This window comes from Hyalella azteca, unplaced genomic scaffold (assembly GCF_000764305.2).
Source record: "Hyalella azteca isolate HAZT.00-mixed unplaced genomic scaffold, Hazt_2.0.2 contig5587, whole genome shotgun sequence".
Lineage (NCBI taxonomy): Eukaryota > Metazoa > Arthropoda > Malacostraca > Amphipoda > Hyalellidae > Hyalella > Hyalella azteca.
This window is the reverse complement of record NW_025935771.1, coordinates 1-52,577: the sequence shown is the minus strand read 5'-3', so window position 1 is coordinate 52,577 and position 52,577 is coordinate 1. Positions and strand designations below refer to the sequence as shown.

General features: G+C 38.9%; 1 protein-coding gene across 1 annotated transcript; it reads right to left on the bottom strand.

Annotated features, from left to right (window-relative positions):
* Window positions 1-8,649: 8,649 nt before the first annotated feature.
* Window positions 8,650-35,201, bottom strand: LOC108670476. Its single transcript, XM_018157953.2, has 19 exons — window positions 34,980-35,201; window positions 33,954-34,092; window positions 28,096-28,208; window positions 27,614-27,698; window positions 27,179-27,288; window positions 26,658-26,791; window positions 23,992-24,165; window positions 23,506-23,592; window positions 23,206-23,283; window positions 22,653-22,748; window positions 22,231-22,352; window positions 20,182-20,368; window positions 19,869-19,976; window positions 19,187-19,305; window positions 18,639-18,803; window positions 11,148-11,313; window positions 10,385-10,587; window positions 9,555-9,640; window positions 8,650-9,117 (listed from the first exon to the last, which is right to left on the bottom strand). Exons 2-19 carry the CDS (start codon window positions 34,084-34,086, stop codon window positions 8,968-8,970), a joined length of 2,316 nt encoding a protein of 771 aa, XP_018013442.1. The 5' UTR covers window positions 34,087-34,092; window positions 34,980-35,201; the 3' UTR covers window positions 8,650-8,967.
* Window positions 35,202-52,577: the final 17,376 nt, after the last annotated feature.

Sequence of the window (52,577 nt, the reverse complement as noted above, 5' to 3'; positions counted from 1 at the left end):
AGAATCTAAATTTAAATTTAAATGAAATCTTCTTGGGGAGCAGAACAGCCTGGATGTTTTCACCTGCAAAGTCCTGCCTGCCTCCCAATAGGCACTCAATGTAGCAAGGATAAGGAACTAAATGTTTCTGGAGCTTGATTCCACTCAAGGATGGTGGAGCGACTACATGTGCACCTCCTCATACAATGCCAGGTGGGTTACTGAGCTGCACCTCAAGCAAACACTGTATTTATTGTGCTGGGCAGCAAATTAGCTCCTATCTTATTTGTTAAAGAACTCCCCCCGCCCCCCTTTCATGATCTGTTGTGAAAGCATAAATGACATACAGAGATTGTAATGGTACTGTTGAATAGGGCAGAATGTCAGCTTTAAGAGGAGACTAAATGGTAACTGAAGCAAAACTCAAGCAGACACTACATTTAAAGTGCTCAGCAGCTAACTAACTCCTATTTAATTTGTTGAAGAACTCCCCCACCCACCCGCCTTTCATGATCTGTCTCTGTCATGAAAGAATAAATCAACATACAGAGATGGCAATGTTACCGTTGGATAAGGCAGAATATCAGCTTTAAGGTGGGACTAAAAACCGGAAAAGCCCAAATTTTCAGTTTATGACCGAAACGGTCTCCTTAAGGAACAAACACTTCTAAAGTTCTTAGTAGGTAATCTTCAAGATGGTAATCTTAGAAATGTTCAAGATAGATAATTCAAGATAACATTTTTTTTACTAATCCTTTTCTGCTCTCTCCTTTGGCCTTCCCTAACTCTTTATGCCAACTAAAATTTTTGGACCCTAGAGGCTAGATAGATTGAAATTAATATACAAACCACAAATTTTAGAATTCCATACTGATAAGTAGATGGTAATTAAGAATGCATCTAGAATGGCACCATGCCGGGCCAAACATGGACTGGCCCTGCTGGTGCTGGCATTGACACCTTCACAGTAGTACCTACCTATATAGGTAGTTGGCAACTTGGCTTTGGCTAGTTTAGTATTTAAAGAGGACTGAAAATTTTTCACTATACACAGTCTCAGAATCAGACAAGAAACTAAATTAAAGGAATATTTATGGGCATTGTTGCGAGAAAAACACTACCGTCAATGCCACATAAGTCGCCACTTTCAGAAAACCCAAAAGAATATATTGGATTTTGAAACACCAATCAGCTAAAAATTAAATGTAACACTTGTACAGGGTTGACTTATGTTTAGACTTTCGAGAAAAAAATTCACAGTTTTTTTATTGCTCCATCATATAATAAAATGGAAGTTTTTGAGACTCGTCGGGAGTGGTGAGGTATATAGTACCTGCTTCAAAGTCGCCAGCGATATTGACAAAGGGTACACTAAAGTCGCCATTGCCTGGCAAGGTTATTGCAGTCTTTTCGTGAATAGCGCCTGCGTGAGGTATAGTACAGAAAGCCTCAAATTCCGGCAAAAACAACCCTTCAACTTCGGTCTTTGTTTAAGAAAAGTAATAAATAAATGCTTTAAATATTGTTTTTGTCTGAAAATAAATGTAACCTCAATGAATGAATTTTTTTCCTGGCTATAATAATTAAGAGGATTCAAACTAATCTTAAATACATAAAAATAAACTGTCGTTTCACTGCATCAAATATCGATGTTGGGAGGGCTGTTCATTTGCGCCTTTATCCGCCCCGATTCCAATTCATCGAACAAACGCACTTCAGGGATAGACGGTTCCGTATAAAAAATTCTTCTGTTACATAGCAGTGTGGCACACTAGTCAGCAATCTGAACAGAATTCACGAATTTCCTTGTATGCAGCGTGAAGAATTTCCTCAAACCTAAAAAATATTATTCCCGACCCTATTTCTAACTCAACGGCCAAAAGAGCGCACTGCACCACACATAAAAGAACTCGACCGCTGAAATGCTGGTGTACGTTGAGTCCTCCATCAGACACTGTAAATATTGTGAGAAATAAATAACAGCCGTGAAATTACGTTGCAAACTTGTGAGAAGTTTGCGACGGGGTGGCCCAGTGGAGTTCAGAGTACCATGATTGACACAGAGAAGCGCGGGTTTGATCCCAGGTCTGTGTGACTGTTTCTGGTCAGAATCGGCAAGGAGGCCGGACAATTAAGGGGACTGACTACCCTAAAATTTTCAATTTTGGCGTTTTCCGGTTTTTGAGCTCATCTGAAAGCTGGAATTCTGCTCTTTCCAATAGTACCACTGCCATCGCTGTACGCCAATATTTACGTTCATGGCGTCTCTTTAAAGGGAAGCGGGTGGAAGAGTTCGTTAAGTAATTAGATATAAAGTAATTAGCTGCTGAAATCTTTGAATATAGTTTCTACTTGAGTTGTGCTGCAGTTACATGCTTAGTCATCTTAAAGCTGACATTCTGAGCTTTCCATCGATACTACTGCGATCCATGTACGGCAATATTGACGCAGATGGCCGGGCTTTAATGGGGGGCGGGGAGCAGCAAGACTACATATCTTGGGGAGCAGCAAGACTACATATAAAGTACCCCTTTTTAGCCGTTTTCTATGAATTTCACGTTTTCTATCAATTTTTTAGAAAAATTCATAGAAGCAAAATGTTATTTTCTTTACATTTTACGTATGTATTTGAAGTTTCATGATGATCGGATAATAACTGTAGAAGTTTTTCCGGAGGGTAGTCGGTCCCCTTAAGCAAAGTAAAATTGAAATAGTGAGTGGCTAGTTCGAGACCGCAAAATGCTGTGAATGTTCTGTGATCTAAAGAATCAGCGACAGGCCTACGGCCTACTAAATGCTGAAACTGTCAATATTATTATTTATTATTATAAAGAGAATGACATTACTGTATGCTGCTGACTTCATCAGAACAGCATCGTTCCTATTTTGCAGAGGTCTTAGGTCGTATGAGGTCCTATTTTCCCAGCCATGTCCCTAAACGCCGCATCATAAATGATCGGGTCGCATTTATGGAGGTCTTCTTTTCTCACGTGACGTTAATAGGACTGGCATAAACTGCTTCGTGTAAGAGTGGGTAATGGGTCTCGATCAAATGGCCTCTCACAAGAGGTTCATACAGGATTAATATTAGAGTGAATATAGATTGCACAAATTGATGATATAGTAATATGAATGATTTACTTTCAGATCAGTTTTATTTATATTCACCATTGTTTCCCATTCTTAATGCAAATTCTTCAAAATCCAAGGGCAAGGTGACCTAGTAGTTACAGGAGCAGTAAGATGAGGGTTCAATCTTAGCTACCTGCTACAGTTCTGGTCAAATCGGCGATGACCGGCAGAGGAGCAGGGCGGTTAAGCGTATATCAAAATTAGGGCAGTGAGTTGCGTGTTCGAGACATTAAAATGCTGTGAAAATTCTGTGATGTTACAAATCTGTGACAGGTCTAATAGCCCATGGATCAATTGGTTTCTTTCAGGATCAATTGGTTCCTGAAAAGTTGGGACTTGTCAATTGCGTTTGGGTTGAAGGGATGAATTTTGCATTTGCTGAATCCAGATTTGATATTTGAAGCCGTCATTGAATTTTCCAAAGCACTCTTTATAATATGCAGAACATTCTTCTTTGCAATCCACAAGTTCCCTTGCACGGCTTGCCCAAGTTTTATGAGCTTTGAGAGAGCAACTTTGAATGACTTATAGATGGCAACGTCTAATGGCTGACAGAGATGGGTGGTGTGAGGCATTAATGCTAACAATATCACATTGTTGTGCCTGGCACAGTCAATAACATCTGGAGAGCAGTGGGAGGCATGGCTATCGAGCAGCAAGAGAACAGGTTTATCTGCTGATGGCTTAGTAAATACCAAGCGAGTGTCTTGCACAGCACATTGAACGTACGGGCTGCGGTTGACGCAGGAAGATTCTCGACTCTGCAGGTGGCAAAAGCCCTATCCATGTCCTCCTGCCTCCATAATCATAATTTTGCTCCTTTCCTCGATGTCATCTTTAATGATACAAAATAGTTATATTAACATGCGTACTTAAACAAATGGACATATTGTAATTACATAACACATAATTTCATACGGAATGTGCTTTATCTTTTCGAATACGTTTATACTCCTGAAATACACATCAAGCATTATTATAAGAGATTTAACCGAGTAGTCTGTAGTTTGCCTTATTAAGCTTATTTAGTAGTAAGACAACTTCGGTCTTGCCTATTCAAAATGTAGTTATTTACTCAGGTCAGAGCAGCAGCTCTATGCTTGACCCTTTGTTCACGCAACTCCAATCATTGCAAGAGTATCGTGCTCAGCCTTTGAAGTAGTTTTAATCGCTTTTAAAAGTATAATTGCTAATAATTTGAGAATAAATATGGGCAATGAATGCTTCTTACAGTATTCAAGACCTAACTTAGACTTAGTCTAGACACAATTATTACGTTGTAGGTATTAAAAAGTAATAAACATTTATCTTCAAATCCTGGCTCTTAAAGCAAATATCCATCACAAACTTTGCAATTTCTCCCAAAAGTTAAAAGTATAAACACATAAGTCGCCAGTTACCTATGTTTGGGATAGATTATAAATAAATTTCTATAGCATTAAAATCAGGGAGTACAAGCAAAACAAACCTCTGTTCATTGCATTTCACCTCGGTTTGACCCAAGGTTGGAAGGGAAAACATTTTTGCGGAATAAAGTATCGCCCAAACACAGTTCATGCCATGGTCAGGAAGATGTGCCAGGTGCACGGGAATTTTTTTCGTCATTTAACGACCTGCGCGGTGTGCCGTACTATGTTGGTAAAAAAAATGCGCCGTGCGCCATACTTTAGAAAGCTAAAAAGCCTAAAATAGTTCTACTATTTTAGTCGACAATATACGCGAGTATATTGACTACGCGAGTCGAACTGACAATAATAAAATGTAAGACATGTCCGGGTTTTGGTGAAGCACCAGGATCAATAAGATCTTGACCCTCAGATGTATTAGTCATTGAGGGATCGTTTAGCACTTTCACAAATCACAATGATAAGAAAAACAGAGAGGTTCACAGGAACGTCCTCTTTCGACAACGGTTCAAGCTTCTCTCCGGGCCAAAGTTTAAACCGAAATCCTTTCTCACTGTCGAACCATGAATCATAACAATTAATTACTCTTAATATCCGCAAGTTCGGAAATTTCAAATGTAGCCAACAAATTTTTGTCGTCGATTTATGAAATTTTGTATTAAAATCTTATTTCGTAAGTAAAGATAATTTTTTATTTCCGATTCGAAGCAAGGGCAGAAATGTGATACAAGCTAATGCAAGATCAGTAAACAGTTTTTAAAATGCAGAATACACGAGTATTCAGCTTGTCCTTGAAAGAATAACAAAACGCCATGTAATCGAATATTTTGGAGTGATTCGGCAAGCGGGAGCCTCGTGATGATATATATTGCCTACCGTACCTTCCATGCAATGGGCTACGGAGTTCATCGGTGCCGGGTTATTCATTATTTTACCCGACACAATGGCTCTTGAACATTCTCACCCATGATGATAAATTTAAACAGTACATGTAAAATCGCGAGAAGAAACCACCAGGGTATCGACTGGAATTTGAATTTAATGCGTACTCATGATTAAGACTTTTAGATCTGTCATTCACGTTGCTTGAAAAATCATTTACTGGCATTAAAAAATAAAAGTTCACGTCACACTCTGCATTTAAAAAAAAGTTAGACGGAAAGGTATTCACTTGAATCTTAAAATACTAAATCATTCAGCTATACATGTCAACCTTCTTTAAAAATACAGATACAATGCGCTAAAACATCCACAACGGTCACCTCTGCCTTCCCACCCTCCCCTCTCTCAACCCTCCACTCATATCATTCTCCTCCTCTCCCTTAACCTCTTCACGTTCCTTCTTAACCTCTCTTCACACTCTCAGACATATCTACCGTTACTCCCACTGACAGACCCACAATCATTGCCATCTACTCTTCGCATGTTCTCTCATACCCCACTTTCTTAATCTCACCTCCATCATTAGGAATCATCTCCATCATAGACTATCGCTCTCTCTCTCTCATACGCCTCACATTCGATCAACTATCAAGTGCCCCACCACCACCGTTTCCTTCCCATCCGTCTTCCTTCCTCTCATTCCAAATGTATTTACGTCCATTCACATCTAGCGCCCCAGTCCTCACGCAAAACAGAAGGTTCCCCCCTTCCACCTTTACTACCATCATAAATGCATATTTTGGCATCGCTTTCATCTGCTATAGTTTCTGTTTTCTTTCCCTTCATTCCTTGCTTTCACACATTCAGCCCATCATCTTTCACGCGCAAATTTATTTCGCTTTTCCACTCTTTTTCATACCACTCTATCCCAGCTGTACCTCCTACTGTCAGCACCCATTCCGTCATTCGTTCTTTGGCTCAACAGGCCCTTGGCGCACTCGTGACCTATGCTTCATGCATACCAAACTAACGTACCACTGCACATCTACTGATCTACGTGCCTAATTTCTCATCATAATGTTCAACATATACATCTTTCTTCCCCAACGTTCATCGTCCATTCGTCCCAGTCTCACTTTATACCATGAAACTGATTTCATTCTTTTCTCCTTGAAGGTACTCCATCCCCTGTCCCCTCAGGCTCTCAGGGCCTCCAGCGCAGTCCACCTGGGGGCTCCTAGTGCCAATCTCGCTACTCATTTCTGTATCATTTCCAGTTTATATAGATCATCATCACTATATGTTATCGCATCCAATCCATACATAATAGTAGGAACTTTAAGACCTCCCTCAATACTACATACATACTCGCTCTCACTTTTGCTGCACTTCCAAGTACCAAGTATACCCAAGTGACCAACCATTTATTCACCTTCCTTGAATTCGCGACCTTTGTTCTCTCACATCCCTCCTGGCCCACACACATCCCTAAGTACCTACACTCATTCATCTTAACAATTTAATTCCCACATAAACAGCCACACTCTGACCATATCCTCAGCCAATCCATTCAAAACAATTACTTGGCTCTTCTCTGTAGTACTGATCGCATATTGATTTGAAGTCACTTCCCTACTCGGTCACACAATCCAGCATACTTTGTAGTTCTAGGCTATTTTCACTTAGCACACAGCATACATTATAGACACAGCATCATCAGCATACAGATCGTCTTTTTAACCTTTCGCCGCCCACACGCACACCAAATCCATTCTCTTCACCCTCGTGGCCATCGCTTCAGTGTAAAGGTTAAAGAGAAGTAGAGACAAGATGAATCCTTGTCATACGCCCCTCCTGCTCCACACTCAGTCCGTCTCCACATCCCTTAGTCCGCATTTTGCTCCAGTATTCACATACATCCTTCTCCAATTACAACTTTTTCCAGGGTTTTACACAAGAGTTCTCTATCAACCCGGTCATATGGTTTTTCTTAGCAAGTTCTCTATCAACCCGGTCATGTTTTTTCTAACTAGAAAAGCCATGCACACCTTCTTTCGTTTTTATTCATTCTCCCGATAACTTAATTCACAACAAATATATCATCTTCTGTTGCATCTAAAACCATTTTGCTCTTCGTCAAGTACTCTTTCGATTCTTGGGCATCTTTGCATCCGCTTTCATAACCGCAAAGAGAAAAACTGACCACTAGTGTCAGCAGCAGCAATCGGTCTAATCCTCAAGTTCTTCTCGTCCATTCCAGCTGTTAGGCCGTGATGTCATTAGCGACTATTACGTCACCTTCTGTGACGCCACTACTCGCGGGTCACCGCGTATATAAGCTCGGAGAGCGCACTGCCAGTCAGTCATCGTAGAGCCTGCAAACTCTAGACGAGCTCACGTCGTCTTAGACTCCGGCACTCGCAGCCAACACGCAGTGTCGTTACACTCTATCTCCAAAATTACTGCACATACTGTGCTTTGATCCTGTAACTTCTATCTAGTGTATCCCGTGAACCTATCTTCAATACTTACGCTTAGTTACACGTCTTGTTATTATCCTTCCCTGGCCAATGAATATTTAATATGTTATTCGGAAAATTATAATGAACCAAAACCCTTCAGGTTTATCTACAATAGATCAGACAGATCCTTCCAAGGTTATGACAGAAATATAAACTTGGACAGTGGCACACCAGAACAGTGCCCTTATAAAATTTGACACTGCTGCCTTATTATTCTTCAGTTTTTCTATTACTCGTTTCACTTGTTCATTTGTAATTTATTCATCTTTGACACTCAGATCTTTACGTTCTAATGAAACAACGTTTTCGCCTGACATGAATAAGTCAGTCATCCCACGAATGTCTTCACAAAATTCCTTCACATTCTCAGCCACTCTTGTTCTCTGTCACATACGCTCGCTCCTCATTCAGCCCATCCACTCTCAAATAATTTTCCCCTTAAAGAAGGCATACCATTCGCGTCCGCCTCTATGTCCCTTCATAACGAATTTGTTAATTCTATTTCGCTCATACTAAACAATATGCTTTCTAATTATAGTTTTGTTTTCTCTGTTTTTCATACCTCAGCCATGCTTCCTACTCCATCAATGTTTCCAAACAACTTGCAATTATTCAGTACAAGAGGACGCAAAAAGGAAGTACGACATTACTGAGCTTCATTCTGTCGCATCATTCCAGAACAGCCAGAACGTTGTTACATGTTGAATTTGGAAAAGAATAAGGGCAGAGAACATCTAACACTTTACATGTTAACATTTCTCAAATTTTTTTTTACAAAATTGTTCCAACGACGCAATCAAATGAGTCGATGAAATATATAAATTCAAAATTGGCGACTAGTTGATGCTAACGCTGTATTGAACTTGTGGACAAACCATAGCCATTGAGCATAGCTGGAAATTGGGCGCAAGTTCTTACACGGCTTCAACTTAGCAGAATTCCTACAGTAAATCTAACACGACTAATTTACAGATTAATTAGAAAGAAAATGCGAATTTTTAGCCACTTGAACACAAATACTCAATAGATCCCAGAGTTAAATGGAGTTATTTCTTGAGCACGAATGACTGTAGTTTCTCGAGGAGTCCGACATAGAGCGAGTGTTCATAATCACTGCAGAGCCCGCTGAGCTTGTCAACAAATTCCTCGGACACACCGCGCTCCTCCAGGTAGTTCATGAGGTGGTCATACAGTTGCTGCACACAAATGGTCGTACATTCAACACATTTCGGTGAGGGACATAAATTCCTAAAGGGACGGCAATTAATCATGAGATATTTTTCTACAGGAAATAACCCTCAATAAATAAAAATAATAAGGGTGAATGAAGAAGAAAATACACGATTCTTCAATACAATCACCCTAAAATACCTATAAAATTTAAAGAGTTTTAGGCAATTGAACACAGAATACAAAATATTAATCAAGATGCTTGTCAAATTAATCTTTTCTCCATTTCATTATACTGCATATATTATGTGTGAATTTCAACTGTGCAGCTGCTACAATCATAGATAATAAAAATCACTATGATCGTGGTTTCATTGTCTCATGGTATCTATTTCTAATAAACTTCCATAACATTAAGCTTATTTCACATGTGACGTCACAAGATGATATGGTACGAACTTACAGGGTCTAGAATGTCGCCCGACACACAATAAGTTTCGTCAGTCCATTCACCATCGTAGATCGTCACTTCACTGATGCCAAACACTTCTGCAATATCAGAGCTCATAAGGCACGGTGTATATATATATATATACTTGGGTCGGACAAAATAAGGGAAACGCTTAACATTCTGAGATCATAATTTTTGAACACATTATAAAGAATAAAAACATTACATTTTATGAAGTTTATTTATTTTAGTTGCTAAATGAAATTTCAATATTTGCAGCTATTTTTTAAAAATTTTGTGACTATAACCTTACGAAAATTGCCAACCAATCTGAATTTCAAAGAGGCCAAATTATCGGTGCTCAAATGGCAGGTGCTAGTGTGACAGAAACTTTCTGAATGGTTAACGTTTAAGAGGTATTGTCTCAAAAGTGATTACTACTTTTGAAAGTGAAGGTTAAATGTCCTCAGCAAAGCAGAGGTTTTGCTGCAAGTCATAGTTGTCTGAGAGAGGCCGTAGGTACCTATAGGTCACGGCTGTTAAAACTTAAAATTAAAGTAGAGATCACTAAACATCTACAGAACCTTGTTTCCATAAAAACCGTTTGTCGGGAGCTGCAAATATCCAAATTCTATGGAAGAGTGGCAATTAGGAACCCTCTAGTCTCAAAAACAAATGCTTCAAAGCGTTTAGAATGCTGTAAAATCTGTCAAAATTTGTCCCTCAAGCTGAGGGACAAATAATACATGAAGAGACTTTTCAGACATAAATATTTAGGCTGAATTAGATATCAACAGACTGAGGTACTTTAAACCCAATATAAATAAGTTGAGGCAGTTTACCTGGTATGGCATTCTGTTCATCAGTTTCAGCAACTTCACCAGCATCCATGAATGAACAAGTGAAAGAGAGCACACGAGAAGCGACAGCAACATCCACTTCAAACGAAGGCCTGCTTCTCAACTCAGCCTCTCCACTGTCTTCTGTGACCTGAGCTTCTGAGTCAGTGTCAACACTGTGGTTCACGTCCAGTGTAATTGTGATGCTGGACATAAACAATGAATAACATTACAGAATTTCATTTTTATAGAACCCAATACAGAAAGATAAGATGATGGCAAACAGGATTGGAAAATAAATGAATCATTGCAGATATATAAAATTATTAATGCTTGAAGCATGGAATGATTCTTAGTAAGACAGCCCAGGACAGGCAGGCAACAATCTATAATAAATATGTGTTGTACGTCATCCTCAATTAAGTGAAATATCAAATCAAAATATCCTATCAAAGATCACATTTTGATGCCTCCTCATCACTAAATGAACAAACATTAGAATGAAGCATCATTTTAGAATGAATGAATCATCTTCCATCATTCATTTCATGTTTGTTAGTAACAAAAGATGTAATGAAATTATATAGAAATTACTTTAGCCATGTTGAATCACAGCAAACAAAAGGTAGTCTTCTCCAGAGAACAAAATAGCCTAAAATTCAACAAGACTCAATCCATTGCAAAACAAAAATGTGAGTAGATAAGGTTCATTGCAGGCCTTCTAGTATTATTTCAATTTTTAAATCACAATTTTTTACCAACTCACGTCTCATCATTAAACTTCCTGTAGAGAATCATTTGAGCATCATTAGTCTTGACAGTAAAGTCACCAAACTTTGATGGCAGCCCAGGTACAACAGATTTCTTTTCATCTGCAATTTCTTGCTGAAGAAATTTGGCAAGCTCCTGATCACCTGTAAAATAAGAAAGTACTTGTCAAGTTATTAAGTGAAAAATCATCACAAGCATTCAACATGAAATAACTGACATTATTCTGCAAAAAAATGACTGATAAAATCAAATATGACTCAAACATATTATGCAAGAGGTTTCTAATCTCATCATATGAAGCTGGAAAATCTTGAGACTGGCAACTTGTGTCAGACAGCAAATTTGTCAAATTCAAACTTTTTACTGAAATCTCATTTCTCACAGCTCCCAAACTACATTTTCAATAATTAGGGTCAACCATTTGATGAGAGATAATTCATTTAGTGGTAATCTTGCAGCTCCAAAAGAGGCAAGAAAGCCAAAGTCACAGCTCAGATGGTATACTGTCAAATGGGGTAAAAAGGGACAGGCAGGGTAAATCAGGACACGCGTCCCACATTTCGTAGAAATGTTGTAGCAGCTAAACTAATTGAAATATTGCAAAACTAAAAATAGTGGCACAAACTTCAACATTTTTACTATCTATTATGTATTAAGGTAGTCAAGAAATCAAGTGTTTACTAACTCTAAAAAAATCACAGAAAAAAAGGGTGAAAAGTGAGATTTTGGAAAAGTACTTCTACTAAGGTCTGGAGCAAAAAAAATATATTCACAGTATTAAAGAATTTTAGTTACATAAAAGTTGCACACAGGTGTCGGCTTGAAAACATAATTGATGGAATTTGCATATCTCATTAAAAAAAATGGCAGCCATTTCCATGCAACATGGTAAAAAGACACAGCCTGGGGTAATTAGGGACAACCCCCTAAAACACATTTACAGCAGATCCTCTGTTAGCAAAGGCCACAGTTAAGATATATATATATTTATATTAGAAATTTATATTTATATTTATATTAGATGGCAGAATTTACTTGTTTACACACGTGCGATCGATGACCAGAGAATTCGTTGATTTATATTATTAGTGGGTGGAACTTTTCTTCAGATGACTGTTTCGAATGCAACAAACATTCATTTTCAAGTTAGAAGAAGCATTAAACATTGACATTTTGGTGGAAATAAGTACATAATATAAGTAAATAGGATACAACAGTAAAATTTTGGACCAAAAATTACTCGGAAAATTATTTCAGAGTTCAGACAATTCCGGTAGTCAGAAAATAGATAACTGGAGTCCAATCTGTAGAGATGAGGGATTCAGCTATCGCCGGTCGGTTGTTGTCGGGCCACTGCTTGATCACGATGCTGGTGAGTACCTTCAGCGCAATGCGAGTGACGGTCTGGTTGTAAGCTTGTCTCGCGTTGTGAGACTCTTTGATGTGTTGAGAATTTATATAATATAATATAAATCAACGAATTCTCTGGTCATCGATCGCACATATATATATATTTAAACACGGGTGGTTAATGACCAGTGAAATCATTAATTTAAATTTTCAGGATCGAACAATATTCTTCAGTTGACGTTGGTTGATAAAATTTCAGTTTCAAGGAAGTAATTTAATTTATTAACGACGTTTCGAATGTGACATCATTCATTTTCAAGTTATAGGAAGCATTGAATACTGAAATTTTGGCGGAAATAAGTACATGATACACGTATATATGATACAACACGAAAATTTGGAACCGTGAAAATAATTCCGAAACAATCTCAAAGTTCAGAAAATCCGGTAGTTATGAGACGAGTAGCTGGAGTCCAATCCGTAGAGATGAGGGTATCTGCTATCGTCGGTCGAATATTTCGGGCCACTGCACGATGAAGATGCTGGTGTGTTTCTCCAGCACAGTGGGAGTTGTTGTCAAGGGTGTCAGGGAGCCTGTTGAATTCATCACTGATCTTGAGATGAAGTTGCTTGTATATTTGCTTGTGGTCACGAACTATAGTCAGCCCAACCGCACGGCTAGCTAGCGGCAATGAATTATGAATCAACAGTCAGTAGAACTTCAGATCCCATCCGGTACAGACTTGTCCATTTTGGTCTCATCATCTTTTGTATCTTCAGTTAGTCTTCACCTTAACTCGACCACCTTGTTCTCTGGGCGCTTTTCACCTGATGCGCACACCTTCGCCGTATCTCCTGAGTTATCCCTACACTTACGGAGACGCCCGCTACTACCTCGACGAGCAGCACGTGCCGGTGGCGACGTGGATGATCAACCTGTGCTTTGGCGGTTGGCTTTGGGAGGTGTTGAGATCTGCAGGGAGGCCCACGATCTTAGCGCTGATGGCCCCACGGCGAGATCACGGTACGATTCCAGGAGTTTTCGTGTTCTCATTCAGTATGGAACTTTTTTCCGATCGCTGAGCAAGTTCCTTTAATATAAAAAGCTTCTACGTCATAAACCATTCAATCAGTCAGTGTGAATTGGAATTCTAATTTACAATCTAATTTAAAATCACATTGAAATTCTGTCGATAGCTAAAACCTTTGTAAACTATTTGCAGGCTTGTGAAGTGGCGCTAAAGGTGGAAGATGCCTGGAAGGAGTCTGGGTCAGAAGCCTTACTAGCTTCTGAGTTTCGTTCAATAAACTTGTTTCGTTCCTTGACTCTAGTCCATTTTCCCCATTATTTAGTGCACTGTACGTTTAATTCGAAGTTCACCGTTTGCCGTGAACTGGTTTCAACTTTGAAAATGTGTCCGCGTTGTACAGCTAGCTATTAACGTACGTTGCTGCCTACGCCGATTTCCTTGGCCAAGCATCTATAATGTGAATCCGATCTTGAAACGGATTTCGATGGCCTAAATTCATCAAATAATTTAGAATTGAGACTACAGTCCGATGTTGTACTCTGTTCACTTACACCACGAGACTTGCGGTCATCCTCAAAAAAGTGGAATTAGAGGCACGATCGTCTTCTTTCTAGTAAATCCAGCTCCTGCATAGAAGAAAATTCATTTGAAACTATGTGTTCAGATTTCTCCAGGCCTACATTTGACTTCATGTTCTAGCAATAAGTGGCGGAACGGTTAACTAGTGCTTAAGTTCATATCCGTGCGCTATCTTAGATAGAACATAGAAGGCACTGTTGGTGTGCGTTATATGGCATTATATTACGCACATACAACGGGATGGACTTGTATTTTCGACCAGTGTTCAATCGTTTATATCGAGAGTTGTCCCGTCGAGTCACGTGCAGGGGGCACGAAAGTAAAATTCATTGCAGAAAAATGTTGTCAAATAAGTTGTTGTCTCTACTATAACTGAGGTCCTTTTTCAAGTCTTTGTTGGCAATTTCCATAAAAGTCTTTCCAACCTCTGATAGTTCTGCATCAAGACTCTGACCTATCATTCATTATGGCACGAATAAGATGTTGTGTAAGGAATTTATACGAATATAACGGCTAATAATTTTTATTGAACTCGAGAAGACATAACTTGGACATCAGTGAAGTCAGGCAAGAACTGCAGAGGCTGATGTTTGTCAGGTGTCTGTTTCTGCGACCACCTGATGGATTTGTACTGAGGGTCTGGGTACTTATTGTTCCAAGTGTGACTAAGGCAGGACAAGTGAAACACGATTAACGCTAGAACTATTATAATCTGGCTATATATAGTCCTTAACAGGGATGACGTCACTAGGCGTGACTCTACCATGTGGGTACAGAACAAGCTATTAGATGGTGACGTATTATAATCTAGATGGTCATAGAAGATGACCGGACAATGTTCACGAAACTGAAATTAGAGACCAATGATCTAAATTAAAATAATGTAGGAATACTAGAAATGACTTTATACTATTATATTCAGTAATTCCAATTCAACGGCACAAGATATGACAGTTACGCAGTCCCCATTTCTAACCTTAAATTAAACATAGTACAACGCAGAACAGGTAGTGTGCACTGGCGGCACCGGAGGCAAGAAACGAGATGACACGTACGAGACGAGAGGTGAATACCGAGGTTATACTGTAAGATAACGGAATTAACGGTCAGATCGGGTTTTAAATGCTTCCAAAAATTTTGGTAATATTAATGAATTGGTCATTTAAGCTAAATGATTATGCAAATCAAATCAAATTCATGAGAAAACCAACCTTCAAAATTATTGCCGTTGGCGAACTTTGAAGTGGCTCGAATTAAGCCGTTCAGAGGCAAAGGAGGTATATTGATGCAATTAAGAGGATATTATATATATAAAAGAATATTAGTTAATGGCCGGCCCAGCTTGCTAAGTTAGCAGAAGGAGGTTAGTGTGCACAAGTGCAATTAGTAGTTAAAGTTAAAGCTCGAAAGTCGGCAATACTGCCTAAGTAATGCGTCAAAGACGACTTTTAATTGTTGGGCCAAACCAAAGAGGTGAAGTTGCATGCATTAAATGCAAAAAGAGCCCATGTCATGCATTAATTCAAGTTAATTAGTATGAGATAGGACGATAATTACACTCCAACGTGGGTATAGAAGCCAACCGTCCAGAACACTGTTAGGTATCACCTATCGCTCACGCCTCCAAAATCCTCTCTTCTAATGGTTCCTAGCTATCTAGAAATCAACTTAAAACTATACTTATTCTACAAGGTCCCGCTCAATTAAAACGGAACATAATTTCTTATAGTTGATGGCATCGGCAAAATTGTACAAATGAAGTCGATTAGATTTGAACTGTTTAAATTGTTCGATAATTTTCGCCAGCACATGATTAAGAGTACAAGGAAGAAGACAAAAAAATTATGCAACTTATTAGGCTACAGCCAGACTAAAAGCGTTCGCGCTGGTGCGCAAGAAGAAACGACAGTTTGGGGTTTGTAGTTTTTACTTAACAGTCGTTGGTGACGTAAGCATTGAAATAGATTTAATATTAGCTTATAGGTCGAGAAAGACATACATAAAACTTACACTAGGCAGGGGCTGGACTCCTATTGTTTAGGCATAATATATAACGTTGTAGATGAGCGTTGTTAATTGACTACTCGATAACAAGATTACAGCTGGCATGACAAGAGTGCTGTATCATGTATGTCAGCATGGTCAATAGCAGTATATCACAGTATTCCATTAGTAGGCTACGTACACAACGTGGCTTTGGCAGGCAAATTAAGACGCCAACTTTGAAGATAACTACGCTTACCACCTTCAGCTTCGGGAAGAGTTATGCTAGTTATAATTATTATTGACGTTTCCTTGCTTATGCATGCATTTTCCAACGCTGGGTTGGGTTTTCATTACGATTATAGTGACAAAGCTGGGTGGGGCTTTGATTATGATTATAGTGCGGCAGTGCCAACGGCTGTGGTTGGGCTTGAAATCCGATTACGATACCTGGAATCGTGAGATTAAACATACGTTTATCTTTAGAGAGTAATATATTAAAATTACCTAATGTTTTAAATCAAAAGAGACGCAATGAAACACACATCGGCACTCGGCAGTAAGGCTGTGTAGATGAGGCGGTAGGCTGGGATCAAAGTTGTCTTCCTCAAAACTTTTCTCTATTACTGAGTCAAAGAAAACGGGACGGCATCTAGACTATGTCACTTTTTGGCGTACAAATAAGGAACAACCACGAAAGTGAGGATATCAAATCAGTACACGTAGTTTATACAACAAATAATTTCCTTTTAAAGTATCTTCCCCCAGATAAAGTAATCCTAAAAAATAGACACGAACTATTAGCAAGCGTTCATGGCAATGACCGCAAAGGATTTCTTGACGCAGCGTTACTTACAATGACAACTATAAAATCAACACAATAACATGAACTTTGTATCACAAATTCTGGAATCATACACAGTAACGAAGGATAGAGAAATACATAGATACTGACAGTAGGCCTAATAAGCTACAGCAACATATTAGGAGGTTGGTTCTAGGTTCTGCAGTGGCAAGGTGCTCCAGTGGTTACAGTTCAGTACCAAGATTGGTGCAGAGAGGTTCATAAAATGTTCAACTGGTGCTTTCCAGCTAAAGAATGAATGAGATTCGCTTCGACGAGTGGGGAATTGAGATGCGGCTCAGTCTATGTTTCAAATTCACGGCAATCGCGTCAAGATAATGTCGCTCCATTCAAAATCTTATAGACGCAGTATTGGTGAACAGCAAAATGGATAATTCGTGGTAAATCATAGGATATAAAGAACGACACGAAGATTCGTCACAGCAAACCCTCCAAAGTTCCTTACGACGTTAAGCAATATGAATTTTTTTAATCTGTGAACAACGATTTGAAGGATTTTCCTGCAATTTAGTACAATTATTTTTTTTTTTTTTGGAACAATAACCAGGAATTAACAAAGATTCCAGAGCATTGTTAAAATTACTGGTTATCCAGAAGAACTAATGACAAAAAAACAGAGATTCCCCGACCAAATAATTGGATCATTCAGAAGCCCGCGATTTCGTCACACAGAGGAAATTATATTCGTCACACAGAGGAAGCAGGAATAGCAACGATTGGATGTAATATGAATGGTAGGAGTAAGAAACAAGTCGGGCAGTGTATCCCAACAAAAATCTAGGTAAGAGAAACTTTGGTGATTTTGTGATGAGCATAAAAAAAAAGAACGGGTGGCATATATTTCAGATCAAAGAGTCTGGCCAGGATTCCAGCCACTCGGTTATTAAATTTAATATGGCACCTATTCAAGAAAACATAATATTCAAATCCATGGCAAGACAATCACTAAATTGGCTTCTTTTGAGAACAGGTTAGACTCAATGCAACAGAAAATGGATATTATAATCTAATGGATATTATCATCTTCTTGTCATCAAGTTGTGATTTTCATTCTAATTTAAACATTAGAATGAACATAACAATGAGGGAAAGAAGAAAAAAACATTGAAAAGCGTCGAGACTCTTTTGGTGATGAGAAATTAAATAGGCATCTTCAAATAGAACTTCAGAAATCGGAAACTTGTGCCGTGAACCTGAACTGTTAGCGGGTGCCAGAAGAAGCTGTAGAACTGGACAACCTCGCTTGTGACGAGGCGGGGAGCGCAGCCGTGCACCACCAATTTTGTGCACCAATAAGCCCTGAATCGAACGCCTTGAATCTCTCCGGACATCCACCAATCGGCCGTGAACCACTCGGCTTTGTCCTCCTCCGGCCTTGCATAGAACCTGCCGTGCACGCCCAGGTCGCGGATTGAACATGACTTCCGGTCATCGTTAAATTACGTAATTTTACTTTCAACATATCTGAGGTTAGGTTTCAGATAGCATAGTTCTGTTCCAAAATTTATCGTCCTTCGACGAGTGGCCGTTCGACCGAGGGCTGGTTCGACGCACGGCCTAGATATGATTGTCCAGAAGTGTTGAAGGCTACGTTCCGGAAGGCAGGAAGGCAGGAATCATGATGGCCGATTACATCCAGGGCAGTGGTCTTCGGCAGGCGACCCACGATGCGATCAACCCGCAAGCGCAGCATCGACATGAAAGTCGTGTCTGAAGTACAAGTATCCTCGGAGATAATCGGGCAAATGTTCTCGTAGTCTTTCCGTTTTTTCTTCTATTCTACAGTGGCCGAGGGACGCGCGAATGGAGAGGCGACATAACTCCTTCAGCGACCGCAGCGGCGCTGCACACAAACACTTGGTCATTCAAGTCATTTTTGTTTAGTTCCAAGATGATTGACTGTTCCACAACAGTAACTAACTACAGTCGCTTATAAGAGCTCCTCATTAAATTAATTCATTCTGCATGAAAAGTAATCGGTTACTTCATAATTCCTACGTTTTTCGTAGGTTGCCAACCACAGCCCCTTGCAATGGCACGTAATTTCCTCTCCACCGAAATCGATCATTTTTCGAGGCACTAATTCCGAAATTTAAATTGAAACTAACAATTCATGGAGCTTGCGCTTTTTTTTTTTGCAACGAAAATTTCTATGAAGTATCTTAGCCCGCTTTATCTCGAGCAGCTTTATAAGTTCAAAATGAATTAAACGCAAATCATCCTCACCTGACGGTGACAAAACTGCAAAGTCCGTCAACAGCATCCGACGACGAGGGGAGTATCGATGGAAAATTGACAAGAGGAAAGGTGGGGGTTGGCAATAAGAGATGTAAGACACTTCCACACTGCGCAAAAAAAAAAAAAAAAAAAAAAACGAGCTAATTACCAGGCATACAATCCTACTTTCCATAGTGATAGGATTATAAATTAAGCTTTCTTATTTTATGCACGATTGTCATCATCGTCCAAACCTCTAAGATTAAACTAATATATTTAATTTCTGTTAATTTTGGTTAGGATACAGAGAAACACTCGTGGTACATGTGTATGCAAATGCACAAAATAGGTTATTTCCTGGAAGTGGTTACCTCGGAGTTGTTCGTTTTTACGTACAACGCAAATGGTGCAACTTTCCTACGATCAAATTTTGTTCTTATATCGGCGATTTATTCACTGATGCGCTAGTACAATGAAGGACATGTGACTTCTTATTAAAAATTGCAACTCGTTTGCTTTTTAATTTAATTTGTTATTCTGAAAACTTCAAGCTCAACACACAATGAGGGTTGAAACGAGAGAAGAACTTTAAAGAGTGCGACTGATAGTTTTACACGGAAATGACTTCCTCATGCGAGTAGTAAAAAAGACTATTCCTAAAATATAATGCACGTTTGGCCTAATCACTCACTTCTCGTACTGCATGAAGTCGTGCACGCCCAAGTGCAACAGCAGGAGCACTGGAATAAGAGATCCTTGGCGCATCAAGTCTCTACATAGGCTCGTTAGCATAGGCGACCTGAGGCAAACGTATAAATGATTTTCAGAGAAGTTCGACGTTTTCTACAATTAAAAAGTATATGTGAGCATCAAAAATCATAAAATTTCAAGTTCAAAATTAGTTGAACTGTAAAAAAACTTCTCACCGAGCAGAAGCCCTTATAATCAACTGAATGTTTCGACAGAGCGCATGTTCAGTCAAATAATGCCCACCACCAACACACCTGAACCAACACGGGCCGTTCCGGCAGCAGTTTTTAGTTAGTTCTGCAAGCAAAATTCGATATCCAGACTCCGATCCGTGCACGATAGTTTTCATCCAAGAGGCATGGGGTAAGTTTTCCTCGAGACGCTCGCAAATGTTAGTGTTTGTCACAAATGCTGCCACAGATAAAGCTGTGAACTCAAAACCTGAAGAGATCACATATTGAGTCAGTCATGTGTAAAGAATATTTAGGATGTATATGAATACAGATCGCGGTACTCTCACGGCCGGGGTGCGCAGCAATTGGCCACACGTTCAAAGCTCAAACTAGCCCTGCAGCAGACGCTCAGTACAAACCATGCACAGCTATACTTAGTTTTATAGCCAAGATGCCGCAGACCACGATATAAATGCGGCAAGCTACACCAATTCTGCAACGGCTTAAGGCCATACCGCCGTTAGTCCGCAACCACTGCTCTAGTCATATAGTCTTAAGGGGAGCGTCTGGGGTAAAAAATATTTCGGATATCACTAGACGGATCGATTCGAAACTTGACACCCGTATGTAAAACGTAATTCTGTGTTTTTTTTTAATTTTTCGAAGAATTGAAAGAAAACGTGAAATTCTTAGAATACGGACAAAAAGGGGATACTGTAGAAAGTTAATCAGTCCTATGATTTTCAAGCTGCAACATCGAGACACATATCATTCGATGCGTAAAGACCATACTATCTAAAAACTTAACTTCGGCTTTTTTTGAATTTCTCATTTTTGTGGGTGTGGGAGCATTTTTTCTGAAATTTTTCGATTTTACCTCCACCCTCCCCCCTTTTTGCAAAATAAAATCCGAACTATAACGAACTTTAAAAAAGCCCTAGTTACGTTTGTAGATATTTTATTTGCGGATCGAACGGTATGTGTCTCATTGATGTAGCTTCAAAACTCTTAGGAGATAGGTTTCCAGTGACAATAAGTGTGAATGTTCAGTAGAGCCCGACAAAGCCCCGGGCGCCTCGAAATCGGCATTCAAGACTGCAAGGAATGCGACTAGACGATACTGGAGCTCAATTTCTGTCAAGGACGGTGAGAGCGACGGTGCGGGAACCACTCCGTACGACTGCCGCAACGTTACTGGAGCTGAGTGTCTGTAGACTAGCTATATATAGTGCAATACGGGAATTATTCCCTATGTTAAATGTGAAAGAACTCCCCCACCTCCCTCCCTCGCGGAATCTGTAGTGAACGCATAAATCAACGTACAGATGGTTTTGGTACCGTTGGATAGGTCAGAGTGCCAGGTTTAAGACGAGACTAAAAACCGGAGAAGCCGAAATTGTCAATTTTGGACCCAGACGCTCCCCTAATTAACTAAGGCTACACCTCAGCATGCGTCTACCTAGACCACTTATCGCATCTCCGGGAAGGTTGAGTCCTGAAAAGTTTGTTTGTTAGGAGATTCGGGATAAGTGTATAGGTGGGGCATGCTGAGGTGTATCCTACGTGAAGACTATACTCATACTGCCTTGGGTAGTGGCTGCGGGCTTACGGCGCCTCTGGCTCTAAACACAGCTCCATAGGCTGCTCTATTCAGTAGCATGCTTGCGCACTGGAGGGAATGCGAAAGCGAAGATGGTAATGGGCAATGCTGGTATCTAACATGCATCCCTACGGCCGGGGCATGACTGAATATGTTACTAGCAACCGTCGCTATGGCGCCAACATTTACTGTAGAGAAGAAGGGCGTCAGCGTAAGACAAGGGTGCGGTACGGCAGTCGTGCAGCTCTAAGTAGTTTAGAGACGCAATTATTATTATTATTATTCTACGAAGAGTTTGTCGTGGCGTCTCGTTCAGATCGAACTTCGAGGGCACGTTACAAGTGGCTAGAAAAGACACGAGAGGATAAAAACAGATGACGTCTATGCTACAACAAAAGGCATATGCCAAGACTGAGGATGTCTATGCTAGAACAAACAACACTCCTGCAATGATGCATGAGTGTTACTAAATGATGATATTTTATAAATGAGTTGGAAACAAGTTGCACCCACATTAATATCCCGCGTACCTTTCTGTTTGAAAATTGGAAGTATCTTCACAAGGTACGGAACGCTACACAAGTCAGTCTTGTATAGCAAGCTATTGAGCGCGTTGAGGCCGCTCTCCGAGGACGCAAGATCCAAAGAAAACCTGTCCAAGCACGAATGAGCAATGCATAAAGACATCAAATAACTGAAAATTTATTAAATTAAAATCAACCTGCAATCCATCTCAATTTTAAGATATAAGTTAAAGACATACTACCTTAGTTTTCTTTTTCAAGATTATAGATCCCTAAGAAGACTTTCGTTTGGCCTGAAGTCATCATGGTAACTTCATAACAGTAGGGATATTCTGAGCAAATGTCACTATGTTACAAGATGAACGGTGATGAGCAGTATCAAATGAGATTCATAGAGCCAAACTATTGAAAGCGAACGCGATACTTACGCAAACCTTCTGAGGTCATGGTCGTCCAAACTCCACGTTTCAATAGGGACACCTTTATGCTCCGCTATTGCGAGGATATGTTTCATCGATTTAAACCTGGAAAAACAAAAACTATGATAAAATCTTCGGAGCACAGGAAATGTGTTATATGATCGCACATTTTTTTCCATGTGCCATAGCGATCGCACACGATTATTGCTGATTCGGTCAAGCAGATGTTAAAGCGCAATACGAGAATAAGTTCGTGTCCACGAATTTGACCGAGATGTCAAAAACTGAACGTGACAACAGACATTTTTATAACAGGCAACTAATTTTAATCCAGAACTACACGACACGAATTTGGAACGAAATGATCAGATTCCGTGCTGCACCACACAAATTAGAATGACGCCAGGCGTATATTATACACGTACGCCGGCAGATTCCAAGTAAAGTAATCGTTCTATTGCGTTCATCTATTTGATTCATACTTATATCCAACTTGACCGTGGGCCAATATCGACTATTCTCGAACAGGTGTCACAGTCATTAATTTAAAAAACGAGCTTACTGTATCTTTAGTAAACTTTTCATCATTGGGGATCCGTCCAAACTGCACGGATTGTCACGAAATAGCCACGGACAGGATCTGAAAACATGACAAATTAAGGTATCATGCCTAACTTATTTCTACGTTCAAACTCCAGGATACTGCTCTGAAGTAATGATGTGAAAGTTAATTTCAGATTGATATAAAAATGAAAGTGAGGAACATGATTTTAGCGTTGAAATTTTGTTCTATTATTCATTCACGAAACGTACAGCAGAAAATTCAGCAAATTCGTAAAGTGCATATATAGTAGACACTCACTTGAAGCAATGCAGTATAAGGCGAAGCAACTGGTCACTCTTGTTCTCTACGTTCCTAAATACGTAGTTTATCAGGGCAGTAATGTATCTGGATAGAATAACATGACGGTTAGGCTATTGAGCCAAGAAATTACATTTAAAATGTTAGCATTTGAATACAACATAAATCAGCATCAAGTTACCTTTCTGAACTGCAAAATGTGATCGCCCATGCTATACCTTGATAATTTCAGAAACCTGAATAATGAATTCATTTTATTTTCTTACTCATCAGGACACCAGGTTTGAGCGAAACTCATGACTTCTGCTATTCAACGCAATTAATAGTCTCAAATTCAGATAAAATAACAGGCATTTAGACGAGGCTCATCAAATTCATTGATTCAATGGACAGAATGATTTTCCCTAGATGTCTCGGTATCTCTAGGGCAAAGCTGGAAGGAAATCAAACCTGGACATCGTAAACGAGGAACTCGGTGGAACTTACCTCATCGTACGCTCCCAGTTAGGGTATGTATACTGCGACCAAAAGATGTGGGTCGAGAAGAATTCGTGTAGGTCAAAATCCAATATGATGAAGTTATCCAGCAGGTAAATTGCGCTGCTATGGTCCTGTAGTGTCACAGATGTCTCCCACAGCAGACGTTCCGTGACAAACTGTCTGGAGCAGAATTCCAGCGAACAACGTTAAAGAAAGAATTGTGTAACAATACAATAGATAATTAATTACGTTTTGCATTTCGGAAGTCATAATCTGTGCCTGAAAAAATTACTCAATTGCGGTTTTTTTAGAGGTGACGCTAAGTATGGATTATAGATTGATCTACCTGAACTAGTACCAAAGATGACGAAATGCGATTAGATAACCAAACGTTAATCAGGAATCAGACACGCATAAAAGAATTTAGAAAATGCATGCATGCCATGCGTCACGTGTGAAACGCATGATTGTTCTGTTCAGAGAAAGTTTCATGTCGTTTGCTACATCCGTTTCAAGCTCTTGCCAGGAGATTTTACTGAATAAATCTATAGTTGACGCAGAAATAGCCCCGATGTAACATTGTCAGCGGTTGTATGAGAAGCGATTCTTTGTTTTTAGCATTGCTTATTTTTAGAAATAACCGTGCTCATGACAAGTGAAATTGGAGTATTTTCGCGATATTAGTATTGACCCTTCTATTGTGGTTCCTGGCACTTTTTATAATGTATACACCAAATCTTTGCGACTGTTACTCTACCTACGGTGCGAGAATTAAATTAGGCGGCACACCATGCATAAGTTGAACGGCTCAAAGAAATAGCGTCCGGTTTCAAATAAAAAAAAGGCTTAAAATCGCTCAATATTAAAAAGTTCCTTTGGCTTTTTTATTAATCACACAACCAGAAGTACCTATCAACCCCATACATTAATATCAATACCAATAATATGGTCCTCTCATCTGACATCCCACGATGTCTACAACAATGACCACCTCAGGAGGGGAAGGTTGTCCAACGGACGTGGGAGATTGAAGTCATCCCCCCCATCATAAGGCTGGGGGCTGGATCGCCCAGTCCAGCCACTCTGGTCTCTATTTCCTTAAGGGTTGGTTTCGTAAAAAATTTTCAAAGGGCAAGCTACCAATAGTCTATAGACAAAGTAGTAGACGGCACACCATCAAACATCAGATATGCCGAATAGCTGTTGAACAGAGAAGACATGCAGGGTACACCTTACTAGACTTTGCTGTGGCCACCATCCTTTACTGAAATTAAACAAATACCGGTACCACCCGGACAACACCCACACGGTGTTATGCTCCCCTGCCAAGCACTACCCCACACCGTTAGATATCTCCTGCTCGAGTGGCCAAAGCAGTCAACATACTGGCTCTGAGGCGGCATAATCTCAGTCACGCGGCTTTGGTCCGAGCCAGCTCGGGTGATGGCCTTCCCTTGCACCGAGTGCTTCCTGGCATAACCAGGACCTGAAGAACAACAACATCCATTCACACGCACAGCTCCTGTGCACACACAGCTTGGCTTTACCTTCACTACATACTTTACTTTTTACTTTGACTTTACCTTCATAGGTAATTAACGCTGGCAAAGATACAGATTAGCGAGTTTAACAGGACAAGCAAGTTTAATGATATATCAATGCACCACGATATGATCAATGGAATTTTTTTTTATTGCAGTTGACAAGAAAAGGTGAGCTGCAGTTCCTCTTCTGCAGTTCAAATGAATATGGATATTATAGAATCAAAAATATGCCAACGTATCCCCTAATCATATGTATTAATGCTTATTCATTCGTACCTTATCATTCATACATGCATTTACCCACTTAGTAGAAAATATTCATCTAAAAATCATGTATGCAATAAAAGTATGATAAAAAATTATGGAAAATAAACAAAAAGCATAGTTTCTAAAGACAAAAAAAAAGCTGTATCATGATCACTGAGCACAGCACATAGCTATTTTTAAAAGAGAATTTAGTAGAATATGAATTTAGTAGCACGCTGCACTTGCTTTGATCACACGCTGCACTTGCTTTGATCACACGCTGCACTTGCTTTGATCACACGCTGCACTTGCTTTGATCACACGCTGTGCTGCACTTGCTTTGATCACATGCTGCACTTGCTTTGATCACACGCTGCACTTGCTTTGATCACACGCTGCACATGCTTTGATCACATGCTACACTTGCTTTGGTCACATGCTGCACTTGCTTTGATCACACGCTGCACTTACCTTGATCACATTCTGCATTAGCTCTGATCACAGAGTGCTCCAGGTAAGATCACATGCTGCATGTATAAACTCTAGCCTCTTTGGTTTATCACCCAACTGAACTCCTCAATCTGCTACACACAGATAATCTGCACCTTCATTTTTGAGCAAATGCAACTCTCTAAGTTGATCACCCAAAGCACTGAAGTGACTCGGCCTCTGTGCTATTGTGAATCACCCACTGCAATATTCTGAGTCACTGCCTGCACTATAGTGAATCACATATTGCATGATAATGAATTACCCACAGCACAATAACGAATCACAGACTGCACTATAGTGGTTTACCTGCTTCAGTACAGTGAATCACCAACTGAACTATTGTGAATCACCCATGGAACATTAGTGAATCAAACACTCCTAAACACTCACGGTCCAAAGTCATGGGCTGCCAACACCAGTTTCTTCCATTGGGTTTTGGTATAGGATTTAATCAGGTCCAAGATATCTCCATCTAACAAAGGGCAGCCCTTTCTCAGAAGTTTTATGAGTATTTCAATATTGCCCTGAAAACCAAAAGATTAATGTAAATGTAGCTGCTGCAACAAAATTATATATATATAATTTTTTCCACCATTTCAGAAGTAAACGCGAATAAAAATTAATTTTTTTGTAATTGGGAAAGATTAAGCAGTACATTTGGAAGATCAAAATTAATGACCACAAGCTGAAATCATCTCAAATTAAGGGTGAATTCTGGTGAATTGAGTTCAAGAGGACCTGTCAACAAAAAGTTTCAAAGAGAATGTTAGTTCAAAGTACACAAAAGCCATCAAGAAATGAGAAAGGTAATTGTGGTTCACTATTTGAAATATGTCCACCAGGCAAAAAAACAGCAATATTTTTCTAAAAATCTTGAATTGAACCATATCTGACTTGAAAGCAGCTCGCACCCTAGCATAGAATGTGGCTGGTCGCAGCTTGTGCTCCAAATCCGTAGCCTTGGCGTTTGCTCCCGCATCCAGCAGCAGCTCAGCGCCCCGCCACCAATGCCTCTCCAAAGCTAGACAATGGTTGCATCATTTAGTGAAGAGCTTATTCCAGCACATGTATTTTATTCACTCAAGTATTTAGGGGTAATTATTCATTGATATATTAAAAATTTTGTAATTGAATTTGCTTCAATTTCATAGTTTAATTGGTAATATACATATTGAACAGCATAGGACAAGCATGCAGACCCCAAAATATTGTCTTTTGGCAAGTTCAAAAATGTTTAATTCTGCAGAAAATTCTACAGATTTCATTGAACAATTAGAATTTATAAAATAATCCAGCCAAATATTTCATTAAAAATTCATCCAATCCAAAATATATCATGCAGGTACCACAAAATAAAGGTAGGGAAACAGGATCTGGTTGAGGCAGGTTAGGATCTGCACCATAATCAAGAAGGCTCACTAAAATTTCTTCCTGAAAAAAATTAACCAACATGACACAACAAATAGCGACACATCATGAAAATATATGAACCAATGATTGGTCTTTACTGATCAAAATAATAACTCAAATTATATGAAAATCATAAGTTTTCCAAGCTAAATAATTACGAAGACACTTTTCTGGCAATGGTATATCTTTACAATACAAACAAGACTAGTACTATACCTATATGTAAATAACTTTAATTGCTTTTACTGGCAGTATTTCATTATACAGTTTTGACATAAAACTAGGTACGCTGAGACAAGAGCATCTTTTAAAAATCTCCAGCAAAAAATAACCACAGTTTTGTTTTCAGAATCATTTATAAGGGTGTCAATTACAAATTTATCCATTTATTGAAAAATTATCATATGCAGATGTAAACCTTAATACAGGGTCCACTTCTCCCTGCCCGAAACTCTGAAGAGGTGAAACTCCTACATAGTAGCAGGAGTGCAGTAGATCGATCATGGCTCTCCATGTTGATGCACCTTTTATCTGCAACAAACATTGATGGGGAGTTACATATTAGCTGACTGTTTAATGTTTTCTCAAATATTTGTGAATTAATTAATTGGTTACATACCAGTTACAAATTTCAACCAACAAATAAAACTTAGACAAAACCTCATTAATATAGTTTGAAATTGATGGTGGTGGCATCACATTGCTGGTGGTGGCATAAAAAAAACTTTGTAGCTTCAGCATGAACACTCTCTTGTAGCTTCTAAAACAAACTTTTTTTGCACCAATAGTCCAGAATATTTGTAACCAATATGAAAGGAAAAGGTGACAATTTTTTTAAAATCAAATTTCATTCATTACAATCAACTGACATGAAAATTCAATAGGCTGATGCTGGCAAGGCAGAAGAAGTACTAGCATTCAAAAGAACCAAAGAATGTAAGAACAAACGGCAACAGAGACAAGATAATAACTTGCATGAAGTTGCTTGCATGTTATGGATATGGGAAGTGCAAGAGTTCAAACACAAGTTTCTAAATGGCTTGTTTCTCCATTAGATAAAGAAAACAGACAATGAAAGTTGTAAATCTGACTTCGAAGATAAACTTGTGTAAATAATCATAAATTTAGAAGCTAATCCATTGTTTGAACATAAAACCATTACCAATAATAGGACTCATGTTAGTGCTGACACCCAAATATCCAAAGCTCAAAGCCACAGCATTAAAATAAAGTTTCTTGATGCATAGGTAAGTAGTGAACATTTTGTTATTCTGCCGCTTGATAAAAATATATCACTTGTTTCCAATGCAGTTACCATTATTTTCAAGTGCTTTTCATAGCTAAATTCATATCAATTTGTTAAATATTAGTATTTCAATATTTTGAAGTAGTCTAAATTTTTCATAGCCAGGCAAACTTAGGTATAATTTTAATTCTTATTTACCTAATTTCAAGCCAGGGTTACACTGGGCACCTGCCTGGGGAGCTGCCTGCCTACTCACCCAGGCTGGGCATTTTAACGTAAAAAACCCTGGGTTTTTATAAATAACTGGTAGAGTGAAAAGTAGGTATTAAAGAGAACTATAGAATGTATCAAATTGAATTTGTGGTGTTGAACTTCAAAACAATTCTGGATAGAAGTTTTCAAGGAAATTTCTCATTAAGATATCTCATAAAAAAAATTCAGTAAACTTTTCTGAACAAAAACAGTCATCTCATAGCAGTATGTATAGTGCAAGCCTCTATAAAAAGCCTACATTTATCTGAGCCCTATAAAATCCCATGTATTATACAGTTTTATAAATGATACTGGGCCCCCAAACTTCCTCTATATTCATTCACGACCTATCACAATTTCATGATATCAAAGAGTGACCACCAGATCTCCTTCATATCAAAGCCCATTTTGTGATTGTCTAAATTCGTAGCAATTTTTGTCACATCATGGCTGGAGAAGAAGAGTTCACAGAGTTTTTTTGAAACTATTTTATATTAGCTCTACCTGAACTATAGGGTTTAATACCTATAAGAGTAAACATCGATGTCAATTTTATTCAAAAACTGGTTTTTATATGAAACATAAATACACCCATATTAGTCCTACAAACAATTATTTTCTCAATGATATTTAGATACACTATGCCTTTCAAGATTTTTAGTTCATGTTTGATATTATTTTTTTGTTAACCAACTCAAAAGTCTATAAAATGAGTTTTTGAAAAATCAGGCATTACTAAAAGCCCATAGTCAAGTGTGTGAAATGAGAGAAACTAATTCAACTGACTTTTGTTGGTTTTGTCATGTATACATATAACCAGTTGACAATTTGGCTCGTTAAATAGATTTGTATCTTAAAATTCTTCACAAAAAAGACTGGTGATGAAAATGGAAGATCACACTATCTAGTTATGTATTTTTTCAAAGACATAATGCACCTAGAGAAATAATTTGGTAGTGGGTTTTTTTTCAGCACAGTGGGTTTTGCAAAGAACATGCAGGTTTTTTAATTTTGCCTAATTTAGGTTCCTAGTTAGCAGCCTTAGTAGTTATTTAGTAGCAATACAAGCCTGGAAATTACTGCGCATGTGCCATTGTAGAAGCCTCAAGATTTGGCACAAATTCAAAGTGTTTATTTGAATTTTTCAGTAGTATAAAATTTATGGTAAAAATGGTATGGTAGACTTCATTCTTCAATGATGGTATGGTAAACTTTTCATCATCTGATGCTACCAAGATGTCAGCATGTCATCAATGCAGTTGAAGAAAGTTACTGGACAAGATCATGCTCAGCTTAAGGGAACTGACAAATCACAAAGTGCTTCATCAAGAAAGTATTGAAATATCTGACTGGTGGAACACAAGCAACTGGTGGAACACAAGCCAAAGTTAATTTTGAGGAACTCATATGAACCAAATGGAGTGAAAATTGTGGTTGTTGGAATGCCATCAGAATGAATTGGCACTTGTAAAAAGGCAGATTTTAGATCAACAATTGACAAAATTTTTCAGCAGTGAAATCTGTTAGGGAAGGTAAGGTGTATGTGTCAGACTCAGTGATCATGTTGGGCACGTGATAGTCACCCACTGGCCTCCAAGAATTATCTTTCTTGCAGACCATAGGTAGGAGAGAACCCCATTCATTGCGGCTAGAGCAAATAATTCCATCGGCTAACATTTGTTTGCTTGCTTCGAGAGCTGGCTTGAGCAACGCAGAACTTAAGAGGCGTGCCTTGGCACAACACGGATGACCAATAGTTGGTATGCAGTGCTGACAAGTGCTTAGTGGTGACAAGTTTATACAAGGGCAAAGTAAGATTGGAAATTTGTTATAAGATTGAACAGGGATTTGTTGCTACAGCTGAAAATTTGCCAATGTCGTTTGCATGAGAACGTGGCATGGTGAGATGAATGAGGCATGGTGAGACGAACGTATTGTGGTAAGATGAACGTGTTGTGGTGAGATGAATGTGGCATGGTGAGATGAATGTGGAGTTAACTGTCACAAATGCCATTCTGCACAATTGGATTCCTTACTTTGGCGTTCCAGTATCTATCAGTTCTCTCTGACCCTACAGTTGTCAAGGGTGTCACAGAGATGAACTTTCTGAATTGGAATATTGAGATGAAGTTGCTCAATTGTAATATTTTGAGACATTTTGGAGTCACCAAATTTCATATTTATGACTTCACTTTTTATTTTTCTTGTAATTAGCTCAGTTTTGTGTCTCAAGTTATCACATCATCTCTTGCTGCCAGGTCTTGCAAGCAAAAATTAGTATTAGATGGCAGAATTTGCTTGTTTATACACATGCAATTAATGAGACCAGACCAGGTCTCATTAATCACAACCAGACCAGGTCACAGAGTATTACAATCAAGAAACTTCATCAAGATCTGCAATGAATTCAACAGGCTCTGTGACACTACTGACAATGTCAAATCCCAAATTATATGCAGCAACAGCCCCTTCAAAAGGGGGGGGAGTTCTTCAAGAATCTAGTGTGATCTATAAATTTTGCTTCAGAGGTTGTAGATTTCTTCATTATTTGGACTACAGCAGAGTAACTACTATGACATTGAGCATCCGTTTAACCAGCCACTCAAGACAAGCTCGCAACCAGAACAAGTCTCAAAGCATTATAATTGAGCAACCTCTACTGAAGATCCACAATCTATTCAATAGGATCAGTGACACCCTTGAAGAGGTCAAATACAAGACGGTCACTTGCACTGTGCTGGAAGAACCCAACAGCAATGTCATTTTGCAGTTACTCAACATCATCTGACCAACGATAGCTAAAGGCCTCATCTCTATGGATTGGACTGCAGCTATCCATCTCAAAACTACTGGACTTTCAAAACTGAGATTGTTTCAGAGTTATTTTCACTGTTCCAAATTTTGGTGTTATTTCATATTTACATGTATAATGTACTTATTTCCACAAAAATTTTCCTATTCAATGCTTCCTATAACTTGAAAATGAATGCTGTCACATTCAAAACATTAATAAATTAAAATTACTTTCTTGAACCTGCATTTTGATTACCCAACATCATCTGGAGAATAACTTTCTAACTCAATAACTTAAATAACTTATCAACTAAATAACTTAAATGACTCATTAACTGAATAAATTAAATAACTCATTAGAAAATGTCAACTAATCTTTGTTGCAGTTTAGAAAAAGTTAGTACTACATATACTGTCAAACGGACTAATAAGGGACTGGTGGGGTAAATCGGGACGCGTGTCTCACATTTCGTAGAAATGTTGTAGCAGCTAAACTAATCAAGATATTGCAAAACTAAAAATAGTGGCATAAACTTCAACATTTTTACTATNTATAGCATTTTTTCTGTATCTGTAAGCTTACAGGACGGCTTGTAATTTCACACCATTTTAATTGGGTTAAGTGAATTTACTATAAAAAAAAAGATTGTGAAAAACATACCTGAAACAGAAAGGAATGTTTTAGTGACAACCATCTTATGTTTTGCAGAAATAAATCATAGTTTAGGTCAATTACTTTTCATTCTATGATGCCTGGTGCACAATTCTATATGTGACATTCTATGCACAATTTTGTGATGACCAATGATGCACTAATTTTTCGATAAGTGAAATTTTTTTCGCCGAGCGAGATAAATGTAATCAATATTCTTTGTTTTTAATCAATTTTTTTCTTAACAGGAGCCTTTACTTACTGAGGTTCTACCGTAAATGCGTTTTTGGGGGTGTCCCGAGTAGACCCGCCGTGTGGAAATGGATGCCATTTTTTTGGGGGATTGAGGTATGTAAATTCTGCAAATAAAGTTTTCAAGCTGACACCTGGGTGCAACTTTTATGTAAGTAAAATTTTGTAATGCAGCAAATATTTTTTTTACTACAGACCTTAGCATAAGTAACTTTTCAAAATAGCGTTTTTCACCATTTTTTCCATAAATTTTTCAAAGCTAGTAAATGTAGTATTTTTTGACTTCCTTTATACTACATAGATAAAAAAATGTTGACGTTTACACCACTATATTTAGTTTTGCAATATTCCAATTAGTTTTGATACTAAAACAGTTTTCCGCCGTGTCAGAGGACTGTCCCGAGTTACCCCACCAGTCCCGAGTAGCCCCGGTTGACGGTAATAGGTCATGGGTATATATAACCTTATTCTTTTCTTTTTTTGAACATTTTTACCATAGGGTTGTAAAGCCCCAGTTATGAAACAAAATTTTAGACTGTAGAATATTTTAAAAATTCAAGACAATTATAAGAACATGTCTTATTTTCCAATAATCACTGCTATTTTGCCAACAAATTTTGAAAATTGTCAAGTTCACCTTACCATGTAGAGACAACTTATGCAACAATCTACTCTCACTTTATATACTGTTAATTAGTTTTATCTAAAACATATATAAGCACCAGTTTTTTCTTCACCTATAAACACTTAGAAAAAGACTACTACCTACTTGATTATTTGGAGTATGTAATGACTTCACTGTGTCTGCAGAAGAAAAACCCTACTTGGTAACTCCATCTAAATGGATGGTTAGATTCTAATCAAAATGGTTAGATGGATCGGATGGTTAGATTCTAATCGAAAGCATAAAAATAAACTCAAAATATCAATGAGATAAATGCAGTCAAAAAATCAGTATTGCCTAATTGAGGATCCAATATAGTTCCATTAGACATCACAGAGTCTCTCCCCACTCTTTACCACTAAAATTTACAGGACTTACCATCAAGGCCCCAGGTTTCTTAAATTAATTTCAAATTACCTGAATATGGTAGAAGTTGCCTCACAACTGCAAGATTATTTGCAATAACTGCATGGTGTAGAGCATTGTAGCCATGCTTGTCTGTTGTCAAGAGGCTCTTTGTAATTTCATCACAACTTAATAGTGAGGCCATTGTTTTCTGGAACAAAGATTATGGAAGGTAATATTTAGTAGAATGTATTAGCAAGTTTGATAATTGAGATTTGATTGTCAAATACACAACAAGCTCAAAAACAGATGAACACCTTCTTGCATGGGTGTATATATATATGAGATTTAATTTCTTTTGATAGTATTTTTGAAGACTATGCGTCTCTATACATAATTTAAATCACTTTTCCTGTTAAGTTTGTGTACTTACATACATTAAAATACGATTTTTCAAGTGTACGAATATTTATTTCCCCCCACTGTATATATATAAATATATTAGTATAGGTTGGCAGAATTTGTTCTTCTGAGCAGGTTTCATTAACCCTTTAATGACCAGGTTTACCATACAGTCGCCTTTCAAACATACTCTGTAATATTACTGTCATGATATGGAATTGGCACTAGTTATTTTGAACGTGTTCAGTAAGCGTCCCTGCATCATTTAGGTGGTGCAACTCTACTCTTTGCCACCAACTACGCAGTACAGCACTGATCTTGTTGGGAATCTGTGGTGCCATTCATTTGTTGAACTTTCCCAATCTTTATTGAACTATGGTGGGAAAATCAGATAAGTTACAGCATTGAAAAAATTCTACATCATTTTTAGTACAATAGTGAGTGCACATGCAAAATTTGAACATAAAATAAATTGTACATGCATACATCACATTGTGTTTCTAAAGGTGATCCTTCAGTACTGTAGGACTTACAACTGCATTGTTTGAAATGTGACTGTTGAGTCATGTTGGTCCTTTGACCATGCAAGTGGGGAATTACAATGTAAAATAATTGTGTTTTCATTGCTATTATATAATTTAGTGCCCCTCTACAATAATTTTCTCACTACTAGTGAGAAACACTAATTCAGTTTACCTGTTTTATGTCTCCATACACTGGCCAAATGATTGCATTATTGAAGTGTACTCATAATATTTTTTGCCTCTCAGAATCCTTCAGGGGCATTAGCATAAAAACTTTTTCTTCTCCAAGAAAATGTCCCAGTCTATGTGAACATCATCTTGCTACTTCATTCTCTGGTGAATCTAAGGAAGACTGGATCAAGAGGACATTTTGGATTCAATATTGGTTTCACCAATACACCTGAAACCAGTTCTGAAAGCAAGATTGAAAAAAATGAATCAATCATGATTGAAATTAACAGAATGGAAGGTGGGAACCTGGCCTCTCAACCTGGATTCTGGCCTCTCATCCTGGATCCTGGCCTCAACCTGGGTCGCGGCCTCTGAAACTGAACCCTGGCCTCTCAATCTCCACCATCGCCTATCAATCTCCACCCTGGCCTCTCAACCTGGACCCTAGCCTCTCAGTCTGGACCCTGGCCTCTCAACCTGGACCCTGACCTCTCAACCTGGACCTTGGCCTCTTAATCTTGACACTGGCTGGCCTCTCAGTTTGGACCCTGGTCTCTCAACCTGGACAGCAGCCTCTCAACCTGGACCCTGGCCTCTCAATCTCGACCCATGCCCTCTCAATCTGGACCCTTGCTTCTCAACCTGGACTTTGGTCTCTCTGCATCCACCCTAGCCTCTCAAAATTGAACTCAGCCTGTCAGCCTAGACCCTGGCCTCTCAACTAGGACCCAGGCCTCTCAACCTGGAATTAGGTCTCTCAGCCTCCACGGGCTCCACCCAAGCCTCTCAAAATGGACTCTGACCGGTCAGTCTGGACCCTGGCCTCTCAACCTGGGCCTTGTGACCTTGTGATGAGTTTAGGACTTCGTAGTCCATGGTCATGCTGATGTGCCGCCTTTGTCATCCTCCATCTCCAAGTCGTAAGCTAGGCAGGTCACCCTGCCCTCGGGTCCCATATGTAATGTTGGACGTGTTCCGTATATTTGCCCTACTTTGGGCCAGCTGATGCAAGATGCTGTTGCTTGTCACTTGCTGAGGGTAGTTTCCCCATTACTGGACAATCCAGGATCTTTCTCAACCACTTGTCCAGTTGTCTCTTGAATGTTGCAAGGGTGAACTCCCCTCCTCCCAGCTCTTTTGGCAAGGCATTAAAGAGCCTTGGTCCTACCATGGACAGTGATCCCTCATGAAGAGTCTGTACTCTGGCCATGGCTTGGTTATTAAATGGGGAACCTGGTGCAATCTCCCCCTCCTATCAATGTAACGTGTCACTATTCTGGAGGTCTCACTCTCAAAGATGAGAGCCAGTATGATTATCATCTTCCAAGTGTATAGTATGATATACTTTTCTCTTCCCTCTCCAGTGAGTACAGTCCCAAGTATTTCATTTTTTCCCAGTAGTTCAGGTTCAGCTTCCTCATGCCGCTGATCCTGCACGTGAAGGACCGCTGCACTGATTCTAGTTTCTGCACCACACCCGCCTTGAGTTGCGACCAAAGTTGGCAGCAATACTCAAGATTGTGGAGCACGAGGGCTCTGAATAGTGTAATCATTGGTGCTGCTTCTCTCATTCAAAATGTCCGCCATATCCACCCAACCGTTTCTGGCTGCGCGTGACTATTTTCTCAATATGGGCATCAAACGTGGCTTCAGTACTCAACGCTCCGAGATCTCAAACTAGTTGCTTCTCCTCAATTTCTGTGCCGCGGACTCTGTATCTCATTACTTCAAACTTGGTGCCGTTAAACTGCATATTGTTCACTAGGGTCCAATTGTAGATTGACGATAGATCATCCTGTAACCTCTTGCAATCTAGGTCATCTGGGATTTTCAACAGCACTCTTGTATCGTCTGCAAATGACGATGTAGATGCGTGGGTGAGTTCCTAGTCTATATCGGCAATGTGGATGAGGAAGAGGAATGGTCCAAGCACTGAGCCCTGCAAAACTCCACTTTTCACCTTCACTTCTCTCTATTTCCAATTGAAACAGCTTGCACTATCTGTAAGGAAGTTGTGGATCCACCTCAACAGGCTTCCTCCTACCCCCAACAGCCTTAGCTTTCTAAAGAGCACCACATGGTCAACTTTGTCAAAAGCTTTAGCAAAGTCTAGGTATACCACGTCCACACCAGCTCCCTCTTCCAGCTGGGTCACTAGATGGTGATGGTGCTCCAGTAACTGCAACAAACAGGAATGATTACACCGGAAACCATGTTGTCCATTATTATACAGGTCAGCCTCACCCATACACCCCACAAGCCTTCTTACCACTACCTTCTCAAAAACCTTGATCACATGTGAGGTCAAGGTCACCGGTCTGTAATTTTGGGGTCTGTCCCTTGCACCTCCTTTGTGGATTGGCATTATCAGTCCTACTTTTAGGCCCTCAGGAATAATGCGCTCCATCGTTGAGTTGAGGCTTTCCAGAGCATTGTGAGCAGAACCTTCAGTGCTCCAACACACTTCTCCAACAGCACTGCTAGAATTCCATCTGGTTGTGGTGCTGAGAACGTCGCCAATTCTTTCATACTTATTTCCATATCTTCTGGCCCAACCTCAATGTTCTCCAACCCCTTCCTCCTGGCAGTGCCTGGAGAACTTCAATTTCATTCTCCTCCCTGGAGTAGCAGGGGTTACTGAATACTGATTCAAATTGCAATCCCAGTAACTCACCCATACACTGGTCATCTCCAGCAAGGACATCATTTTCCTTCAGCAGGCCCACTGGCGTCTTTATTTTAGCCTTGGACTGGACGTTGTTACCGGGAGGCCTCTACCATATTTTTCACCCTACCATCTGCTCTCTATATATGAATTATTGTTGAATTAATGTTTATTTATTAATTATTGTTGAATGTATGTTTTTTTCTGTTCTTTTCAGCCTGTAAACTAATTCTATTTATTGCAACTTGGTCAATTATTGTGATAATGATTGGAGGACCATGCAAGTGCAGTTACTGATCCCTAAATTGACGAGTCATTAAGTGGAACTGCCACAAGTTGTTGGTGAGTTAGTTAGGTATGATCTTTTTAATCACAAAGATGTTTTGTAAGTTTTTCAGTTCATCAATGATGGAATATGTGTAACCCTGTCCATGCTCCCTTTCCCTATCCCTAATCATAGCTCATAACCCTGAAGCGCAGTTAAACTTGTCCACTCCTTACACTGTACCATAACCACTCAATAATTTAGCTATTCCATTGTACATTGTTTTCACTGTATTTTTATTTCAATTTATAATATAAGACACCAGTCTTTCATTTGCCTTTTGGCTTACTAGATAAAGGGTTGTTGCCAAACCAAATTCACGCAAATTCACCAAAACACGGTTACCTCACCCGCAACGTGAGACATCCACCCAGCAACAGCGTATTTGAAAAAGTACTTTGGGCTTTCTCTGATTACCTCCACTAATTGTTCCTTGGCAGCATGTTCTTCTATGCGAGTCCTGCAACTTGAGTTCAATTTCATTGTGAAAATCTACTGGTCTCTGTCTCCTCAGATCACAAGTGGATTCAGCCATTTGTTCATTCAAACATGTGGGTTTTCTTATAAGGATTCGTTGGTCTCCGGAATGCTGCGGACTTTGGGTCCCATTTTTCTTGGGGTATGACGCACACATACCTGTGCTAATTTCTTACACAGTTTTGTGTAAATTTCTCTTCATTCATATAGTGAAACTCTTCTCTCCAGTCAGTTTCATCAAGTTCATTCCATATTGCCTCCCAATCCGTTCTTTGATGGCAAAAGTCCTGCCAGTCCATTTTGGGGTATAGCTATGGGCTGGGTATCAGTTCAAATTGTTGTATCCACCCTCACCAGGCGGTTGTCTGACTGTGAGGTTTCTTCAACCCGAATGTCAACCACCATTTTTTCATTATCAGTAGAGAAGAGATCGAGGATATTTTGTTCCCTTGTCAGCAACTGTATTTGCTGACTGAGCAAGTGTTCCGTAGCAAACTTCACTAGTTTGGCTTCTTGACTTCTGTCGTGGTCACCAACCTCTACGTCGCCCAGACTTGTCCATCAGATATGTGGGAGATTGAAGTCTCCTCCCATTATCAGGCTAGGGGCTGGTTCGCCCAGTCCAGCCACCCCTGGTTTCTATTTCCTCCAGGGTTTTGTTTAAATTTTCCGATGGGCAAGCTGGCGGCCTATAGACTATGAGGTCAAGTTTTTTATGCAATGCAGAGGTCAATTTTTTATGTGGAGTAGTATGTTGTTCCCGTGTCAACCATGGGGGGATTAACTCGTAACCCACTCAAGTGAAGCTGAATTCGTCTGATAATGGTGTAAGTAAAGAGTTGCCAAAAGAGTTATGTTTTATTAGGGGATTTTAAAATACAACTGACATGCTGATAAATGTACATTTAGACAATATTGCTTACAGTGCTTTAGGACAATTGTGACATAGGGTTTGGTAACTAGTGATATGGAATAGGGAGCACAGGACAGGCAATGGCGCATAAGGTCCTCAGACAGCTGAAAAATATAAAATTACAAATGAAAGATACTGCACATAATGTGACTATGATGCTAAGAAGGCTATAAACTATCATGCCTAAATTTTGAGATTACTTGAGGCAATCATGCTATAATTGAATGAATAAACATTTAGTAAATTAAGGATTGATAATTTAGTCTAGTAAGTTAGATTGCAAGAGTTATTGGCACAAAAATTATAATTAATAAACACAAAGCAAACAACATTGGAAGTAGATTAGATACAATAATGTTTTTATACCTAGGATGTGCTGCAGTTTGAAACCTGTGGAATATATTTATTTATTGATGTCATACATTTATTATTATTCTACTACGTATTTCGTAACATAGAATACTCAACTTCCGGGCGCCTGGAGTTGGTGTTAGCCTGCTCTTCGGTGTCGGGGGTTTGTTGTTGGATTGTCAGGGCCAGATGTCTGTGAAGGTTCTTGCTCTGCATACTGATTAGCACTGAATTATCTTCCGCGACCTCTCATCTTGAAGATGATTTCTTGAATATGTCGCCCCGAATTCACTTTGTCGGCATTCGCCACGAGTGTAATATGATGAATTTTTCGTATGGATGGTAGTCGTGACCGCTGCCATCATCATACTTTCTTTGCTCTATGCTCTTCGCTTTACGCTCTTCTGATGTGATGAATACGATCTTCGCTCTTCTGATGTGATGAATATTTGTCTTCTAAGATTTTTATATTCAGTGTTTGCAGAATATATGTACATCGCTTTCAGTTATGAAGACGTTTAATATTTGTGAAGATATATAGCCATCATTTCATTTATGAAGATATCGTTTCAGATTCTTCTTTTTTATTATAATTGAAACCTATATTTCAGACACCCTCTGTTAACACATGGGGCCATTTCTACCTGTGTATTTCGTACATCCGTCGACGATGTCGCTGATGAAGTTGTAGATGACGATGTCGTAGAAGTTCTTCAAAGGTTTTGTCTGCTTCACTATCACAGTTCTTTGCACTCTCTGTAAGATTTATTTTCACAATATTCAAAGTTCATTTTCACTGCCACTTTATCACACGGTCGGGCACCAGTTTGTCAGGAAGGGTTTTGGTCTTACTGGCCCGATAATATATAATTATATCAATGTTGAGTATTAATAACCGGATGATCTTCTTTGGTTTATTTGAGTTGAGGGTCCAAGAGTTTTATCTAGAGTCCGAATAAGTGGCAGGTTGATTGAGAGGCGAGTGTCTTAGTTATATATTTACGAACTAGATAGGAATACAAGGAAGCTTGGAGATAAGTACACAAAGTAGGTTTTAGCTGGTTACTCTAACGACGGAGACTACTCGATGCCGGAGTCTGGCGTGATCGTGCGGACTACATGGTGATTGCTTTACTACATCTCACCTGTGACTGCCTAAGACTGACTGAAGGTCTGCTCAAGGAGCTTATATAGGCATGCTATAGTGACGTCACAGAAGTGACGCAGTAACTGCTAACACAAGTAAGGGAGTTACGGTAGACAGCCTGACAATAGTCAGCCAAAATCTGCTTGTGCATAGTATCATCTAAAAGAGAAAATTTTGCTCTACCAAGACCTATGTATTCTTTTTTTGCAATGCGACCATCAAGTATTTATTTACTCAGGTTGAAATATGTTATTTTTTTGCATGCGTGATATGCTCGTTTTTCTTCATTTCCAGGAATTTTAATCTTAATAGTCACTTATAATTACTGATATAATTTTATATTCATCCATATATTATTCATTGATTGGTCAATCATTTATTGTGCATTGTTATCAATTTGATTGTGCCACCATATGTGAATATTGTAGCTTAATAAAATGTACCATCAAACGGGGTAAAAAGAGACGGTTCTGAGTGTTTTTTGTTAATAACTTTTTACCATGAAACCTTTCAGAAACAAGTTTAGGCTCATTTTATAGCTCTTTGCGAGGGCTATCGAATGGCATTTTCAAAAAAATTCCATATGCTATTCGTAAGGTGCCTGACGCAAAATAAAACCGTCCCGATTTACCCCTGGGAACGGGGTAATCTGGGACACTTGCAATATAAGTTAATTTTAAAACGTTTGAAGCATGCAAAGTGTACTCATCCATTACTAACAGTACTCTGAAGTCTTCCTCTTTCATTGTAGATGATGTAGATGTAAAATAAAGGATATTTTCTTTAATTTTTACTTGTTTTTCCTTAATTGATATATTACCATATTCATTAATTACCGTATTATCAATGTGATATTACAGTATCCATGGACATGCCATTGAGCATTGACAATGACCTTGTCCACTGCAAGCTTCATATCAGCAGCCATGTAGCATTTCTTCTGTATCTGTAAGCTTACAGGATGGTTTGTAATTTTGCACAATTTTAATCAAGTCAAGTGATTTCACTATAACAACTGTCTCTTATACACATCTAGATGTGTATAAGAGACAGAAGCACTGGGCAACAAAGAATGAAAAGTAATTAACCTAAACTACAATTTATTTCTCAAAAAAATATGATGATTGTCACTAAAATATTCCTTCCTGTTTCAGGTATGTTTTTTTACAATCTTTTTCTTGTTATAGTGAAATCACTTGATAAAATTGTGTGAAATTACAAACCATCCTGTAAGCTTACAGATACAGAAGAAATGCTACATGGCTGCTGATATGAAGCTTGCAGTGGACAAGGTCGTTGTCAATGCTCAATGGCATGTCCATGGATACAGTAATATCACATTAATAATACGGTAATTAATGAATATGGTAATATCATATCAATAAAGGAAAAACAAGTAAAAATCACAGAAAATGTCATTTATTTTACATCTACATCATCTACAATGAAAGAGGAGGACTTCAGAGTACTGTTAGTAATGGATGAGTACACTCTGCATGCTTCAAACATTTTAAAATTAACTTTTATTGCAAGTGTCCCGGCTGTCTCTTATACACATCTAGATGTGTATAAGAGACAGTTCATACACTGATAAAAAAAATATTTAAATGGAGTGGAATGCACCACAACCTGGAGTTATTTGGAGTTATTTTACCAAAAAATAAAATTGATTTTACCACCCGGTCAAAGAAACCCCAAGAGCTGGGGTAACAAAGACCATCACTTTTTTTTAAATTACATCAAAACTATAAGAGGCAGGAGCCAGCAATTTATGGTGAGTAAAGCTAGAGTATAGACCTGTATTATGCATGTTTCAATTTAAGTTTAACTTATCTAGTAAAAATATGGCATCATTTTGAAAAAAAAGTGGTCAAAGTTACCCCAGTTTACGGTAATAGATAGTAAAAATGTTGAAGTTTACGCCACTATTTTTAGTTTTGCAATATTTTGGTTAGTTTAGCTGCTACAACATTTCTACGAAATGTGGGACGTGCGTCCCGATTTACCCTGCCTGTCCCTTTTTACCCCGTTTGACGGTAATAATAAGTATTTACCATCTGTTTGCCATTCAATTAAAGATGTCAGAAGTTAACAAAGAAGAAGAATTGGCCCCTTGTTCAATTGGGAAACATGCTGCTGCATCAAAGTTCCACGTTATCTTCTATGCTAAAAAGACTGGATTCAAACCTTTTGGTGATTTAGCAGAATGTGACCAGAAATTACTTGTTTTGTGTTCAGAAGCAAAACTTGACAAAAATTCCATCATTTGCTTTCACCATGAAGCCATTTTACTAACTGAATATTAATCACTACCAGGGTTGGTGGTTTTAATGATTTTTTAAAAAAGTCAAAAAAAATAAAAGTAAAAAAATCAATGATTTTTTATTTTTTCACAATTTTTCAATTTATTTCATTTTTTTCTTTTTCTCAGCTTTTTTGCCTTTTTGAAAGGTTATTTTTTATGTTGCAATTAGCCTACTAACAATAACAGTATATGGATCATAATGGATGGCTAAAAAGTTCACTTATTGCCTTCAATAATGGCCAACAGGCCAAGGTGGTGTTTACCACTTTGGGATTTTTGGGTAAAAAACTATTGACAAGTCTATTCATTAGCTTTGTACCAAGGTACCGAGCTAAATATTGACCATTTACCTGGCTTTAATATACAAAAACACTTCAGGAATGCAGATCTTCTAAATATTGAAGTCACATAACAGATATGTAGCTGATTGCACAGTGCACAACACTATCAATAGATCTACTAGTTTTATGTCATATGCAGTGGGGGGAAATAAATATTCGTACACTTGAAAAATTGTATTTTAATGTATGTAAGTACACAAACTGAACAGGAGAAGTGATTTATATTATGTATAGAGGCNACCTCAAAATAAATTGAAGACTGCCACTCGATATATTTAAATACATAAAAAATCAATAAATAAATAAAAATAAAACAAATCATGATTTTTATACAAATCAAATGATTTAATCACATGATTCAATCAGTTTGATTTAATCACTGGCAACCCTGATATATATATATATATATAGAGGTACAAGTTTAACAGTAACTGGACAGAATTGGTAACATTACCGGACAAGGGTTAGAAATCTGGACTACACACTTCATTCATGAATTGACCCAATCAATAGAAAAAATATATAACTCAGTACCCACTGCAGTGAGTGACAGAGAGCGCATTTTCTCATTGACAAAAACTTGAGGTCACGGATGGACAGACAGACAGACGGACATGGCTAGCACAATAGTGCATTTTTTCCATAAATGAGAAAATGCGCTAACCAGTAAGTGTTGCATGAATAATATCATCAAGTCGTTTCTTGTTAGAAGCCAGCTCCTCCTTCATGATCCCTTTCAAGTTTGTAAAGCTGCTCACACCCCCTTGCCTTTCTGCAATAACAACTGTGGAACCAGATTGAGTTTGTTGACTCACAAGAGGCTGAGGCTGCTTGGTATGAAGACCTGAGCAACTGCCCTGTGATTGCTGAACATCTACAGACTGCTTGGTATGAAGGGCTGAGCAACTGCCTTGTGAATGATGAAATCTACTAGGATTGCCACAGTGGTATGAGCTACTGGTGAAGAACAAGGAGGGATTGAGTCTGCCACAATAGAAGCATAGGAAGCATGTGAGCTTGGTGCAATCAGACCAGGGGCTTCGTCTTTGTACTGACAGCTCAACTTCCTTAACAGCCTTCACATATGAACAACCATTTGCACAAAGTTTCTCTACTGCAGTGGCTTTTGCAATAAATGAGCACTCCAAAGAATTTGCTGGATGAGGTACCTTGCAGTTAGCACTACATTTTTCAGCTTTGTGGGGACCAGCACGTAGAAGACACCTTCTGGGTCCATTACATCCCTCAGCAAGGTGCCCCACTTGTTGACACCTGTAGCATTGCATTGCAGAAGCCACAAAGGGTCTCACAGGGTATGACACATATCCAATTCTTACTCTGCTAGGCAGAGATCTTCCTTGAAAGGCAACCTTAAGAGTAGCAGATTTCTCTTGTCCTCCATTGCAGAATCTAGTTTAACAAATGATATCCTCAATAACTAAGTCACCAACACTAGCAATTTTCCTCACTTCTACACTAACACTGGGGTTAATTGGACCAAGAACCCTGCAGACTCTCACATCAGACCCAGGTTAATGGCATCAAACTGACCATTCACCAATCGTAGTCACTGAGAAGAAATTGAACATTTTCTGATCACAAAGTGAAGGTGATTCCAGAGCAATCAATTGTTGACGAGGATTTGTGCACACAATTAGATCATTGACGGCTCCAAACAGTGAATCCTTTATACCTTTAGCCAGTCCAATTGGATCCTTCCGCAATGTCAAGGCATTAGGATCGTGCCTTTACCAAAATGGTCTGCCCAGATCCTCCACTAAGCAAGGTGGCATTACTTGGAAGCTTTACTTGAGCCCAATTGCCAGGGTGAGGATTAGATGTACTCAATAATCCAAGACTAGGGCTAGGTGCAGCTACACACCTAACTTTGGCACCATAGAGGTTTTCAGCAGATCCACTTGTCTCCCGATTTCTGCCCTTCCGGCTAGTGACACAAAAGGGCTAGCATCAATGGCACTCACCAAGTCTAACTTTTCAACAATAAATGCACCTGAAGTAGCATCATCCACACCCAACAACACAGCCTCCTTACCAGTCTCCACTCTCCATTGCTCCAGAGGCCAAAGGAGGGCCAAACCATGAACCTGCAAGCATAGTGGCAAACCAGTGATTTTTAGAATCAGTTCATTTTTAATTTTCTCCATTTACCCAAGATTTGAGCCAATATCTTATGTATGATGATGCTGGTATCCATGATACTTTTTTGGTCTACTTATGGGACTTGAAATTGAACTTGAAGGAGAATCTAAAAAACTCTGCTTTGCCACTATGATACCAGATGTCCTAGAGACACCAGACGTCCAGGAAACATGCGTTTCAAAACATTGAGTGACATTCGAGCTGTGTGAGCTGTGGCCCCATCCTGCTGGAACCACACATCTCCCAATGCTTCATTTTCAACAATGTTTTCTATCCTGGGCTGCAAAAAATTTTGCAACATTGCAGCATAGCGATCAGAATTCACTGTCACGGTTACTCCCTCCTCTGAGAATGACTCCTACAGTGTGTTGCAGCTAATGGCCCCCATCTTCCAGATATTGTTTTCAAAATATAAGTATTCTAAATTGTATGCTATGCTAACCTCTGGGAAAATAAACTTTCTTCTTTATGTACCTCCATTACTCATTTATTTTGCCTCAAAACTGCTCAATCAGTACTGCCCCACCCAGTATATTGAGAGGTTGAGATTGTATTGGCCTTTTAGGCAATTAGATTTTGTTTAATGGATTTTTTGAAAATTTTGCATGTTCTTTGTTATGATCAAGTTCAAGTTAAGTATTAAGTTAACCAGTACTGTACTACATATACCATATTTGGGAGCATGGTTTATGATCACAACCAATCACAGCTGGAAAGTATCCCCATCAACCAATCACAGCTAGGAAAGGGTTAACATTACAATTCCATAAACCAATCACAGCTGGAAAGCTGAAAGGGGCTAAAATCACAATCCCATCAACCAATCATAGCTGGAATGGGATAGGATATGTATATAATGGACTGAAAGTGGAAAGTTCCAGGCCTTTCTACGCTTTCAGGTCCTGCTTTCCAATATGCTAGGTCACTATGTATACTGGTTAATTTAATATCCCTCTAGAATTCCAAACTGACTGCTGGAGTCCTCCATACCAAAGGCAACCGAAAGAATCAACAGTCAGCCCCGGCCTCTCTTCACTGAAAAATCAAAATTACAACCAATTGAACCAAAGAACTGAAAAATGACTGGCAAACCTCAGAGGGAGAAAGCCAGTCATGTTGGTGAAACCATTTAATTTACAAATAGTCAGATTTCATTTTAGAAATTAAACTTTTGATTGCAAATAGCAATATGAAACAGATTTTGAAGGTTAGAGAGCGCAAGATTGTACACGGGCTTTTGCAATTAACACAACTGACTTTATCCTAAGAGCTCTCTAATGGTGTTAAAATTTTTTATATTGGCTAACCACTCATAGCCTCCTTAGGAAACCTAGAAATGATAGTTTTTCCAAAAAAGTGCTAAAAATTTGTCCATTTTTGGAAACAAAGGAACCTTCAAACAGGGTAAAAAGGGGCAGGTGGGGTAAATTGGGACGCGCGTCCCACATTTCATAGAAATTTCGTAGTAGCTAAACTAATCAAAATATTGCAAAACTAAAAATAGTGGCATAAACTTCAACATTTTCACCATCTATTATGTATAAAGCTAGTCAATAAATCAAACATTTACTATCTCTAAAAAAATAGCTGAAAAAAATGTGAAAAGTGCAATTTTGAAAAATACTTCTACTAAAAAGAGACACCTTTTTAGTAGAAGTACTTCTTTTTTAGTAAAAGTACTTCTACTAAAAAAGGGATAAAAAGGGACATCCCCCCCCCGGGGTAATTAGGGACAACCTCCGGGGTAATTAGGGACAAACCCTAAAACACATTTACAGCAGATCCTCATTCCTCAATTAGCAAAGGCCACAGTAAAGATAAATATGGGTTAATCACAAAGATTATTGCTTAATTTTTAAATTTAAGCAAAAATCGAAATTTAAATTTGAATAAAATCTTCGTGGGGAGCAGAACATCCTGGATGTTAGGCAGAACTATTAACATCCAGGTCACTCAATGCATTGGTCACTTCCTAAAGAAGCTTGTCGAGATCCTTGTCATTAGCTCGTTACATAACAACTAAAAGGAAAAGGAGAACTTTGGAGTACTGCTGGTAATAGCCTAATAGGTGAGTACACTCTGCATGTTTCAAATGTTTAAAATTGAGTTTTATTTAAAGTGTCCTGTTTTGCCCCATTTCCAGATAAATTCAGGAGCCTTTTATATTGTGTCTAGGACCTTACAAATAGCATATGGAATTTTATTAAAGATGCCATTCAATAGCCCTCGCAAAGAGCCACTGTGCAGAGAGTGGATGAATATTGCAAGATCTTTTGCGACGCTTCAGTAGCAAAATTTATGCCTTCAGAAGATCTTGCCGACACATTTAGATTGAAATTCTTGCATTTAATATATTTGTCAGTCTTCGGCCAACTATTAAAAAAAAGTAAGGTTTCTGGTATGTTGGATGGATCAGGATGCAGAGAAGCTTGTCCAGAAATCAGTTGCGATGAGTTCCCGTAAAAAAAATGTAAACGTCAAGCTTACGATCACGTAGTTGGGGTCACATTAGAGCGGTCAGACTGCATTATCACATGTTTAGTTGACACTTGCTATACAATTGGACTGTTTTTAGGGTAAAATTAGTTATTTGGAGTAACACGTGCATGCAACCTTGTAAATAAGTTCGTGGCTTGTAAATAGTTTTTCATTACTCAGCATAAATGGCTTTTCATTAAAAATTACCCGGCGACGCATCTTAAAATTACCCGGCGACGCTTAGGGCTTAAAAACCCATATATTGGCAACGCTGCTGTCGCTGCATCCACCCTCTGCACCGTCCCTGGGCAAAGAGCTACAAAATGAGCCTAAACTTGTTTGTGAAATGTTTCATGGTAAGAAGTTATCAACAAAAAATGCTCAAAACCGTCCCGTTTTTCCTCATTTGATGGTAATTGAATACAGGAAAAAATTGTAGCTTTTTCACTTTTATTTATACCACACCTAATTAATATGGTATTTTTCTTAAAGATCAACCAGTTCACTATCAGACTAGTGAGACTACTATGACCGACTTTAATTTGTAATTGACTAAAGATCAACTACGTATAGGTATGACTATGTCTATAAGTTTCAAATTTGAATAAACACAGACAAAAATAACACTACTATAAGTATAACATATCGATATTGTCATATGTCGGACTGGGAACACAAAGGACAATTTAATTGATAGTAACCGTTGCACTAATGAATTGCGAATACATTCATCTTTCCAGTATTCAATTCTTTAGATAGACTTCCTCACCCTTAACCCTTGTTTACTCGATGCCCACCGCCACCGGCACCGAGCAGCAACACCGAGCAAATATATAATGCGTTTAACTCGCATGCGTTTAACTCGCTGATGTAACTCATCTGCTATCTGCCTGGCAGTTCTCAAAACCAAAATCTTAATTTTTTGATGTCAACATTACAAGATGTTTTCTTCATGTTAATGAAATTTTAAATATTGAGAAATTCCAGAAGTAATATATGTACTTAAGAATTAATACGATTTACTTAAGAATTTTTACGATGGAATATGTACATAATATGTAATACAGATAGGAGCGCAGCCGTGGACCAAAAATTTAATTCATAAACAGGCCCTGGCGCCAATGCCTACCCTCATAGTGCATTAACTATACTCCATAGTGACAAACCACAGATTTTTTAGAACCAGTTCATTTTTAATTTCCTCATTCACTCATGATTTAAACCAATTTCTTATGTATGACATTGCAGGTATCCAGGAATGACCAGGATACTTTACTGGTCTACATATAGGACTCAAAAATGAACTTGAGGGAGAGTCTAAAAAACTCTCTGCTTTGCCACTATGCTATACTCAGCCTCACACCCAAGAAGCTGTAGGTAATCTAGTCCACAAAATTTTACCCCACACTATCACTTCTTACACGTGCCGTAGCCCGTAAGCCTTACTGTCCGCAGACCACGCCGGATCACCGTAAACCTGCTCAGCTCCACACTTGGCTGGCGTAATCTCGCCGCACTCCACGAGCAGAAGCGCATCTGGCCTAACCTATTACGCCATGCCCCGGCTCTCCCCCTTTCGCAGCCAACAGAAGGCTTTTCTCGTTGTCCGATCAGTGATGCGCCTGGCGCGATAGAGGCAGGGTATTTTGAGCTGTTCTTCAAGCAGTTCGTCAGAGTACGTTATTCGTGCGTTTTGCGATGTTGGAAACTGCTTATATGCCTTCCACATCGTCCTATGAGATGAGGTCCCCATATATAATAGTTAATATTGAATCCACATATAAGCTACTAATGCTAGGTTTTCAGTTGCATTTTAATTCTTCAAGCGTACGAATTTATTTGATGTTATATGAAGCGTTCATGAGATGCACGACCATGATTCACCACCACAACTTCTTTTGACTCATTTATACAATTAATATTCAAATATGCATCAAAATGATTCGGTAATTTTTTGTTAAATATTCGTATGAGTATAATTATACTGTCACCATTTCAACCATCAATGAACGCATGGAACTAAAACAAAGCTTAATATAAAGGAAAAGCTGGAGAGGTGACGGAATTACCTACGATGTCGGAATATACCGCGTTTACCCTGCCCTAGTTTAGCCAGTACAACATTTCTATGAAAGGTGGGACGACTGTCCTGATTTACCATGCCATGATGCCCATCTCTCATAGTGGCAAACCAGAGATTTTTTAGAATCAGTTCATTTTTAATTTCCTCAGGTATCTCTTATTACCCCATGGCCCGTTAAGCCCCATTTGATGGTGAAATTGGTGATCAAAATTCTTTGTTGCTAATCATTTTTTTTGTCAACTGCAGCCTTTGTTAACCAATTTTCTACTGAAAATGTGTTTTTAGGGCAGTTCATTACCCCGGGGCCTGGGTTGTGTCTCCTATTACCCCATGTTGCAGAGCCAGAATGGCCACCATTTTTTGGATTGAGGCTCAATCCAAATCCATAGCTCGATCATTGAGCTATGCAAATTTCATCAATAACGTTTTCAAGACAGCACCTGTGTGCAACTTTTTTGCAAGTGAAATTTTCTAATACTGAAAATGTTTATTTGCTACAGACCTTAGCAAAGGTACTTTTTAAATAACTTACTTTTCAGTTTTCACTCTGTTTTCAGGGATTTTTTAGACATGATTTCTTAACTTGCATTATGCTACATAGATAGGATCATTACTCATTGGTAGTTTGGTACCTATTTGTAAAGGTATACACTATATTGTCTATACAGTATACACCATTGCACCGTATACATAGAAGTATAATTCAAATTATAAGAGTTTTTAAAATTATTATTTGCAAGTTAACTTTACAAAATCAAGGACGAAACGAACTAGATGTTCAATCAATGAATGCAGCTGACTCTCTCAGTCTCAGACTCTCCCGTGAAGATTCCGCGTAGAGGAGCGCAGCCGTGGCGAACAAATGATCCATGATATTTCACGGAGAATTTAGCGTTTCCGGAATGTTGGAAACATGAGGGGTATACTAATTTTTACCTGTGCAGTACATATCATTTACATATCATTTTTACCTGTGCAGTATGTGCAGGCTGAGGGCAAAGAAGACTGGTGAACCTCGCCCATTGCTCATGACAGTGAAAGACAGTAGCAAAGCTAAAGCGGTGTTGAGGGAAGCCAGAAAGCTTCATGGCAGCTCAGAGTTCGGTGGCATTTTTGTGAAGAAGGACTGCACCCCTTTGGAGAGAACGGAAATGAAACGCTTAATGGAAAAAAGGAACAAGAAGAGGGAGGAAACCAAAACCACAGGGGGAAACGAAAACTGGATCATCAGACACGGGAAGGTAGTCAATGTGACCAGGAAGCACGTAGAGAAGCAGAAGGACGTCGCTCGGGAAACTGTATCGATGGAGGGAGAGGAGGGAGTAGTCGACAGGAGGAGAGACTGAAAAGAGGTAAAAATGTACACAGCGTGTCTACAGATAGTTTTAATTGCAACAGTTTTAACACTAACAGTGTTCCTATTTTAAGGTGTTTTTACACAAATGCTGACTCATTGATTAATAAAAGAAGTGAACTTTTAGCCACAATAAAAAGCGAGAGTTTGGATGTGATATGTGTGACAGAAGTTTTACCCAAGAATCCTGTTGCAGAAATTCAGCCAGTTGAACTGTCTATTGAGGGTTTTGACTGTTTTACTAATTTACAAACAGCACAGTGACACAGGGGAGTTGCGGTGTGGGTCAGGAAGTCATTTCGTGCTCAACTTTTTAAGTTGAATTTAGGTTTGGACAAGGCAAGGGAATCAGTGTGGTGTGAGATACCACTTCAAAAGAAGGATAAGCTTTTAGTTGGAACAGTTTATAGATCACCTAACAGTGACATTGCAAACAATGCAGCCGTGAACGAACTTTTATCTAGAGTAGCAGTCGGCAGGTCCCATGTTTTGATTGGTGGGGACTTCAATTATCCAGATATTGACTGGTTGGTGGGCTTGTCGCCCAGGGATGGTGGCCACCCTGCATCTAAGTTTATGGAGGCTGTTAGGGACTCGTTTTTAGTCCAACATATTAAGAAACCAACCCACCATAGAGCTGAACAGACGCCGCATGTGTTGGATTTGATTTTTACTAGTGAGGAAGCGATGATAGGAGACGTTAGACATCAGGCACCACTGGGCAAGAGTCATCATCAGTCCCTGCTGTTTGAGGTTAAATGTTACACAGATCAGAAGAAGAGCAGTGTTAAGCGGTGGAATTTTGCAAGGGGAGACTATGAGGCGCTTCGGAGGGCGTTTGGAATTAAAAACCTGGAAAACAGGATTAAGGACATGAATGTATGTGAGGCATGGAGTGCAGGGAAGAGTGGGGTCTTGGAGGCTATGGAGCAGTGCATACCCAAGTTGGGGACAGGTCATGCAAAGAAAAAAGTGCCTTGGATTCAAGACAGCGTAGCAG

What these genes read in the sequence shown, in the direction of transcription:
- LOC108670476 (XM_018157953.2), bottom strand. Translation starts at nt 34,086, where the DNA reads ATGGCCTCACTATTAAGTTGTGATGAAATTACAAAGAGCCTCTTGACA. An exon ending in AAAAGTTTACTAAAGATACA is followed by an intron (nt 22,749 to 23,205) that starts GTAAGCTCGTTT and finishes TTGTTTTTCCAG; the next exon opens with GTTTAAATCGATGAAACATA. An exon ending in CATGACCTCAGAAGGTTTGC is followed by an intron (nt 22,353 to 22,652) that starts GTAAGTATCGCG and finishes GTGCTTGGACAG; the next exon opens with GTTTTCTTTGGATCTTGCGT.